This window comes from Somniosus microcephalus, chromosome 14 (genome assembly GCF_052327205.1).
Source record: "Somniosus microcephalus isolate GS21.2 chromosome 14, FLI_Smic_1.0, whole genome shotgun sequence".
Lineage (NCBI taxonomy): Eukaryota > Metazoa > Chordata > Chondrichthyes > Squaliformes > Somniosidae > Somniosus > Somniosus microcephalus.
Window position 1 is genome coordinate 122,349,319 of NC_141000.1, and position 72,089 is coordinate 122,421,407.

A 72,089-nucleotide genomic window follows, 5' to 3' on the forward strand; every position below is an offset into this window, starting at 1 on the left:
GCCTCACGAGCGAATGTTTGTCTTTCCCTGGAAATCCACCTCAGGCGTATCCATGCCGTCATGGCTCTCCACCCCAGGTCCGGTATTCGTGCGAAGGCATGTGAGGGGCCACAAGACGGACCCTCTCGTGGAGTCAGTGCACCTACTCCACGCCAACCCCCAATACGCGTATGTCCGGCACGCCGACGGAAGGGAGGACACCGTGTCCATAAAAGACGTCGCCCCAGCCGGTAACGACAACAACCACGACAACAGCAGCAACAACGACCACAGCAACTCTTACCCACCCACTACTCTTTCATCACCCCCGGAAGAACATCGACCAATGGTACCCCCACCAACTACCCCTTCAACAACCCTGGCGGCACCCCCGGCAGAGACCCAGGAGGCCACCGGGGACACCCAGCCGACACCCGCGGCACCACAACAGCCACGTCGGTCGCAGAGGACTATCAAACCCCCGAACAGACTAAATCTATAGAAGGGGTGAATGTGATGAAATATTCCATTCATCACTCATCAGTATTTCTCTGCCTGTGACTGCGGTTGGTTTCAGTTTCATTTCCATTGTATTGTACTGTGTGTAGGGCTCCGCCCATACCTGGCTCCTATGTAAGCTGGCCCAGCCTGCAGCACATCCAGTACGGCAGACCTCTGGATGGAAGATACATTCTCCTCTGTGTGTTACCTTCTAAGTCAATAAAAGCCTTGTTTTGTTTCGCTAACATCGAGTCTCGGATTTATTGAGGCACATCAAACTATTCCAGTGATTTCGAGGAGAGTGAGATTTCAAGACAAACCAGCAAATAAGAAATATTAAGTTTGCGTTGTCTCAGCTTTGAGGGCCAGATTGCCAGGGCTTGGACACCCCTAAATTAGAGCATGACTGGTTGTTATTCTTCAGATTAGAGGCCGGTGGCGGCGGAGATCGGAGGCCGGTGGCGGGAGAGATCGGAGGCCGGTGGTGGGAGAGATCGGAGGCCGGTGGCGGAGGAGATCGGAGGCCGGTGGCGGAGGAGATCATCGGAGGCTGGTGGCAGAGGAAATCGAAGGCCGGTGGCGGAGGAGATCGGAGGCCGGTGGCGGAGGAGATCGGAGGCCGGTGGTCGGGGAGATCGGAGGCTGGTGGTGGGAGAGATCGGAGGCCAGTGGCGGGAGAGATCGGAGGCCGGTGGCGGGGGAGATCGGAGGCCGGTGGCGGGGGAGATCGGAGGCCGGTGGCGGGGGAGATCGGAGGCCGGTGGCGGGCGAGATCGGAGGCCGGTGGCGGGCGAGATCGGAGGCCGGTGGCGGGGGAGATCGGTGGCGGGGGAGATCGGAGGCCGGTGGAGGGAGAGATCGGAGGCCGGTGGCAGGGGAGATCGGAGGCCGGTGGCGGGGGAGATCGGAGGCCGGTGGCGGGGGAGATCGGAGGCCGGTGGCGGGGGAGATCGGAGGCCGGTGGCGGGGGAGATCGGAGTCCGGTGGCGGGCGAGATCGGAGGCCGGTGGCGGGGGAGATCGGAGGCCGGTGGCGGGGGAGATCGGAGGCCGGTGGCGGGGGAGATCGGAGGCCGGTGGCGGGGGAGATCGGAGGCCGGTGGCGGGGGGAGATCGGAGGCCGGTGGCGGGGGGAGATCGGAGGCCGGTGGCGGGGGAGATCGGAGGCCGGTGGCGGGGGAGATCGGAGGCCGGTGGCGGGGGAGATCGGAGGCCGGTGGCGGGGGAGATCGGAGGCCGGTGGCGGGGGAGATCGGAGGCCGGTGGCGGGGGGGATCGGAGGCCGGTGGCGGGGGGGATCGGAGGCCGGTGGCGGGGGAGATCGGAGGCCGGTGGCGGGGGAGATCGGAGGCCGGTGGCGGGGGAGATCGGAGGCCGGTGGCGGGGGAGATCGGAGGCCGGTGGCGGGGGAGATCGGAGGCCGGTGGCGGGAGAGATCGGAGGCCGGTGGCGGGGGAGATCGGAGGCCGGTGGCGGGGGAGATCGGAGGCCGGTGGCGGGGGAGATCGGAGGCCGGTGGCGGGGGAGATCGGAGGCCGGTGGCGGGGGAGATCGGAGGCCGGTGGCGGGGGAGATCGGAGGCCGGTGGCGCGGGAGATCGGAGGCCGGTGGCGGGGGAGATCGGAGGCCGGTGGCGGGGTAGATCGGAGGCCGGTGGCGGGGTAGATCGGAGGCCGGTGGCGCGGGAGATCGGAGGCCGGTGGCGCGGGAGATCGGAGGCCGGTGGCGCGGGAGATCGGAGGCCGGTGGCGCGGGAGATCGGAGGCCGGTGGCGGGGGGAGATCGGAGGCCGGTGGCGGGGGAGATCGGAGGCCGGTGGCGGGGGAGATCGGAGGCCGGTGGCGGGGTAGATCGGAGGCCGGTGGCGGGGGAGATCGGAGGCCGGTGGCGCGGGAGATCGGAGGCCGGTGGCGCGGGAGATCGGAGGCCGGTGGCGGGGGGAGATCGGAGGCCGGTGGCGGGGGGAGATCGGAGGCCGGTGGCGGGGGAGATCGGAGGCCGGTGGCGGGGGACATCGGAGGCCGGTGGTGCGGGGAGATCAGAAAGGTTGGGATGGCGAAGATTGGAAGATTCAGCGGGGAGCACAGAGGAGGAAGGCAGTGATCGGAGATTCCGGGTGGGGGGACGAGGGGAGATCGGAAAGGCCGGGTTGGTGGGAGATCGTGGCTTGTGGGGGAGATCGGATCGCGGGGGGGAAAGACGAATGGCCGATTGCCAGGGGGCGAAACCGGTTAGCCTGGTGGGCTGGGGAGGAGGCACTTCTGCTCCTCCTGGCCCACAAGCAATGCTGGAAAGCCACTTACCTGCTGGATCCAGCAGTCCTCGCCTCGATTCAGCTGCTGGGTTTCCCGAGGCCCGGCAAACACGGCCGGCCAGTGTTAAATTTAAAATGGAGGTAAAATCTGAGGCACGCAGCCCCCATTAAAATAATTAAATGAGCAACACACCTCCTGGGAATGGATTGGTCACCTCCACCTCCCCCTCACGGAAGTGGGCTGGTTCAAGGCGGGTTGGGTTCTGGTTTGTGATTTTTAACATTTTAACATCCCACCCGACCCAAACCCACCCGTTTTTGTAGGTTAAAATTCTCCCCGATGATTCCAGAAAAGAAGGACTGAACTGGAATGCCGACTGCTTTGAAAATCCCAGATTGAGCTGAAACAGCACCAAACCTGGATCCAACTGCATAGCTGAAAATCCCTGGATTTTCACACTTCCAAGATGATTTGCTGGTCAATGTCAGCACAAGCATCAGTTGTTGCAGTCATCACTCATTTGGGTTTCTGATCTGAAATGTTCCCACTAATAAAAACATTGTTCCCTCTTCCATTACAGGGACACTCAGAATATCACCCTAAACCTGACCAATGTATCTCAACTTATCAAGAAGAGGATGGGCGAATCTAAAAAGTACCAGTCAGCCATATTGGCAATGATAAGTAAGAAAATTCAGCATTTATCTAATGTCAAGAATTTACAGCAAGATTGTTTCGTCATGTTCAGTGACCTGAAAGTCAGGGAAAATACACAGACACTGCGAGGCAGATACACAAACACACAGGGGACATAATAACTTGTGAAATTTAAATAGCCCATTCCGGCCATCGCCCTACTTCTCCACAGATCCTGTAAAATTTACTCTCTCATGAATTCCTTCCCATCCATTTAATCTCAAGAGGGAAAGTTCTGTGTAAGTACTTCCCAGTCCCAAAGGTTATGAAAATATCCAGAGTATTCATCAATTCTACATCTCCACTTTTCAACCTTCGCCCACTGCCCGCCACATATTCTTGCAATACTCAAGCCATAAAAGCAGAGTACCCATTGGGCTGGATTTTCCAAGCCCCGTGGAGGCGGGCATGGAGGTGGGACTGCCAGTAAAGTAGCAGAAAGTGGGGGCGTATGGCAAACCCGTCCCCATCCCACCTCCGTGCCCTTTTGCCAGGAGGTGGGAGGATGTGTTGCTTCGGGTCCCGTCTCCTGGAGGCGGGAAAGGCATTTAATCCTTTTAACTGCCTGTTAACAGGTAGCTAACAGGCAGGAAAAAGGATTCGTGCCATTTTACCTTCACATGTGAAGGCTTCCCGATCTCAGAGAACCCCGCCGGGTTGGCGGAGACGTGAAGGAGGTCTGCGGTGGTCGGACACACCTGGAAGTAAGATGTAGAGGTGAGTGATGGGTGCAAGTGTGGAATGAGAAGTATGTAAGGTGAGTGATAAGTGTTAAAAAATGTTCACTTACCTTGTTTTCTTCCTACAGCCTTCAGCCGCGCTGGATTGGGAGACCTGACATCCTCCTTGTCGATTTCACAGACTGGCTGTTGGATCCTCCGAACCAACAACCATGTGAAATCAACAAAGTTGAAAGGTTTGATGAGTCCTGAGCAAAGGCCTCATCAAACTAAAGAGAATGTCAGTGTTTGACAGCTTCACAGAGCTGTCAAAGGCTGACATTTCTTCTTTCAAGAAGTCTTGACAGATAGCATGTCTGACGTTGACGTGCTCTGTCAGTGACTTCTTCCCTAATTGGCCTGCTGAGCCCGCAGGGCGAGCTTAACAAGGTCAATCAGGGGAAAATCCCTCTGGTTGGTCAGACGAGGATGGAGGCGGGACATTGAAACGACAAGCACAAAATCCAGCCCATTGTGTTCCATGGAGGTCTATACTTGTCCCAAAACCTTCACTCCCTTTTGTTACGTCCGTGTATAAGAAGACACAGACTGCGGAGAACGGTACAATAGGTGTTTACTCAACGTGGCTCATACGGCAACTGATCTGTACAGATTACTACTCAGCGTTATATACGGGTGTGGTCACTGCCGGTACTACAGTATACATGAGCTGTAAAAAGTAGTTCCCCCCTTAAAGGTACATACATTACAATTCTTCCCCTTTTAGATTAACAGTACCATAACACTCTTAACAATTAAATATCAAACTAATTACAATTAACACTTTTAACATGCAACATTAGCTGAAAATAGTCTATTTATAAATTCAGTCTTTGGGGAGGCTTCCTGATCCTTTCTGGATAGCGCCTTTCCCGAGTGTCTTGCTCTTGGTGCGGAGGCGATTCTGGCCCCCTGTCGTCGGTTGGTTCATCAGCTTCCGATGCTACTGTTTCTGGGGTAGATGCTACCTGTACGTCGGGTTCATCACCAGGTACGTATGGGCGAGGCATGGGGTTGACTTGTTCCTGTGACTCTAGGATCTGGTCAGCATGGCGTCTCACGATGCTCTCCCCAACGTCCACTGTGTACATTAGTGGGCCCTGCCGTGTGCAAATTGTTCCTGGCTGCCATTTTTCTGTTCGGTAGTCGTGGGCCAAGACTGGTTGCCCTACATTGAAGCTCCTTGTTGGCTTCTCATGGATGTGCTGGAATTGCTTACTCTCAACATCTCTTCGTACATTTGGTCTGAGCAAATCCAGGCGAGATCTTAACCTTCGGTTAAAGAACATCATGGCTGGGGCCTTGACTACTGCCTCAATCTTCTCTGGGGACTTATGTAACCCCTCTTTATCGATAACGTGGCCACAATACGAGATTTGTTTTCTAAAAAACTCGCATTTGGGGCGGTTAGCTCGGAGCCCATATTCCTGCAATCTAGTGAGCACCTGCTCGAGGTTGGCAAGGTGATCACTGTCATTTTCGCCCGTGACCAGGATGTCGTCCAAATAACACTGGGTCCCTGGGATCCCTTGCAGGACTTGTTCCATTGCCCTCTGCCAAATAGCCGGAGCTGATGCTACCCCGAATACCAGCCGGTTGTATTGATAGAGACCTTTATGGGTGTTGATTGTGAGGTATTTTTTTGATGCTTCTTCTACCTCCATTTGCAGATACGCCTGGGCCAGGTCAATCTTAGTGAAGTGTTTCCCTCCAGATAGCGAGGCGAAAATATCTTCAATCCGCGGAAGTGGATATTGTACGGTGTGAAGGATCGGGTTCACTGTTACCTTAAAGTCCCCACAGATGCGAACCTTCTTTGGTTCCCCAGGCATGCTGCTCAATGACTTTTTCATCACAGGGACGATGGGTGTAGCCCACTCACTCCAGTCTACCTTGGACAGTACACCTGAACGTTCCAGACTCTCCAGCTCTGCTTCGACGGCTGGGCGGATCGCATAAGGTACCGGTCTGGCCTTAAAAAATTTGGGGCTTGCGTTTTCTTCAATTTTAATCGTCGCTGTCATGCCTTTTAGTGTCCCGAGTCCTTGCTGGAACACTTCTTTCGTGTCAGTTAGGATCTTTGACAGTCGCCCAGGTGTGACGTCGTCATCCTTTTTGTCAGCCACAGTCAGTGCCTGTATGGAATGCCAATCCAGTTGTATTTTCCGGATCCATTCACATCCCAGTAATGGTGGTCCTCCATCTTGCAATACATACAGGTCTAGTTTTGGTGTTTCCTTACCGTTATATATAACGGTCACCCTTATTTTTCCTTTGGGGTAGACTTTTTGCCCCGTGTACGTCTTCAAAATAATTTTTGTGTCTCTCAAAGGTATGTGTGAGAATAGCCGCTCGTAGTCCCATCGGTTTATGACTGTTAGGGCTGATCCTCTGTCCAACTCCATCTTTACCTGGACTCCTGCTATCTTGAGAGTGACCCAAATGGTTCGGTGATCCTCCGTTGTGATCACATTATGTACTTTCAGACAACTCAGTTCCCTGCTTTCGGAGTTGTTATCACTCTTTTGTTCGTCTGAACTATTTTCCGTCATTTTATGTACCTTCTGGTACTTTCCTTTGGTAGGTTTCTTATTGCTGGTTTTCTTTCCCGACCTGCAGACTCGTGCTATGTGTCCTACTTTTCCACACTGTCTGCACACTTTGTCTTTGAACCAGCAATCATTCTGGTCGTGTGTTGTTCTGCCGCAGCGATAGCACGTCTCTGTTCCATATGACATTTCGTTTGTGCCATATTCTTGCGGTCTCTGTTGTATCTCTGCAGCACCCCGTGCTGCTGCTTCATATGATACCACAATGCTGAAAGCCTTTTCTAGCGTACGGTCCTTTTCAGATAAAAGCCGTTTCTGGGTTCCTTCACTTTGAAGCCCACACACAAACTTGTCCCTTAAGGCATCTGTCAGTCCCGCTCCAAACTGGCAGTGTTTCGATAGTTTGCGCAGTTCTGTTAAATAATCAGCATTGCTTTCATCCTTATGCTGGTTCCGTTTGTGAAACTTGAATCTTTCTGCTATCAGCAGCGGTGTGGGGTTTAAATGTTCCTTTAGTATCGTTACTATGTCTTCAAAACTCTTTTCCATTGGCTTCGTTGGGGTTACTAGATTTCGTAATAAACCATACGTCTTTGCACCCATTAAATTTAACAATACCGACGCTTTCTTGTCATCTGACACCTCATTTGCCTTGCAGTACACCTCTATTCGTTTGACATATGTAGTCCAATCTTCGACTTCATTGTCAAATGCGGTGATACTGCCACTCTTCGGCATTTTGGGTGTGGTTTAAAATGGCGTCTCCCAATGGCTTAAAATGGCATCTCCCGTGCTTTCCTTCCTCCCCCGCTGCTGCCGACGCCGCTCTCGGCGGTCCTCGTGGCAATGGCGGCGCCTCGTGGGTTTCTGCGCGTCTCTCTCTCCCTCTCCCCATCGACGCTGCTCGGCCCCTGAACACCGGCTGCGCCCTGTGCGCTCTGCCCTCTCTCTCTCTCCCCCGTCGACGCTGCTCGGCCCTGTGCTGTGCCGCTCGGTCGGGCTCTAGCCCGCCGCTGTCCGGGAAGGGTCTGCGCACTACCTGTTGCCAGCCCGTTTCGCTGGACCACCTTGACTGGAAAGCCAAGCCTGGCTCTCAACAGCCTCCCCTGCAATTCTCGAGTCTCTGCTGGATGACTGGGCGGTTGCCCGTGGTCGACGCCCGAGTCTCTGGCCTTGACCTCCAATCCACTGATCTCCAGGAACGAATCCCCGGGACGTGATGCAGAGTTGCAGGTAGGTTCGAACCTGCCTCATTGCCAATGTTACGTCTGTGTATAAGAAGACACAGACTGCGGAGAACGGTACAACAGGTGTTTACTCAACGTGGCTCATACGGCAACTGATCTGTACAGATTACTACTCAGCGTTATATACAGGTGTGGTCACTGCCGGTACTACAGTATACATGAGCTGTAAAAAGTAGTTCCCCCCCTTAAAGGTACATACATTACACCTTTCACAGTTATATATTTATCCAGCGTTTTCATGCAAAAGATAATTTGTTCAGGAAAACATTCATGCATCCAATACTCGAAGGGAAAAAGTTCTTCTAATCTCTGATCTCGCTTTCGGCTTGACCATTTTAAACCTGTGTCTCTGCAGCTTGTTGTAGACTAATTGAAATAGATTGATTGCTATTATTAATCAACAACTCCATTTTCATTGTATCATGAGACTAAACAGGATGGTAGAAGGCAAATTAGATGGACCTTGCTCTTTCTTGGTCTAGCAATTCCTATGTGTAGTGTACAGTGCTACCAGAGTTGACTTGCTCCACCAGTTCATACCATGGCCCAAATATTGCATTCGGCGGCGTAGCTACGGAGTACGCTGCCGACCTCCGCAAAGAATTCAAACTTGCCTTGTGCGAGACCCCACATGTAGACTTGCTGTTCGGCGCTGCGGAGTTGTGCACAGCATATTACATCAGCTCATGAGCTCAGTGGACAGCCTATGCATAAGGGAAGACATGCCCACAACACATCTGTCAAAACTATGCCACGCCCACAGAAACTTCTTTCTGTCTCTTGCATTGAAATTACATTTTTTTTTAAATTTAACTTTTACTAATTTTAAAAACTTTAAATTAAACTGATACTTGAACTTATTTCATATATCAGCATTTTGGTAAAATTATGTAACAAAATACCAACATGTTGATTTTTGAAATGCAGCATCTATATAAGATCATAGCAAAAAACTGCCGCTAGGTTTTCGGAAACAAAACATGCTTCAGTGAGAGTGGGTGTAAAAAATGTGTGCTGTAACATTTGCCAACTAAACCAAAAAATAGCTGTGTTTTCTCACCTACTCCATATGAAATTCACATGTTTGGGCCAAGTTCTGTGGTAGTTGCCATGACGCGTTCATCCTGTGGAACTCTAGTGTTCCTCCGCTCTTCAATCCGCCAAACCAACTTAACAGATGGCTCTTTGGTGACCAGGGCTACCCCCTGAAGAAGTGGCTAATGATGCCGACAAGGAGGCCAGCTAACGAGGATGAAGAGCGTTACAGCGCCAGCCACACTTTGACCAGGTCCATCATCAAGCAAACCATTGGCTTGTTAAAGATAGAATTCTGATGCCTTGACAGATCAGGTGGAGCCCTGCAATATTCAGCAGCCAGGGTCTCCAGAATGGTCGTGGTCTGCTGTGCACTGCACAACATGGCACAGCGTCGTGGCTTGCAGCTTCCTGATGAGCAAGTGGCTCAGTTCATAGCCTCCTCAGATGAGGATGAGGATGATGAGGAGGAAGAGCAGGGGCAGGAGGAGGAGGACCGAGCGCCGGCCTATCGACCAGCAGCAGTGGCAGCGGCAGCTCGTGAGCACATGGCTGCCCGTGATGCAAGGAATGCACTTATCCTGGCCAGGTTTGCATAGGTTGCCCATGCTGGCACATGTCCTTGGCTCCATCTTAAGACATGATAGACAATGGACATGACTCTCTGGCCTCCTTTCACTCTGGCCACCAATCTGACCACGCAAGTGTCGTGGAGCCTGCAATGTGGAGCTGCCTAAGGCAAAATAACAGATGCCATCAAGCCAACAGTTTGCCATCAAATCATTTTTTTACCTTCCAACAGGGGTGGCATTTCATCAATACACATAAACATTCACCTAAGTGGCTACCCCTGTGACTAATGGTGCTTTATTTTTCTCTTATGCGTGCTCCTACATGGTGCTCCCCCTGTGGCTTCAGCAGAAGTGGAGGCCCCTTGCTCACTTTGTTGCTGCTCCTGCTCGGACACCTTTGGCGGGCGTCCTCTGGGTTTACGGGCCTGTGAAGGCTCGCCAAACGTCTGCTCCTCCTGCGGCAGTGCAGGGGCTGAGACGCCCATCTCAGTTGGGTGCGGACTCTGATGGGGCCCTGACCGAGGGCAATGCAGTGGCCTGGAAGTGTGAGCACTTGAAGAGGAGCCCCCGCATTCTTGTCTGCCACCAACTTCCCTCCCATGGGTCAGGTCCACCTCAGGGCTTGCAAGTGGCTTGAGAGCACCTTGTTGCATATCAGGGGGGCCATGGGGACCCGAATCTGCACTGGCAGTCCTACTCAAAAGGACTTCCATGAAGCTCTGGTTTCTCTGTTCAATAGCTGCACATCGCTCCTCCAGAGATGTCAGTCTATTCTGAACAATCACCATGTTTTCCTCACTCCGGTGACTTTATTGCCTCCATGGCCATAGCCAGCCTTTCCACGGAGGTTGCCATCCTATCCGTGGTGCTGCGTATATGCGCCATTGCCTCCCCAATGACACTGCTCAGGTTAGAGTTGGACTCCTCCATCCTCTCCACACTCGTAGTGACCCCGGAGACAGGACCTGTCAGAGACTCCTTCACCTGCTCCTGGAGTTCCAGCACCGCTCTATTTCTGGATGGATCCAGAGGCACAGGGTCAACATGCAGCAGAGCAGAGCTAGGAGAGTCCTGCGCCCTCTGCCGAGACTCTCCACTGCTGTCCCTATCTCCACCACCTGCTGATGCTCACCTGTGAGATGTGATACAAACGGTGACAACACTAATCTATGTCCCGAAGGTCCCACCGAGGTGTGAGTGTCTGCGCTAGTGCTGGGTGTGCTTAATTCTGCTGACGCTGCGTCCTCGGAGGTTGCAGGTTCCCCTGAGGAGTGTTGCTGCTCAGCCTCTTCCTCCTGGACAGTGGTGGGGGGGGCTTTGTGGATGGTCTTGTAGGGAAGTAAAGGCATGGGTTAGACATTCTGTGGCATGCAGCTGCAATAGTGCAGATGCTCTAGTGGCCCCTAAACCAAAACCCGCCTCCAACCCACCTCCATTGGGAAAATCGCCCCCATGTCTACGTTAAAGCGACGCCTCCGTATCATTTACAAACAGTACGTGAGATGGTGGAAAATGATAAGGCTTGTTGGTGCACAATACAATGGGAGTTGTGTATAGGCCCCCTAGTAGCAGCTCTGAAGTGCTAGATTGTATAAATGCAGAGATTAGACGAGCGTGTAGTAAAGGTAGGGTGGTTTTAATGGGGGATTTTAACTTTCATACAGATTGGGAAAAGCAGACTAGCACCTGTCAGAAAGGTAGTGAATTTCTTGAGGGTGTCCGGGATAGTTTTCTACAACAATATGTCCCAGAGGCATCAAGGAGGCAAGGCATATTAGATTTAGGGGGAAAAATTGGGTGGTGCCCATTTTGGGATGCAACATCATTAGCGCCCCGAAAAAGGTTAGCGTTCCCCCACTGTAAATTCAGCAGTAGCATCCCAAGGAGGAAGTGGGGTGCTACTGGAAAGCACTCCACCTCCTGCTTGGGGTGCTACTACTGAATTTCACGGTGCTATGTGCAGCAGCACCGTGTCATTGCAGGCCTCCTCCCCTGAGTAAAGGGGAGGGGCCTAACGCTGCGCGCACCAGGGCCCTGCCAGACCACTGGGGAGCGGGGTGCCGTGAAAACAGCCCAGCACTCAAAAGGAGTGCTGGGCTGAACGATCATGGTAGGCACCCCGCATACAAAAGCGAATGGGGGCAGGTGCTAGCAGTCGGCCAAAATAAAAATGGCCGCCCGACAGCTGCCCTTTAATTTGCGTCGCCGCCGCTGCAAAAGCAAAATATCCTGTCGCATATCTCGTGCAACGATAGGTCAGGGGGCGCAAGGGAAGTTTGCGGCCGGGGCGCAAGCAGGGCGCTGCATACGGCAGTAACATCATCGCCGGCAGCGCAGCAGCGCGGGGCACTACCGGCTACTGCCGCCGCTAACCTCTCGCTGAATTTCGCAGGAGGTGTTAGCGGCGCTGCGCCCGGGCACTAGGGGATTTGCGCCCCGTCAGCACCCCCAGGGGCGCTAACGAGAGGCGCAAGCCGACCCAATTCTTCCCCCTTAATAATGAGCCAGATTTAGTTAACAGCTTAACTGTGCGTGAACATTTATCTAATAGTGATCATAACATGATCGAGTTCAACGTAGTGTTTGAAAGGGAGAAACGGAAAACAGCTACAAGATTCTAGATTTAGGTAAGGCCGATTTCAACAGGATGAGGCAGAGACTTTCCACAGTAAATTGGGCAAATCTGTTAATGGGTAAAATGACAGAAGATCAGTGATGTTTAAAAAAGAATTTAACGTGATACAGAACCAGTTTATACCCCTGAGGGGCAAGAGTTCTACTTGCCAAAAACAACAGCCATGGACAACTAAAGAGATAAGGGACAGCATAAAACTAAAGGAAAGGGCATATAAAAATGTAAAAAATAGCACAGATCCTGGTGACTGAGAAAGATACAAAGAACAGCAAAGGGTCACAAAACAGATATAAGAGCTATAAAAAGGGTGTATGAAAAGAAACTTGCAAGGGATATCAAAATCAATATGACAATTTTTTACAGTTACATTAGGAAAAAGAGGGTGGTCAGGAGCAATGTTGGTTCCTTAAAAACTGAATGTGGCGATATTGTCATCGACAATGGGGAAATGGCGGACATGTTGACTAGTTACTTTGCGTCAGTATTTACAGTAGAGGAAGAGGATAGCATGTCAGAAATCCCAAAGAAACTAATATTGAATCAGGGACAGGGACTCAATAAAATGAATGTAACTAAATTAACAGTAATGAAGAAAATAATGGCACTAAGGAGTGACAAATCCCCAGGACCAGATGGTTTCCATCTCAGGGTTTTAAAGGAAGTAGGTGAGCACATTGCAGATGCCCTAACTATAATCTTCCAAAGTTCTCTAGATTCAGGAACCGTCCCTTTAGATTGGAAAATTGCGCATGTCACTCCACTTTTTAAGAATAGCGAGAGAGGGAAACCAGGGAATTATAGACCAGTTAGCCTAACATCTGTTGTCGGGAAATTGCTAGAGTCTATAATTAAGGATAGGGTGACTGAACACCTCGAAAATTTTCAGTTGATCAGAGAGAGCCAGCCTGGATTTGTGAAAAGTCGGTCAAGCCTGACAAACCTGATTGAATTTTTTGAAGAGGTGACTAAAGTAGTGGATAGAGGGATGTCTATGGATGTTACTTATATGGACTTCCAGTAGACATTTGATAAAGTCCCACATAAGAGACAGTTATCTAAGGTAGAAGCCCACGGAATTGAGGGCAAATTTTTGACCTGGTTAGGAAATTGGCTGATCGGCAGGAGACAGAGAGTAGGGATAATGGGTAGGTACTCAAATTGGCAGGAGGTGAATAGTGATGTCCCACAGGGATCTGTGTTGGGGCCTCAACTATTCACAATATTCATTAACGGCTTAGATGGTGGCATATAAAGTCATATATCCAAGTTTGCCAATGACACAAAGATAGGCAGCATTGTAGGCAGTGTAATTGAAGGTATAAAATTACAAAGGGATATTGATAGATGAAGGAAGGATAGGCAGAAAGGAAAAGGAGGTGGGGTAGCTCTGTTAATAAAGGGTGAGATCAGTGCAGTGGTGAGAAATGATATTGGCTCAGAAGATCAAGATATAGGGCTGGATTTTCATTCTGGAGGCGTGTAGGAGACGGGAATACAACTTTCGGGGTTGTAGTCCCGCCTCCATCGAGTTGTGGCCAACCCACGTGATTTTCACTTGATTGACCTTGTTGAGCCCGCTGGGCGGGCTCAACAGGCCAATTAAGGGCCACCTGGCAACAGGTGACATCACAGATTGACCTTTCATCCGTCAAGGACTTTTGACTGATGAAATATCAGCATTTGGCAGCTCTTTGAAGCTGTCAAACACTGACAATCTGTACACTAAGTTAATTCCTTCCTCTCATGCTGATTTAGAGACCTCTCCAGAACAGAAAGCTGAATGCTGCAACTTTTGACAGCTCGCGGCCATTCTGCTTTCTGTGCCGATGAGATGAGGGACTCCCGAGACCTGAAGGAAGGAAGGCTGTAAAGGTAAGTAAAACTTCTTTAAACACTTTACACAAACCAAATACACTTACCTCTTCACTCATGCACCCATTACTCACCTGAACACTAGACATCTCGAACCCCAAAGTCCTTCAGCCCGACGGCCCGCCTCGCTAATTTGGCATGGTTTGGAGCCATCGGGCATCCCACACTTCAGCAATAAAAATAGGGATTAAGCTAAAAACTGCCTGTTAACTACCTGTTAACAGGCAGTTAATTGGCACTAATCCCCTTCCCGCCTCGGGGAGGCAGGTCCCAGCACAGGTCGGGTATCCGCCTACTTTGAAACTGGCATGGAGGCGGGTTGGGGGCAGGATGGGTTTGTGCCCCCCGATTTTGAGATTTTAACCCCCCACATGCCTCCAATCCCGCCTCCACGGCCCAATGAAAATCCTGCCCATAGTCAGTTTGGGTGGAGATAAGAAATAGTAAGGGTAAGAAGTCACTGTTGGGAGTAGTCTACAGGCCCCTCCTTACAGTAGCTACACTGTAGGACAGAGTATAAATCAAGAAATAATGGGGGCTTGCAAGAAAGTTACTGCAATAGCCATGGGCGATTTTAATCTTCACATAGATTGGACGAATCAAATTGGCAAGGGTAGCCTTGAGGACGAGTTCATAGAGTGTATTCGGGATGGTTTCTCAGAACAATACATTGTGGAACCAACCAGGGAGCAGGTTATTTTAGATCAGGTAATGTGTAATGAGACATGATTAATTAATGATCTCATAGTAAAGGATCCTCTAGGGAAGAGCGATCATAGCATGATAAAATTTCAAATTCAGTTTGAGGGTGAGAAACTTGGGTCTGAAACTAGTGTCCTAACTTAAATAAAGGCAATTACAAAGGTATGAAGACAGAGTTGGCTAAAGTGGACTGGGAAAATAGATTAAATGGTAAGACAGTAGATAAGCAGTAGCAGACATTTAAGGAGATATTTCATAACTCTCAGCAAAGGTTTTTTCCAGCGAGAAAGAAAGACTCTACGAGAAGGATGAACCATCCGTGGCTAACTAAGGAAGTTGAGGATGGTGTCAAATTGAAAGAAAAGGCATACAATGTTGCAAAGATTAGTGGAAGGCCAGAGGATTGGGAACTTTTTAGAAAGCAGCAAAGGATGACTAAAAAAAAAGAGGGAGAAGATAGATTATGAGAGTAAACTAGCAAAAAATATAAAAACAGACAGTAAGAGCTTCTACAGGTATATAAAAAGGAAGAGATTAGCTAACGTAAACATTGGTCCCTTAGAGGATGAGACTGGGGAATTAATAATGGGAAACAGGGAAATGGCAGAGACTTTGAACAAATATGTTGTATCGGTCTTCATGGTAGAAGACACTAAAAGCATCCCAATAATAATTGATAATCAAGGGGCTACAGGGAGGGAGAAACTTAAAACAATCTCAAAGACTAGAGAAAAAGTACTAGGCAAACTAATGGGACTAAAGGCTAACAAGTTCCCTGGACCTGATGGCCTGCATCCTAGGGTCTTAAAAGAAGCGGCCACAGAGATAGTGGATGCGTTGGTTATAATGTACCAAAATTCCCTGGATTCTGGAGCGGTCCTAGCAGATTGAAAAACTGCAAATGTAACGCCCCTATTCAAGAAAGGATGGAGACAGAAAGCAGGAAACTATCGACCAGTTAGTCTAACATCTGTCATTGGGAAAATGCTGGAATCCATTATTAAGGAATTAATAGCAGACATTTAGAAAATCATAAGACAATCAAGCAGAGTCAACATAGTTTTATGAAAGGGAAATAGTGTTTGACAAATTTACTAGAGTTCTTCGAGGATGTAACGAGCAGGCTGGACAAAGGGGAACCCGTAGATGTAGTGTATTTGGATTTCCAGAAGGCATTCGATAAGGTGCCACATAAAAGGTTACTGCATAAGATAAGAGCTCATGGGATTGTGGGTAATATATTAGCATGGATAGAGGATTGGCTAACTAACAGAAAACAATCGGGATAAATGGGTCATTTTCAGGTTGGCAAACGGTAACTAGTGGGGTGCCACAGGGATCAGTGCTGGGCCCTCAACTATTTACAATCTATATTAATGACTTGGATGAAGGAACGGAGTGTATTGTTGCCAAATTTGCTGATGATACAAAGATAGGTGGGAAATCAAGTTGTGAAGAGGACACAAAGGCCGCGATTTTAATGGAGTCGGGTTGCCTGGTGGGCGGGTTCCGGGCCGCTCCCGAATTGAAATATTAATTTAATTGGCCCCTTAAGTGGTACGTGCTGGCTGGTCCAATGACTGGGATCGGGTCTGTTAGTTGCCTCTGATGAGATGTCATTGCTGCAGTTTTTAAGGGTCCCATGCAGCCTCAGCCTTTAATTTCTCATTTCTGCTGGTCTCTGAATGTGCCAAGGCCACAATGAGTGATGCAAAACCAAAGGCTGCTCCGCATTTCAATGAGCACTCCCTCCAAGCTCTTTTGGAGTGAGTAAGAGGGCGCAGGGAGATTCTGTTCCCACCCGATGGCCGGAGGAAGTCTCCTCAGCAAATAAAGGCAGCCTGGCTGCACATTGCTGAGGAGGTAAGCGCAAGGTCCATTTGTTCACGCACCTGGATCCAGTGCCGGAAACAGTTTAATGATCTTCTGCGATCAGCAAAAGTGAATATCACATCACACTTACCTTCAATCTGCCTCCCTTCTTTTTTCATCACCAGCACTTTGCTTTTTAAACCTGCTCCTCCACATCCCACCTTACCCTTACTTCCCTTGCACCCTTACCTATCCATCTCTCTCTCTACTGAATCACTTCACCATCCTACTATGCACCCCTCACACTTGCTCTCACTGTTACGCAATGACAACTAACAACGCACAGGTATCCAGCTTCCTCTTGGCACCTCACTCCATCTTGGTCTCCCTCTAAGCTTCTATGTTATGGATTCTTCACACTCACTCCATCGCTCTCATTGAAACTCCACTTCTGTCCCTCCTTGCAGGAAAAGATAGCCCACAATATGAGGGAGAGATCAAAGACAGGAGGAGATGCTCCATCCTTGGCAAATTGACAAGTGCTGAGGAGGCTGCGCACCAGATCGTTGGAGGTGGCGAGGAGCTGGAAGTGGGGGACGGAGAGATGGGCACACTAGACGAAGCTGGTAACAAAATAGAGTTTCATCCTTCTCATTTAGATTTCATGATTGACTGCAATGGCATATGATGTTCATAGAGATTCACTTTGTATCATCTGCACAATAGGATGTGTCTGCTACCTAAAAATCAGATGTCTAACTCATGCCTTTACTCTCACACAGGACCATCGAGCGCCCCCCTCCCCACTGTCCAGGAGGAAGAGCTGGACGACTCCTCAGAGGAACCTGCAGCCTCTGAGGGAGCAGTGTCACCAGGACTCGGCGCACCCAGCACCAGCTCAGAGACATACAACTCAGCGGGGCCTTCGCAGCATAGAGTAGTGTTGTCACCTGGTGTATCACTGCTCACAAGTGAGCATCAGCAGATGGTGGAAACAGGGACAGCAGTGGAGAGTCCTCGTTGGATGTCACAGGACCCTCCTAACTCTGCTCAGCTGCATGTAGGCGCTGTGCCTCTGGGGCCATCCAGAAAGAGAGTGATGCTGGAACTCCAGGAACAAGTGCAGGAGTCTCTGACAAGGTGTGCCTCCCAGGAAACTGCGAGTGTGGAGAGAATGGAGGAGTTATCTCCAATATGAGCACTGCCTTTGCGGAGGCAATGGTGCATGAACATGCTGCCATGGAGAGGGTGGCAACCTCCTTGGAGGACATAAGTCGCCAGACTCAACAGAGCATGGTGACTCTTCTCAATAGATGGTCTGCTATGGAGGATAGATGGGCATCTATTGAGGAGATACAACAGAGGTACATGGACGTCCCCAGTATGAGGATTGTCAGTACTGAGTTGGGTCCTCATGGCCCCACTGATATGCAGCAACATGCTCTCCAGCCACTTGCTAGCACTGAAGTGCGGGTGACCTGTGAGAGGGATGTTGGTGGCAGACAACAAGGAAGTGTTGGCTCCTCTCCAAGCGCTCACATGACCATGCCACTGCGGAGCTTTTGGTCAGAGCCCCAAAGTCCTCACCCAACTGAGATGGCCGTCTCAACCCCTGCACAGCCGCAGGAAGAGCAGACTGTTGCAGAGCCCTCCCAGGCTCCCAAACCCAGAGGATGCCCACCAAAGGCGTCTAAGCAGGCAGCAGCATCAAAGTGAGCAAGGTGCCTCTGCATCTGCTGAAGCCACAGGGGAAGCACCACGTAGAAGCACGCGTAAGAGGAAGCTAACACACAAATAGTCACAAAGGTAGTCACTTGGGTGTTTTGTTCTGTTGTATATTTGCTATTGTCATCCTTTTGTGATTGTATTAAACAAAAGTGATGGCAAACAGTTGAAGTTCTGTCCTCTATGTTCTGGGAAATGGAAGTTGCACATTGAGGGCTCAGGGCAACTTGCATTTGTAATGATAATGGTGAAAGTGATAGGAAAGTACCGTATATTGGAGAGATGATGTATGGTGTTTTAAGAAGGTCGTCCACACATTCATAGCCATATGCTAGCCACCTGTGGTTGAAGCATAAGCTTATGCGAATCTGGCATGGATGAGTGCAGCCCTTGTGTGATGGCCAGCAATGAGCTCAAGTGCTGCTGTATTGGCCACATCCGGCCCCGCAAGGCGTGCCTCCTCCTCATCCTCCTCCTCTTCTTCCGAGGATGCTCTGCGCTAAGCCATTTGTTCCTCAGGGAGCGCTAAGCCACGCTGCTGTGCGATGTTGTGCAGGGCACTGCAGACGACAATGATTCTGGACACTGTGGCTGGTGCATGCTGCAGGGCTCCACCAGATCTGTCGAGGCATCGGAATCGCATTTTGAGAAAGCTGATGGTTTGCTCTATGATGCTTCTGGTGGAAAGGTGGCTCACATTGTACTGCTCCTCAGCCTTGTTTGATGCCCTCCTCATCAGTGTCATGAGCCACTTTTTCAGGGGATAGCCCTTGTTGCCAAATAGCCACCCGGAAAGTTGGGTTGGCGGATTGAAGAGCTGAGGTACAGTAGACTGCCACGGGATGAATGAGTCATGGCAACTGCAGGGTACTTGACGCAAACATGCATGATGATGTTCCTGTGGTTACATACCAGCTGGACGTTAAAGGAGTGGAATCGCTTGTGGTTGACAAAAACAGCTGGGTTGTGATGAGGTGCCCTAAGGGCCACATGTGTGCAGTCTATGATGCCCTGCACCCTTGGGAAGTCTGCCATATTTGCAAAGCCAACCGCACGTAAGGTTACACTTGCTTCATCTGTGGAGAAGTGGATGTAATTGTGTGCCTTTGCAAAGAGGGCATCGGTAGCCTGCGTGATGCAGGCGTGTGCGGCCGACTGGGAGATGCCACTGATGTCTGCAGATGATCGCTGGAAGGAGCCCGAAGCAAAGAAGTCGAGTGTGTGGTGACTTTAACAGCCACTGGTAAGGAGTGTGCACCCGCCCCTCTGGGCTCCAGGTGTTGGTGCAGCATTGCGCAGATGTCAACGACAATGTCTCACGGAAGACTCTGCCTCCTTTGGCACTGCTGCTCACTCATGTTGAAGAAGCTCATCCTCTGTCTATAAAGGCAGTGTTGGGGGTTTCTCCTGCAGCGAGGTGCGGGCCTGCGCTGACGCTCTCTGCCCTGTGCATCATCAGGTGGCTGAGGAGAAGGTTGGTGCTCCTGCTGTTGGTGCTGCTGCTGTGCCTGCTTGCGCTGCTGCTGCTGCTGTTCCTCCGAATCTGACAACCAGGATGAGAGGATATAAATGGTTCCCATACCGCTGGTATATATCTCAGTCGAGGAATGGAGGTTGTGTGCGCTCAGACAAATTGGCCAGAGGATATTTCAAGGAGATCATCGTCACACAGATCGATTTCAGCCTCAACACTCACAAGATTAGTAGAGCTGCAAAATGTCTCCCAAGCCTCAAAGCACTAAGTTGTGGCAGGTGAAAGAATGAGAGATTACAGGACCGCTTTTAAGCCGCTCGAGCAGCTGGCAACAATTCAGGTCCTCGCTCAACCCGGCTCAATTCACCTGGCGTGTTTTTATGAAGGCGGGCAGCATGGTGAAAAACCTCCAAAATCAGACCAGCCCTGTAAAATAGGATTAACCAGGCAGTTAACAAGCTGTTAACTGCCTTAACTGCCTCTTCCACCATTTGGTGTCGGGTCAGTTCGGGAGCGGCTGACCTGACACTTGACAAAGTTGCATGGAGGCGGGTTCGCAGCCCGTCCCCAGTTTTTCTGATTTTCGCAACAGACCCGCCTTCAAACCCGCCCCGAGCGCTATTAAATTTGTGAACAAAGAGTCAGCAAAAGGATATAAATAGGTTCAGTGAGTGGGCAAAAATTTGGCAGATGGAGTATAATGTGGGAAAATGTGAGGTTATCCACTTTGGTAGGAAGAATAAAAAAGCAAATTATTATTTAAATGGAGAGAGACTACAGAATGCTGCGGTACAGAGGGACCTGGGGGTCCTTGTACATGAATCACAAAGTTAGCATGAAGGTACAGCAAGTGATTAGGAAGGCAAATGGAATGTTGGCCCTTATTGTAAGGACGATGGCTTATAAAAGCAGGGAAGTGATGCTACAACTGTACACGGTGTTGGTGAGACCACAGCTGGAGTACGGCATACAGTTTTGGTCACTTTATTTAAGGAGGGATATACTTGCATTGAAGGCAGTTCAGAGAAGATTCACTAGATTGATTCCTAGGATGAAGGGATTGTCTTATGAAGAAAGGTTGGGCCTATACTCATTGGAGTTTAGAAGAATGAGAGGTGATCTTATTGAAACATATAAGATTCTGAGGAGGCTTGACAGGGTAGATGCAGGGAGGATGTTTTCCCTCGTGGGGGAATCTAGAACGAGGGAGCATAGCTTCAGAATAAGGGGTCACTCATTTAAAATGGAGATGAGGAGGGGGGGTTTAAACTAAAATGGCAGGGGGTTGGGAACCTGAGCAGGGAGACAGAGGAAAGGGAAACCGGGATAAAAGCAAAAGATAGGAAGGAGAAAAACAAAAGTGGCAGTCAGAGAAATCAACGGTTTAAATCAAACATGGCCACAGTAAATAATAATTCTAATAGGTCTAAGAGCGTTTAAAAAACAAGCCTGAAGGCTTTGTGTCTTAATGCGAGGAGCATTTGTAATAAGGTGGACGAATTGGCTGTGCAAATAGAGGTAAACGAATATGATTTGGTTGGGATTACGGAAACGTAGCTCAAGGATGGCCAAGACTGGGAACTCAACATCCAGGGGTATTCGATATTCAGGAAAGATAGGCAAAAAGGAAAGGGAGGTGGGGTAGCATTACTGGTTAAAGAAGGGATTAATACAATTGTAATGAAGGATATTAGCTCTGATGATGTGGAATCTGTATGGGTAGAATTGAGAAATACTAAGGGGAAAAAAACATAAGTGGGAGTGGTATATAGACCTCCCAACAGTAAGGCGGAGGTTGGGGATGGCATGAAAAGGGAAATTAAAGAAGCGTGCAATAAGGGCACAGCAGTCATCATGGGTGACTTTAATCTACATATAGATTGGGCCAACCAAATTAGTAACAATATTGTGGAGGAGGAATTCCTGGAGTGTTTACGGGATGGTTTCCTGGACCAATATGTCGAGGAACCAACCAGAGATCAGGCCATCTTAGACTGGGTATTATGTAACGAGAAAGGATTAATTAGCAATCTTGTTGTACGAGGCCCCTTGGGTCGGAGCAATCATAATATGATCGAATTCTTCATTAAGATGGAGAATGAAGTAGTTGACTCAGAGACTAGGGTCCTCAATTTAAATAAAGGAAACTACGATGGTCTGAGGAGCGAGTTGGGTAGGATTGATTGGGGAATGGCACTCAAAGGGTTGATGGTGGATAGGCAATGGCAAACATTCAAAGACCGAATGGATGAGCTACAGAATTTATTCATCCCAGTTTGGCATAAAAATAAAACAAAAAAGGTGACTCAACCGTGGCTAACAAGGGAAATTAAGGATAGCATAAGATCCAAGGAGACGACATATAAATTGGCCAGAAAAAGCAATAAACCTGAGGATTGGGAGCAGTTTAGGATTCAACAAAGGAGGACAAAGGGATTAATTAAGAAAGGGAAAACAGAATATGAGAGTAAGCTAGCACGGAACATAAAAACTGACTATAAAAGCTTTTATAGATATGTGAAGAGAAAAAGATTGGTGAAGTCAAGCGTAGGTCCCTTGCAGTCAGAATCAGGGGAATTTATAATGGGAAACAAAGAAATGGCAGACCAACTAAATTCATACTTTGGTTCTGTCTTCACAAAGGAGGACACAAATAACCTCCCAGAGATGCCGGGGAACATAGGGTCTGATGAAAGGGTGGAACTGAAAGAAATCAGTATTTGTAGGGAAATGGTGTTAGGAAAATTGATGGGACTGAAGGCCGATAAATCCCCAGGGCCTGATAATCTACATCCTAGGGTACTTAAGGAAGTGGCCCTAGAAATAGTAGATGCATTGCTGGTCATCTTCCAGAACTCGATAGACTCTGGAACAGTACCCATGGATTGGAGGGTAGCTAATGTTACCTCACTATTCAAAAAAGGTGGTAGAGAAAAAGTGGGGAATTATAGACCGGTAAGCCTGACATCGGTAGTGGGGAAAATGCTAGAGTCTATTATAAAAGATGTAATAGCAGAGCACTTGGAAAGCAGTGACAGGATCGGACAAAGTCACCATGGATTTACAAAAGGTAAATCATGCTTGACAAATCTACTGGAATTTTTTGAGGATGTAACTGGTAAAATAGATAAGGGAGAACCAGTGGATGTGGTGTATTTGGACTTTCAGAAGGCTTTCAATAAGGTCCCACATAAGAGATTAATGTGCAAAATTAAGGCACATGGGATTGGGGGGCAAGGTATTGACTTGGATAGAGAACTGGTTGGCGGACAGAAAGCAAACAGTTGGAATAAACGGGTCATTTTCCGAGTGGCAGGCAGTGACTAGTGGTGTACCGCAAGGATCGGTCCTAGGACCCCAGCTGTTCACAATATATATTAATGATCTGGACGAGGGAATTGGATGTAATATCTCCAAATTTGCAGACGACACAAAGCTGGGTGGGAGGGTAAGCTGTGAGGAGGATGTCGTGAAACTCCAGTACAATTTGGACAGGTTGGGTGATTGGGCAGAAACATGGCAAATGCACTATAATGTGGATAAATGTGAGGTTATCCGCTTTGGTGGCAAAAACAGGAAGGCAGATTATTTTTTGAATGGCAATAGATTGGGAGAAGGGGAAGTGCAAAGAGACCTGGGTGTTCTTGTGCACCAGTCGCTGAAGGTAAGCATGCAGGTGCAGCAGGCGGTTAAGAAGGCAAATGGTATGTTGACCTTCGTAGCAAGAGGGTTCGAGTATAGGAACAGGGATGTCTTGCTACAGTTGTACAGGGCCTTGGTGAGACCGCACCTTGAGTATTGTGTGCAGTTCTGGTCGCCTTACCTGAGGAAGGACGTTCTTGCCATGGAAGGAGTGCAGCGAAGATTCACCAGGCTGATACCTGGGATGGCAGGAATGACGTATGAGGAGAGATTGTGTCGATTGGGCTTATACTCACTGGAGTTTAGAAGATTGAGCGGGGATCTCATCAAAACCTATAAAATTCTGTCAGGCCTGGACAGACTAGATGCAGGAAGGATGTTTATGATGGCCGGGGAGTCCAGAACCAGGGGCCATAGTCTAAGGATAAGGGGTAAGCCATTTAGGACTGAAATGAGGAGGAATTTCTTCACCCAGAGAGCAGTGAACCTGTGGAATTCTCTGCCACAGAGGGCGGTGGAGGCCAGTTCATTAAATATATTCAGGAAAGAGTTGGATATATTTCTTAAGGCTAAAGGGATCAAGGGCCATGGGGAGAAGGCAGGGACAGGGTACTGAATTTGGATGATCAGCCATGATTGCATTTAATGGCGGAGCAGGCTCGAAGGGCCGAATGGCCTACTCCCGCTCCTATCTTCTATGTTTCTATGTTCTTCTCTCATGAATCTTTGGAATTCTCTACCCCAGAGAGCTGTGGAGGCGGAGTCATTGAATATATTCAAGGCGGCGATAGACAGATTTTTGAGCAACCGGGGAGTCAAGGGTTATGGGGAGCAGGCGGGAAAGTGGAGTTGAGGCCAAGATCAGATCAGCCGTGATCTCATTGAATGGTGGAGCAGGTTCGAGGGGCCAAATAGCCTACTCCTATTTCTTATGTTCTTATAAGTGAATAGGCAAAACTGTTGCAAATGGATTTCAATGTAAGCAAATGTGAGGTCATCCACTTTGGACTTAAAAAGAATAGACAGGGTACTTTCTAAATGGTAAAAAGCTAAAAACAGTGGATATCCAAAGAGACTTGGGGGTTCAGGTACATAGATCATTAAAATGTCATGAACAGGTAGAGAAAATAATCAAAAAGGCGAATGAAATGCTGGCCTTTCTATCTCGAGGACTAGAGTACAAGGGGGTAGAAGTTATGCTGCAGCTGTACAAAGCCCTGGTTAGACCACACCTGGAGCACTGGGAGCAGTTCTGGGGACCACACCTTAGGAAGGATATATTGGCCTTGGAGGGAGTGCAGCGTAGGTTTACCAGAATGATACCTGGACTTCAAGGGTTAAGTTATGAGGAGAGATTACACAAACTAGGGTTGTATTCCCTGGAATTTAGAAGGTTAAGGGGTGGTCTAATCGAAGTTTTCAGGATATTAAAGGGAACAGATAGGGTAGATAGAGAGAAACTATTTCCGCTGGTTGGGGATTCTAGGACTTGGGGGCATAGTTTAAAAATTAGTGCCAGACCTTTCAGGAGTGAAATTAGGAAACACTTCTACACACAAAGGGTGGTGGAAGTTTGGAACTCTCTTCCGCAAACTGCAATTGATGCTAGATCAATTGTTAATTTTAAATCGGAGATTGATAGCTTTTTGTTAACCAAAGGTATTAAGGAATATGGGCCAAAGGCGGGTATATGGAGTTAGGTCACAGATCAGCCATGATCTCATTGAATGGTGGAACAGGCTCGAGAGGGCTGAATGGCCTCCTCCTGTTCCTATGTTCCAACTAGTAAAAGCGGTATGTGTTCAGTACAAGTAGTTTGTTTCTCTGGGTGTGTTTCTGGTAAAAGTATCATTTCAATTTTATTTAAACTCACTGAACAATAGGCAGATTTTAGGGTAAAAGTTGTATTGCTTACAATTTGCTGCTTGCTTTAAATATTCAATACAAATTGGTTCCTTTCACAGTGAAATAGGCTCCTGCACATGCTTTCATTAAGCATAAAATTTTCGTCCATAATTGCTGGGCAGTTGGTGGGCAATTAGCCAAACTCTGCGCCAGCAATGAGTATTTCCCCGTCGGTGTGCATCACCTGTCAAGGCGCACCTTGACAGATCGCAAGTTCAGGATTCAGCACATGCACTTGCCCGAACTTGTCGTATATTTCAAAGGCGGTATGATGGCGTACTCGGAGTATGCCCCTTTGTTTTTTTGGTCTGCACTCTTGGTTACTTTTCTACCTGTGGCAAGGAACAACACGGCCCTTCTTTGTTGCACAGCCTGCAGCAGCAAGTTGATGTCATTGTGAAAATGGGCTGTCCCAGCCTTCTGGAGCAGGAAGATTAGTCACAGGGGAAGGCACATTGGAAGTGGCGAGAATATCAGAGACATGCAAAGCAAAGCTTTGGGCAGAAAAAAATGGATTTTAGCAATTTAAAACATGCAGGAGCCGCTGAAATCATATCAAACTCTGCTTCCAGAAGTCTGCAACATCAACAGCAAGTACCGTCAAGGGCCCTCCTGCACTAGTGCCTTGAATGTAGCTGCTGCCTTTAAGTCACCCCTGGTCTCTGTATTTTCTCCCGCCTGTTGGGCTTTACCCAGCAGTGCACACACTATATTTAGTGAGCCCCGAGAGAATGAAAGAAAAACTTGCATTTTTATAGCACCTTTCACAACCCAGAATGCCCCAAAGTGCTTTACAGGACCTTTCAGGAGTGAAATTAGGGAACACTTCTACACATAAAGGGTGGTAGAAGTTTGCAACTCTCTTTTGAAATGTAGTCAATGTCATAATGTAGGAAGTTCAGGCACTGAATTCAAGGTTCCGGCGGAGCTCGTTCACTGTGTGCTCCACCCGCAGTACACTCAAGGAGCGCAGTGCGGTTAATTGTTAGACCTGGGATACCCTAATTCAAACACAGCTGATCATATCAAAGCAGATTTCATTTCCTAGGAGACCTCAATCTGCTTAAAGGAACATTCATGCGGCCACATTAGTGAGGAAAAAAGGTTGTTGAAAAAAATCTTCAAACCATAATCGTCTGTTTCACTGTTTCTGATACACGTACTCTCGGTTATCCCTAACACCCATGTTGTTTTTTTCTGAATAACAGATTTGGAATTATCAACACCTGGAACACAGCCAGTTCGACATTTAACATTCAAGGATACATCACTTGATGAAGACAGTAATTATTTTATCCTTTTATTTCACTGTGATGTTTCTTCAGTCAGGGGAGACAATGCTGTTCGCCATGAAGCGGGGACAGTGGGATTAGATGTAACATTTCTAGAGTGGGGTTCATGTACTGGTTTCTTCCTCACTTATTATGTACGTGTGGGCCATGAGGTGGCGAAACCAGATTAATCCCCTCAATGGTGTGAGGAAAAGTGTCTACACAGTGCCATGGACTTGTGTGAGTAAAACGATAGCTATTACTGTATCTCCAATCTATCTGAATCAGTGGAGTGACTTTGTACAATGGGGTAGATATTGGATGTCATTGCCCACTGGGCAGGACCGGGACCGATGTCCTAGGGGGAGTGTTTGCTAGTGCTGTTGGGGAGGGTTTAAACTAAAATGGCAGGAGGTTGGGAACCTGTGCAGGGAGACAGAGGAAAGGGAAGCAAGGATAGAAGCAAAAGACAGCAAGGAGAAAAGCAAAAGTGGAAGGCAGAGAAATCAAGCGTGTAAATCAATCAGGGCCACAGTAACTAATAATTCTAAAAGGACTAAGGGCTAAAAATTCGCTGGAGGCGCCCAAGCGGCGCAAAGTTCGCCTGGGCGCTGGATTTTGCACCACGATCGCCGCATTAGCGATCACCTCAAATTCAGCTTGAGTGCCCCAAGAGGGACACGGGGCGAGGCTCGAGGCGCTCCGCGTCCCTCTTAGGGCACTGAAACTGAGTATCGCAGCGCAACGTGCCGCAGCGCCAGACGCTGCGGCGCGGCGCGCTGCGGTACTGCAGGCCTTCCTCCCACTGTTAAGGGGGAGGGGCCTGAAACAGCGCGATCCCCGATCACGGGTGCCGGCAAAAGAGCCCGGCACCAAGGAGAAGTGCCGGGCTCTCGGGAAACAGCCGGCAATGCCCCGGGGGGGGAGACCAGGAGGTCGGCGGCCGCCGAAAAAAAGCGGCCGCCCCGCACCTCCACCTTAACTTGCGCCTCTGCCGGCGCAGCAAGGCCCCGTGAACCTGGCGCTGGTAGCGAACGGCGCTACAGCGGCGTTCACTACCAAATATCACGATCAGGGCGCTAATGGGGCGCTGCGCACACCGATGACGTCATCGGTGGAGGCGCAGCGCAACAGGCTAACGCCACCATTAGCGCCCCCGCTGAATATCACGGGAGACGCAGCCAGTGGCGCTACAGCCACTGACTGCCTCTTTAGACGCTAAAAGGTGGCGCGACCCACCCAATTTTTCCCCCTTTGTGTCTTAATGCGAGGAGCACTCGTAATAAGGTGGATGAATTAGCTGCGCAAATAGATGTAAATGGATATGATATAATTGGGATTACGGAGACATGAATCCAGGGTGACCAAGGCTGGGAATTCAACATCCAGGGGTATTCAATATTGAGGAAGTACAGGCAAAAAGGAAAAGGAGGTGGGGTAACATTGCTGGTTAAAGAGGAGATTAACACAATAGTAAGGAAGGATTTCAGATTTCCAGCATCCGCAGTATTTTGCAATTATAGTAAGGAAGGATATTAGCTCTGATGATGTGGAATTTGTATTGGTAGAGCTGAGAAATACCAAGGGGCAGAAAACGTTAGTGAGAGTTGTATACAGACCCCCAAACAGTAATGCTGAGGTTGGGGATGGCATTAAATGGGTAATTAGAGATGTGTGCAATAAGGGCACAGCAGTTATCATGGGTTATTTTAATCTACATGTAGATTGGGCTAACCAAATTAGTAACAATACCGTGGAGGAGGAATTCCTAGAGTGTATACGGGATGGTTTCCTGGACCAATATGTCAAGGAACCAACTAGAGATCAGGCCATCTTAGACTGGGTATTATGTAATGAGAAAGGATTAATTAGCAATCTTGTTGTGCGAGGCCCTTTGGGGTGGAGCGATCATAATATGATAGAATTCTTCATTAAGATGGACACTGAAGTAGTTGACTCAGAGACTAGGGTCCTGAATTTAAATAAAGGAAATTACGATGCTATGAGGCGCGAGTTGGCTAGGATGAATTGGGGAACGTTACTTAAAGGGTTGACGGTGGATAGGCAATGGCAAACATTTAAAGATCGCATGGAGAAATACAGAATTTGTTCATCCCTGTTTGGCATAAAAATAAAACAAAAAAGGTGACTCAACCGTGGCTAACAAGGGAAATTAGGGATAGCATAAGATCTGAGAGGACATATACATTGGCAAAAAAAGCAGCCGACCTGAGGATTGGGAGCAGTTTAGGATTCAGCAAAGTAGGACAAAGGGATTAATTAAGAGGGGGGAAATAGAGTATGTGAGTAACATAGAAACATAGAAGATAGGAGTGGGAGGAGGCCATTCGGCGCTTCGAGCCTGCTCCGCCATTCAATGAGATCATGGCTGATCATCCAAATCAGTACCCTGTCCCTGCTTTCTCCCCATAGCCCTTGATCCCTTTAGCCTTAAGAAATATATCCAACTCTTTCTTGAATATATTTAATGAACTGGCCTCCACTGCCCTCTGTGGCAGAGAATTCCACAGGTTCACCACTCTCTGGGTGAAGAAATTCCTCCTCATTTCAGTCCTAAATGGCTTACCCCTTATCCTTAGACTATGACCCCTGGTTCTGGACTCCCCGGCCATCAGAAACATCCTTCCTGCATCTAGTCTGTCCAGGCCTGACAGAATTTTATAGGTTTCGATGAGATCCCCGCTCAATCTTCTAAACTCCAGTGAGTATAAGCCCAATCGACACAATCTCTCCTCATACGTCATTCCTGCCATCCCAGGTATCAGCCTGGTGAATCTTTGCTGCACTCTTTCCATGGCAAGAACGTCCTTCCTCAGGTAAGGCGACCAAAACTGCACACAATACTCAAGGTGCGGTCTCACCAAGGCCCTATACAACTGTAGCAAGACATCCCTGTTCCTGTACTCAAACCCTCTTGCTACGAAGGCCAACATACCATTTGCCTTCTTAACCGCCTGCTGCACCTGCATGCTTACCTTCAGCGACTGGTGCACAAGAACACCCAAGTCTCTTTGCACTTCCCCTTCTCCCAATCTATTGCCATTCAAATAATAATCTGCCTTCCTGTTCTTGCCACCAAAGTGGATAACCTCACATTTATCCACATTATAGTGCATTTGCCATGTTTCTGCCCAATCACCCAACCTGTCCAAATCGTACTGGAGTTTCACGACATCCTCCTCACAGCTTACCCTCCCACCCAGCTTTGTGTCATCTGCAAATTTGGAGGTATTACATCCAATTCCCTCGTCCAGATCATTAATATATATTGTGAACAGCTGGGGTCCTAGGACCAATCCTTGCGGTACCCCACTAGTCACTGCCTGCCATTCGGAAAACGACCCGTTTATTCCAACTCTTTGCTTTTGTCCGCCAACCAGTTCTCTATCCAAGTCAATACCTTGCCCCCAATCCCATGTGCCTTAATTTTGCACGCTAATCTCTTATGTGGGACCTTATCGAAAGCCTTCTGAAAGTCCAAATACACCACATCCACTGGTTCTCCCTTATCTATTTTACCAGTTACATCCTCAAAAAATTCCAGATTTGTCAAGCATGATTTACCTTTTGTAAATCCATGTTGACTTTGTCCGATCCTGTCACTGCTTTCCAAGTGCTCTGCTATTACAACTTTTATAATAGACTCTAGCGTTTTCCCCACTACCGATGTCAGGCTTACCGGTCTATAATTCCCCGCTTTTTCTCTACCACCTTTTTTGAATAGTGAGGTAACATTAGCTACCCTCCAATCCATGGGTACTGTTCCAGAGTCTATCGAGTTCTGGAAGATGACCAGCAATGCATCTACTATTTCTAGGGCCACTTCCTTAAGTGCCCTAGGATGTAGATTATCAGGCCCTGGGGATTTATCGGCCTTCAGTCCCATCAATTTTCCTAACACCATTTCCCTACAAATACTGATTTCTTTCAGTTCCATCCTTTCATCAGACCCTATGTTCCCCGGCATCTCTGGGAGGTTATTTGTGTCCTCCTTTGTGAAGACAGAACCAAAGTATGAATTTAGTTGGTCTGCCATTTCTTTGTTTCCCATTATAAATTCCCCTGATTCTGACTGCAAGGGACCTACGCTTGACTTCACCAATCTTTTTCTCTTCACATATCTATAAAAGCTTTTACAGTCAGTTTTTATGTTCCCTGATAGCTTACTCTCATATTCTATTTTCCCTTTCTTAATTAATCCCTTTGTCCTCCTTTGTTGAATCCTAAACTGCTCCCAATCCTCAGGATTATTGCTTTTTCTGGCCAATTTATATGTCGTCTCCTTGGATCTTATGCTATCCCTAATTTCCCTTGTTAGCCACGGTTGAGTCACCTTTTTTGTTTTATTTTTATGCCAAACTGGGATGAACAAATTCTGTAGCTCATCCATTCGGATTTGAATGTTTGCCATTGCCTATCCACCGTCAACCCTTTGAGTGCCATTCCCCAATCAATCCTACCCAACTCGCTCCTCAGACCATCGTAGTTTCCGTTATTTAAATTGAGGACCCTAGTCTCTGAGTCAACTACTTCATTCTCCATCTTAATGAAGAATTCAATCATATTATGATCGCTCCGACCCAAGGGGCCTCGTACAACAAGATTGCTAATTAATCCTTTCTCGTTACATAATACCCAGTCTAAGATGGCCTGATCTCTGGTTGGTTCCTCGACATATTGGTCCAGGAAACCATCCCGTAAACACTCCAGGAATTCCTCCTCCACAGTATTGTTACTAATTTGGTTGGCCCAATCTATATGTAGATTAAAGTCACCCATGATGACTGCTGTGCCCTTATTGCACGCTTCTTTAATTTCCCTTTTCATGCCATCCCCAACCTCCGCCTTACTGTTGGGAGGTCTATATACCACTCCCACTAATGTTTTTTTCCCCTTAGTATTTCTCAATTCTACCCATACAGATTCCACATCATCAGAGCTAATATCCTTCATTACAATTGTATTAATCCCTTCTTTAACCAGTAATGCTACCCCACCTCCCTTTCCTTTTTGCCTATCTTTCCTGAATATCGAATACCCTTGGATGTTGAGTTCCCAGTCTTGGCCATTCTTGAGCCACGTTTCCGTAATCCTAACCAAATCATATTCGTTTACCTCTATTTGCGCAGCCAATTCGTCCACCTTATTACAAATGCTCCTCGCATTAAGACACAAAGCCTTCAGGCTTGTTTTTTTAACGCTCTTAGACCTATTAGAATTATTATTTACTGTGGCCACGTTTGATTTAAACCGTTGATTTCTCTGACTGCCACTTTTGTTTTTCTCCTTCCTATCTTGTGCTTTTATCCCTGTTTCCCTTTCCTCTGTCTCCCTGCTCAGGTTCCCAACCCCCTGCCATTTTAGTTTAAACCCCCCCGAACAGTGCTAGCAAACCTCCCCGCAAGGATATTTGTCCCGATCTGGTTCAGGTGCAACCCATCCGACTTGTACAAGTCCCACCTTCCCCAGAAGCAGGCCCAGTGATCCAGGAAACTAAAGCCCACCCTCCTGCACCAACTCTTTAGCCACTCATTCATCTGCTCTATCCTCCTATTCCTATACTCACTAGCACGTGGCACCGGGAGTAATCCAGAGATTACAACCTTTGAGGTCCTGCTCTTTAATCTGCTACCTAGCTCCCTAAATTCTTGCTGCAGGACCTCATCCCTCTTCCTACCCATGTCATTGGTCCCAATGTGAACCACGACCTCTGACTGTTCAACCTCCCCCTTCAGAATGCCCTGCAGCCGTTCAGTGACATCCTTGACCCTGGCACCAGGGAGGCAACAAACCATCCTGGAGTCACGTCTACGGCCACAGAAACGCCTATCTGTTCCCCTTACGATAGAATCCCCTACCACTATTGCTCTCTCACTCTTTTTCCTCCCTTCCTGAGCAGCAGAAGCACCCCTGGTGCCGGGAAGTTGGCTGCTGCTGCATTCCCCTGGTGAGTCATCCCCCTCAACAGTATCCAAATCGGTATACCTGTTTGAGAGGGGGATGGCCACAGGGGTCCCCTGCACTACCTGCCTGTCTCTACTGCTCTGCCTGATGGTCACCCATTTCCCTTCTGCCTGTGCAGCCCTTACCAGCTTTCAGGGAACATAAAAATGGACTGTAAAAGCTTCTATAGATATGTAAAGAGAAAAAGATTGGTGAAGTCAAGCGTAGGTCCCTTGCAGTCAGAATCAGGGGAATTTATAATGGGGAACAAAGAAATGGAAGACCAATTAAATACATACTTTGGGTCTGTCTTCACAAAGGAGGACACAAATAACGTCCCAGAGATGCCGGGGAACATAGGGTCTAATGAGAGGGAGGAACTGAAAGAAATCAGTATTTGTAGGGAAATGGTGTTAGGGAAATTGATTGAAGGCCGATAAATCCCCAGGGCCTGATAATCTACATCCTAGGGTACTTAAGGAAGTGGCCCTAGAAATAGTAGATGCATTGCTGGTCATCTTCCAAAATTGGATAGACTCTGGAACAGTTCCCATGGATTGGAGGGTAGCTAATGTAACCCCACTATTTAAAAAAGGTGGTAGAGAGAAAACGGGGAATTATAGACCGGTAAGCCTGACATCGGTAGTGGGGAAAATGCTCGAGTCCATTATAAAAGATGTAATAGCAGAGCAATTGGATAACAGCGACAGGATCGGACAAAGTCAACATGGATTTACAAAAGGTAAATCATGCTTGACTAATCTACTGAAATTTTTTGAGGATGTGACTGGTAGAATAGATAAGGGAGAACCAGTGGATGTGGTGTATTTGGACTTTCAGAAGGCTTTCGATAAGGTCCCGCATAAGAGATTAGCGTGCAAAGTTAAAGCACATGGGATTGGGGGTAAGGTACTGACTTGGATAGAGAACTGGTTGGCAGACAGGAAGCAAAGAGTTGGAATAAACTGGTCTTTTTCCGAGTGGCAGGCAGTGACTAGTGGGGTACCGCAGGGATCGGTGCTAGGACCCCAGCTATTCACAATATATATTAATGATCTAGACGAGGGAACTAAATGTAATATCTCCAAGTTTGCAGATGACACAAAGCTGGGATGGGGCGTGTGTGCTGTGAGGAGGATGCAGAGAAGCTCCAGTATGATTTGGACAGGTTGGGTGATTGGGTCGATGCATGGCAGATGCAGTATAAAGTGGATAAATGCGAGGTTATCCACTTTGGTGGCAAAAACAGGAAGGCAGATTATTATCTAAACGGCAATAGATTGGGAGAAGGGGAAGTGCAACGAGACCTGGGTGTCCTTGTGCACCAGTCACTGAAGGTAAGCATGCAGATGCAGCAGGCAGTTAAGAAGGCAAATGGTATGTTGGCCTTCATAGCGAGAGGATTCGAGTACAGGAGCAAGAATGTCGTGCTGCAGTTGTACAGGGCCTTGGTGAGACCACACCTTGAGTATTGTGTGCAGTTTTGGTCGCCTTATCTGAGGAAGGATGTTCTTGCCATGGAGGGAGTGCAGCGAAGATTCACCAGACTGATACCTGGGATGGCAGAAATGACGTATGAAGAGAGATTGGGTCGATTGGGCTTATATTCGCTGGAGTTTAGAAGAATGAGAGGGGATCTCATTGAAACTTATAAAATTCTAATAGGACTAGACAGACTGGATGTAGGAAGGATGTTCCCGATGGCGGGGGAGTCCAGAACCAGGGGTCACAGTCTAAGGATAAGGGGTAAGCCATTTAGGACTGAGATGAGGAGGAATTTCTTCACCCAGAGAGTGGCGAACCTGTGGAATTCTCTACCACAGAAGGCAGTAGAGGCCAATTCATTAAATATATTCAAGAAGGAGTTACATATATTTCTTAAGGCTCGAGGGATCAAGGGATATGGGGAGAAAGCAGGGACAGGGTACTGAATTTGGATGATTAGGCATGATCTCAATAAATGGCGGAGCAGGCTCGAGGGTCCGAATGGCCTACTCCTGCTCCTATCTTCTATGTTTCTATGTTACTCCTCCACAGGTCCTGTAAAATCTAATCTCTCATAAATTCATTCCCAGCCATTTAATCTCGAGGGAAAGTTCTATGTAAGTACTCCCTAGTCCTAAAGGTTATGAAAATATCCAGAGTATTCATCGATCCTACATCTCCACTCTTGAACCTTCGCCCACTGCCCTCCACAGGCAACTGCACCACCCCTGCCACAAAAGCATAGCATGCATTGTGTTCCATGGAGAGTTTGGTCTGTCCTTGTCTCATAACCTTCACTCCAAACCATCACGGTTCCCATCTGTTTCACTGCTCCTGATACACGTACTGTCTATAATCCCTAACACCCATGTTGTTTTTTCTGTGTAACAGCTTCCTGTTCAACAATGCAGATGCCAAAGTTTCAAACACCGACATTTGGAACTCACCCATTTAACTTCAACAAGGCTATTATACATTTCACTGATGACGATGGTAATTATTTTTCCATTTTTTCGGACAGCAGCTGTTGGTGATGATTCTGCTAAACCTCCTCTCGACCCATCTTTTGTTTCTTTACTTGTCCCATTACCATCTCCTTTTGCCTTGCACCATCATCCCTTTTGTCATTTAATCTCTCCCGTCTTCCACCCTATCACAGACCTTCCCCTTTTGTTTTCCCCCTCCCCCCGCCCACCTTTTCCCCGCCTCTGTACTTGCTTAAAACCTGTTACATCTCTCTAACTTCTTCCAGTTCTGACAAAAGGTCAACGACCTGAAACGTTAACTCTGTTTCTCTCTCCACAGATGCTGCCTGGCCTGCTGAGTATTTCCAGCATTTTCTGTTTCTATTTAAGGAAACAAAGCTGTTGGACATGAAGCAGGGCACAGTGGGATTAGGTGCATGAATTCTAGGGTGGGATTCGTGTACTGATTTCTTTCTCACTGGTTATGTAGGTGTGGGCTATGATGCATTTGATAACTCTCCTGTGAAGCACCTTGTGATGTTTTACTACGTTAAAGGTGCTATATAAAGGCAAATTGTTGTTGTTGTTGCAGAGATGAATGATGTGGGGAACAATGTCTGCACAGTGCCATGGGCTTGTTGATTAAAATTATTGGAGATATTACTGTATCTCCAATCTACCTGAACCTGTGAAGTAACTTAGCACTAAACCCCAACATACAATAAGGTAGCAATTGCTTGTCGTTGCCCCCTGTTTTCCAGACGGAAAATGGGGGAAAACGTGACCACTTTCACAGGACTATGCTTTGCTAGCCCATGATCGATCCTCCCCCCGCCCCTCAGGACTTACCTGAGAGCCACTGCCAGCAAGCCCAGATTTGATCTCAGACTTTGGGCGAGCTGTCTCTGGGAGTGTGCCAGGCACTGACAGCTCACAACTATTATTGAAACGAAGCCCCAAGGCCCACAATAGGTGAGCCTCTATCCTCTGGCTTGTCAATTATTTTCGGGCCTGAAAATTGCCCTAACTCAATTTCTACCTGAATATGTCCTCTGCAATTGCATGGTTAGTGCAACCCTAAAACCAAATCATGAGTTTCTTCCCTCTCTCTCCCCCACTCCTGTTCTTATTGGGATATGATCCGTTCTCTTTACACCCTTTACCTAAAATACAGACTTTTAAATAGAGGTACTCACTGCCGAGGCGTTAGAATAAAGAGTATATGATACATGGGGCCCAATCACTCAATGATGCTATAAGCAGATACCCCTCACCATGTTCTACAAGCGGCAATGAGTATCTTTGTTACACCAACACTTGATCAACATTGAGCGGCACTGATATTTCCTGTCTGCATGGTAGTTTGATGGTGGGAGGAGGAAAGATTACTGGTGATGTCACAGTCATGTGAGGGCCAGCACTGCGATGGTTAATTTGAGGAGGATATGATAACTATATAAAAGCCCTGTGTGATATAGCTATATAAAATGGAAAGTATTTTACGAGTTCGGTTTGGATGAAGAAGGCTGTGATGAACAGGAAGTTTTGGTCATATTTCTATTCCTGAAGTTTATGGCCTAGAAACTCCAGCCCTCTGAGGGGTGAAATTCAGGAAGAGTTGTGAGGGAGAAGGAGCAGCACTCAGATCCGTTTTACACCGTGTAAATTACCCTGCAAATGCTGATCTGGGGGAGGGAGTGGGTGTATATTCTGCTTGCCCCACTTACGTTCCAGCAGCATTTTGGGGAAATGTCTACAGGGCGTTCCTTGGATGCCCAGGAATTCTACCATTCCACCTCTCTTCCTTCCTGTGGATTCCACTTCTGCTGAGAGCAAGTATGGATTCCATGGTCAGTCTACAAAAAGGCAGGGCAAACTTTCCGACAGTGACATTAAAAATGTTTCATTTACTTTGATCTTCAACCCTCTAAGGGCCTTGGGTTGCTCCCATCGGAGCAGCTCCAAGATTCCATCACTAAAGCAGGATGCGCCCCTCTGTTTTACCGTTACAAGCACGGGTCAGCTGACCCAAATATTCTAATGACCCCATACCCGGAATTTGGGACAGGCTCATAGTGAGGCCAAAGCAGCGGGCAGAAATCCTGCTCCACCACATTTCTGCTCCCTCCTAATACATCGTACGCTACCTAGACTTGATCTACTTCTAATATTTTTATTTATAGGAAACTAGCAGTCACTTTAATGTTAGTTACTATAACTAATGGAGTGAGCCTTTGGCTTACCGGTAGAATCTGCACCTCTGAGTCAGAGGGTGAAGGATTTGAGCCCCACTCCATACTGCCCTGCCGGCGAGTGCAGACTAGAATATGGTCTTGAAATACTTGGTTGACAGTCTGGATGGAGTAATTATTGGTTCAGTGGTAGTATTACCCCGAGTCAGACAGGTTGAGTTTGAGCCCCACTCCAGTCAGTCCTCGCAATTGGAGACTGGGGCACCGGCTCTGAATACAAGGTTCACAGCCAGCGGGGGTACTCGCATCTGATGCGTACGAGTCGTCCTCCCTTGCCATAAGGGTAGGTGGCGTCGTAAGCCTTGTTGCAGCCCACCTTAGAAGATAAAAATTGTGAGGAAGGCAATTGCAAACCACCTCAGCTACTCTTCCCTAGTAAGTAACACAATAATCTCATGTGTGAGACTTGAATCAAGACCTACCCTAGGGCAGAGCATGGTGGATGGACAGGCTACAAGAATTAGTAGTAGAATGTATTTTATTACACAGATAACATATCTGCAGTTCGCTGCTATGAGGCACTGGTTTTAATATGACATTAAAAGCTGCTTTGTGTTCCAGTAAAACCAGGTGATAAATGCACTCAGGTAATAAATGGATTTGGGTCTGATGTTTATTTAGATAGCAACCGCAATCCTCTTTGACTTTAAATATATGTTCGATTGGCAGCTTTACTTGATTTTGAAAAAAAATTATTTCCCTTGTTTCAGATTCAAGTTCAGATAGCTAATCAAGAGGATGACAAGAGATTCCATGAGGGGAATTGGTCAAGCACTTCACATACAATTATTCCTAATAAAAAATATCTTTATTTTCTGTATTGGAAGGGGGATATATAGTTCTGTAAACATTGTGCTGGGTGCTGTATTTTTCTTTGCCGCTCTTTATTGATTCTTTTAAAGAAACCAGTTCTATAGTTTGCAGCCTAAACCACAGTCTGATTGAGTGATTATTGTACTGTTTGTCAAAGTTCACGAGCAGGCTCCTAACATATCCAATAACCTGAAGAAAGTAACAGGGGTTTCTGATCGACATCTGGGCGTGCTGCATTGTATTGCACAGTAAAGTCACGCTCTGGCTCATTGGGTGCAAAAGATCTCGTACTTGTCTTTGGAGTTGAGCACAAGCAAAATATTAGTGTAAAAATTCAATTTCTTTTAGTCCATTTAATCTCATCCTTACAGAAGGACAACGTCTCATTGTTTCATAAATGAGTCCTATGTTCTGGCCTCAACTAGCTGTTGCTCACCCTTCATTGGTGAGCACTCTCGCCTGAGTCAGAAAGTTGTGGATTCAAGACCTACTCCAGAGACTTGAGCACAAAATCTAAGCTGACACTTTAGTACAGTGCTGAGGGAGCGCTGTACTGGTGGAGGTGCCGTCCATTGGCTGAGATTAAATCGAAGCCCTGTCAGCTCCCTCAGGTGGACGTAAAAGGCACTATTTGAAGAAGAGCTGGGGAATTCTCCCTGGAGTCCTGGCCAATATTTATCCCTTAACACCATTAAAACAACAACAAAAATAACTTGCATTTCTATAGTGCCGTTAACATAGTAAAATGTCCCAAGGCTTCACAGGAGCAATTATCAAACAAAATTTGACACCTAGCCACATAAGGTGACCAAAAGCTTGGTCAAAGAGGTGTATTTTAAGGAACCCAGGACCCAGGCAGCTGAAGGCACTGCCATCAATGATGGAGCGATTCAAATCAGCAATGTACAAGAGGCCAGAATTGGAGGAGCACAAAGATCTCGGAGGGTTGTAGGTTTGGAGGAGGATACAGAGATAGGGAGGGGCGAGGCAGTGGAGGGATTTGAAATCAATGAGAATTTTAAAAGTGTTGCTGGACAGGGTTCCAATATTGGTCAACGAGCACAGGGATGATGGATGAACGAGACTTTGTGTGAGTTAGGATACGGGAAGCAGAGTTTTGGACGAGTTCAAGTTGATGGGCGATGGGAGACCAGCCAGCAGAGCGTTGGAATAGTCGAGTCTGGAGGTAACAAAGGCATGAATGAGGGTTTCAGCAGCAGATGAGCTGGGGCAGGAGCTGAGACGGGCAATGTTAAGATTATTTGGTTATTATCACATTGCTGTTTGTGGGAGCTTGCTGTGCATAAATTGGCTGCCATGTTTCCTACATTACAACAGTGACTACACTTCAGAAAAAAGTACTTCATTGGTTGTAAAGCGCTATATAAATGCAAGTTTTTCTTTCTTTGAATGAAACACTTCCTGGTGTCTGCCCTAAATTTGCCTTTCAAAACCTTGATCCTGTGGCCTCTACTCTGCTGCCCTGGTGTACCCTGGGCTAATTTCTCTAACCCATTATATGTCTTGTGCACCACTATAAGGTGACCCCAAGACATCTGTTTGCAGCTGAAGTGCCCTAGTTACAGGAATCATCCCTCAAAACTCATCATATACTCAGATCGACCTTGTTAGTCTCCTCTGCACTGCCTTATCTCTGGATAGCCTGCCACAACTATATGTAATACTCCAAGTGGGGCCTCACCGGGGTGCTGTATAGCTCCCCAGTGAAATCTGACTTCAACTGATTTGGCAACATCCTATTTGCTTTGTTTATTCCTGCCTTATGCTGTTTGAATATGTTGAGTCATGAATCAAATAATACCCCAATCTCTTTCAACTTTCCTCTTGATAAGTTTTGTCCCACTCTATTCCATAGCAACTTTACTTCTGACTAATGGGTCTACTGTGGAGTTGCCCACAGTGAGTCAGGGATCCACTTTTCCATGACGAATAGAAGATGCCCCCCATGACAACTTATAAATATATATTTTTTTAATTGGGCCCTCCTTCAGGGGTCCAGGCCTTGTGCCCCTAGGTGAACCCCAACTTTGCTGCCAATCTGGTGGACTGCTGCCAGACTTACACCAAGGGGACATTTGAACAGCTGTAGATATTATGGGCAATTTTAAAAAATATTATATCTGCAATAATGAAGACTTTAAACAAATTATATAAGATTTAAATCATGTATAAAATTGGGGCAGATGAAAATATTGGAATAATAAATATGCGTATGTATTGATTCGATAGAAATTGCATACCTCAGTTTATTGGATCTCTGTAGCATAGAAGGCAGTAGCTAGTCTCTGTATTGGAAATAAAACCCAAAATAAACATGTTAAAAGCTTAGTTAAAACATTGGATGTTTGTGTTTTATTTTGTTATATATTTTAACTGATCCTGGGTAAGACTATGTTCAGATGCAGGAGCATCTTTTGTTTGTGTTGTTGCCTTTTAGCTGGTCAGTTTAGACAGTCTGTTATATTCACTGATAAATGACATTTTTAGTGGTTGTGCTGTTTTTGTTGGCTCAGATGATTTTCATCTCACTCATACCCAATCTCTTAATGCCACTACACGTACCCTCTGGCAGTAAAGCAACTGAAAATTAAATATGTCCCTTCGAGTAAATCTTCTTCCCACTCTCGTTTCCTCATGGAAAACAAAGAGATGAATGAAGGTAAAGGGACTGGGCAGGTGCTCTAGAAGAATGCAAAGAGGAAGTGGATCACACAACCAACCTGGGGCCTGGGTGCAGCAGCAACATTCAGCCTCTACACCAAAAAAAATCACTTCCAGTGAATGAAGCAAATAAAAATGAAATAAATCTCATTCCCTCTTGTCTTTCTTCATAGGGGAGCAAATGATGGACAACAATGCCAAAAATGGAGGGGCTGGCGTAGGGCCTAGGATTGGCGTAGGCCTGGGGATGGCGGGCAGACAAAATGGGGCACATTGCAGCAGGGCTAGGGTAGCTAAGGTTGGAATAGTGCCTGGAAGCCCACAGACGGGCTGAAGGGGGACTGCGGCAGTGGGGAAAGGAAACATGAGGGAGGAAAATATGAAATTTAAGATGTAGATCTCCAACCTCCCTTCCTCTCCTAAGTCCTTGAATGTGTTGTCGCCTCAGAAATCTGTGTCCATCTTTCCAAATTGAACCTCTCCAATCAGGTTTCCACCCATGCCATAGCACTGAAACAGCCCTTATCAAAGTCGCAAATGATATCCTATGTGACTTTGACCCTGGTGCACTATCCCTCCTCATCCTTCTCGATCTGCCTGCAGCCTTTTTTTAATTAGTTTATGGGATGTGGGCGTCGCTGGCAAGGCCAGCATTTATTGCCCATCCCTAATTGCCCTTGAGAAGGTGGTGGTGAGCTGCCTTCTTGAACCGCTGTAGTCCCTGTGGTGAAGGTGCTCCCACAGTGCTGTTAGGGAGGGAGTTCCAGGATTTTGATCCAGCGACGATGAAGGATCTGCGATATACTTCTAAGTCAGAATGGTGTGTGACTTGGAGGGGAACTTGGAGGTGGTGGTGTTCCCATATGACTGCTGCCCTTGTCCTTCTAGGTGGAAGAGGTCGCGGGTTTGGGAGGTGCTGTCGAGGAAGCCTTGGCGAGTTGCTGCAGTGCATCTTGTAGATGGTACATGCTGCAGCCATGGTACGCCAGTGGTGGAGGGAGTAAATGTTTAAGGTGGTAGATGGGGTGCCAATCAAGCAGGCTGCTTTGTCCTGGATGGTGTTGAGCTTCTTGAGTGTTGTTGGAGCTGCACTCATCCAGGCAAGTGGAGATTATTCCATCACACTCCATACTTGTGCCTTGTAGATGGTGGTAAGGCTTTGGGGAGTCAGGAGGTGAGACATTCGCTGCAGAATACCCAGCCTCTGACCTGCTCTTGTTGCCACAGTATTTTGACACGGTTGAAAACATCTTCCTCCAACACCTCTCTTCTCTTGTCCAGCTGGGTGGGACTCTTTCGCCTGTTTCAATTCTTATTTGTCTATTCAGATTCAGAGAGTCTCCTGCAATGGCTTCTCTTCCTGCTCCCACACCATTACCTCTGGAGTCCCCCCAAGGAGCTATTCTTGGCCCCCTCCTATTTCTCATCTACATACTGCCTCTCAACGACATCATCCTCAAATTACATGTTGGAAAGACTGAAGCCATTGTCTGCAGTCCTCGCCACAAACTCTGTTCCCTAGCCACCAACTCCATCCCCCTTCCTGGCCACTCTCTGAGGCTGAACCAGACTGTTTGCAATCTCGGCATCCTATTAGACCCTGAGCTGAGCTTCCGATCCCATATCTTCTCCATCACCAAGACCTACTTCCACCTCCGTAATGACGCCAGTCTCCGCTTGTGCCTCTGTCCATATACTGCTGAAGCACTCATCCATGCTTTTGATACCTCCAGACTGGACCATTCCAATGTTCCCTTGCCAGCCTCCCACCTTCCACACTCTGTAAACTTCAGCTCATCCAAAACTCTGCTGCCCATATCCTAACTCACACCAAGTCTCGCTTACCCATCACCCCTGTGCTTACTGACCTACATTGACTTCCGGTCCAGCAACTCCTCGAATTTAAAATTTTCAGAGGTGGCAAGGTCAAGGGGGAGCCATAGGTGCAGATGGAGAAATTGATTTCCAAGATAAATTGATCGCACAAGGGGTGTGTAGAGGGAACGTGACCAGGTACACACCATCTGACAATAAGAACGTGGGGGAAACCCTGAAGATCCCATAATAGGATAGATTTTCCAAGTTCTCACTATGGTAAGGTATCTTACAAACCACAAGCATGCATTAGAGCAGGGTTGTCAAACTCATATTGTACGGTGTGCCTGATCCGATATCCTGGCACTTGGTGAGGGCCACATTCAGCAAAGGTTATTAAAATATGGGGATCGGGTGGGAAAGTGGAGTTGAGGTTGAAGATCAGCCATGATCTTATTGAAAGGCAGTGACATCACAATATTGACAATGTGGTCGACACGCATCATCGGTGACATCACAATATTGACAACATGGTCGACCCGCATCATCGGTGACATCACAATGACTATTGACAACACAGCACAGCCGTGCATCACATTACTGACGAGGTGCTGGTATCCTCATACGTTATCCTCCTTCTGGCATGCACCTCTTGCTTTCCTCCCCTCCCCTCACCATGACTCAACCCTTGTGACTTCCTCATTTCACACACCGAAGAAATGCAGCCTGCCCAGACAGTAGGTGACCAAGAAGAGGGAGAGGAGAGTGAAGAAGAACAAGAAGAAGATGATTGATTTGACACTCCCAGCCACCAGCTCCTCAAGGTCAACCAACAAAGCCCACTGAAAGTCAGCAGCCTTCCACCAGCCATGCTGCAGCCACTGGGGTAGCACTGCGTGACATCAGGATAGGCAAAGGCACACACAAGACAATCATTAAGAGAATACATAAGGGTGATAAGTTGATTTCTTGATGACATATTGGATGGATAGATGTATAAAGTTGGATTGGAAAGTTTGCCTTGTGGTGCCTTTTATTTCAGCATCGTGGCCAAGAGGATGCTGTGATGGTCAGTAACAAAAGGAAGGTAAGCTGTGGGACTAACGTTGAAAGGGGAATTCCAGTTGTGGTCATTGGGACCGCAGGCGGATGATTCCATCCCGGATATCCCGGCAGAGAGAATGCAGTGTATAGTGCAGGTTGTGTGTTATTAAATCAATATTTTGATGAATGTTGTGCCTAACGTGCAAATGGTTTCTCACTTCATGTGCTGCTCCTCCTCAATGTCTTGTGCTGTGCACAGAGTCGTCTTAAACAGAGTGTTAAAGTTGGGAATTTGGAAAGCGTGGAAGTCTCTGGTAAGTACTGGTTGAGTACTAGGTGTAAAAAGTGAAATTTAATTTGAATTTAACATTTTGAATTTTGTAGTGTATGTACCTTTAAGAGGAACTATGTTTTTGAAGCCCCTGTATACTGTAGTACCAGTAGTGACCACTCGGGTATATAAGCCTGTGTGGCGTCTTGTGTAGTTAGTTCACCTCCAGACTTGTTAAATCAACTCCTGCATTCCGTGTCTCCATTAACACACGGATCTAACAGTGGCGACGGGTTAGAAACGAACTTACCTGCAATTCGGCAGCACCTCAAGGGGATCGATTCCTCAGACGAAGGTCGAAGCCAGAAGCAAGAAAAATAAATAAATAAATAAATAACTCGAAGAAACTCGAAAACGAGGGCCAGGCTTGGTCTCCAGTCTGTGGTTCCCCAGCTAAACGGGCTGGTGGCAGGTAGTGCACTGATCCTTCCTGGGCTGCGGCGGGCTAGAGCTCGATCGGGTGGCTCTGCAACGGGGCCGGGCAGCGAGTCAGGAGGCAGAGGCTGAGAGAACCAGGCCTACGAGCAAATCGCCCCAAGTGCGAACTTTTCCAGAAACAAATATCATATTGTGGCCATGTCATTAACGAAGAAGGGTTGCATAAGTCACCTGAAAAAATTGAAGTGGTCGTAAAGGCCCCAGCGCCTGAAAATGTCTCACAATTAAGGTCGTTCCTGGGATTAGTAAATTACTATCATAAATTTTTACCAAACTTGTCGACGGTTCTGCACCCGCTTAACGCACTGCTACAAACGGGAGTAGTTTGGAAATGAAGCGAAGACTGTAAACGTGCCTTCCATAAATGCAAAGGCTTGATCACGTCCAGGGAAGTGTTGGCTCATTACAACCCATCACTACCAATCAGACTGGCGTGCGATGCATCCCCTTACGGCGTGGGAGCGGTATTAACGCATAGATTCCCTGATGGCTCGGAGCGGCCAATAGCTTTTGCGTCACGCTCATTGAACTCAGCTGAGCGTAACTATGCCCAGATCGACAGGGAGGCACTCAGCCTGGTGTGGGGGGGTGAAGAAATTCAACCATTACCTACACGGACAAAAATTTACCTTGTTGACTGACCATCAACCCCTCGTCTCCATATTCAACCCTAAAAAGGGCGTTCCCATTATGACAGCGCAAAGGCTACAGAGGTGGTCCCTTTTCCTAGGGGCATACCAATATGACATAGAATACAAAGGAACAAAACAGCATGGGAATGCTGACAGGTTATCGTGCCCACCGTTGCCAACGGTGGAAGAGGCGCCTACAGTGGACCCAGTGGAGATGTTCCACTCGACCATAGTGGAATGTCTACCGGTGACAAATTCTACCATTGAAAAGGAAACGCGAAATGACCCGATTCTCTCACGAGTCTACGATTTAACGGTGAAGGGATGGCCAGCACATGGCGAACCACTGTTGCCAGCATTCTCGCAAAGAAGAGAACAGCTGTCAGTGTGCCGAGGAACCTTGATGTGTGGATCCAGAGTGGTGATTCCACCCAAACTCAAGGATAGAGTGCTAAAGGAGCTTCACGAGGGGCATCTGGGTGGAGTGAAAATGAAGAACTTAGCCAGAGCGTTTGTGTGGTGGCCAAGTATCGATGGAGACATCGAAGAAATGACCAAGAGCTGTCTAGGATGCCAGAAGGTCCAAAACGCCCCACCACAAGCCCCTCTACATCCATGGGAGTGGCCCTCATCTCCATGGCAAAGGGTACATATCGACTTTGCTGGTCCATTTATGGACTCAATGTTCTTAATCGCGGTGGATGCACACTCCAAGTGGCCGGAGGTAATAAAGATGTCCTCCACCACCACGGAAAAAACCATCACAGTATTAAGGACCATATTCGCCAGGAATGGGCTGCCTGAACAGATCTGTTCTGATAATGGACCGCAATTTGTATCCGAAGAATTCAGGAAGTTCTTAAAAAACAATGGGGTTAAGCACTACACGTCCGCCCCATACCATCCCGCCACCAATGGATTGGCTGAAAGGTTTGTCCAGACCTTCAAGAAGGCCATAAAGGCCATGGGTAATGAAGACATAAATCTACAACATAAGGTAGATAACTTCTTGTTTGCGTACAGGAATGCAATACATGTGGTTACAAACCAAACCCCCGCCATGATGTTTTTGAATAGAAGACTAAGATGCCGGCTGGATTTGGTCAAGCCAAACGTCAGAAGGGACATAGAGAACCGGCAATTTCAAAGCATGAATGAAAGGCCAACTAGAACCTTCCAGATAGGTCAACCAGTTTTGGCCCGGGACTACCGTACCGAGAAATGGCAGCCTGGAACTATTTGCACATGACTAGGACCGCTGATGTATACCGTGGACATTGGAGAAAGCATAATAAGGCGCCATGCTGACCAGATCATAGAGTCATCTGAAAGAGGACAACCTACACCACAACTCTATACGCCTAGTGATGAAGCAGAGATACCCATAGTATCTGCCTCCGATCCGGTGATACTGGAACCAGATGAACCCGACACTGGCATTGAAGCCGAATCGACCTTGCCAAAAGAACCTACTACTCCACCGAAACCTACTACACCACCGAGGCGTTATCCGGACCGAGTCAGGGAGCCTCCAGAGAAACTGAATTTGTAATTCAGCAAATGTGTATATTATTGTTCTTGTAAAAATTTTATTTAATGATTACTTAAAATGTTATGTACTATTTATCTAAAAGGGGAGGAATTGTAGTGTATGTACCTTTAAGAGGAACTATGTTTTTGAAGCCCCTGTATACTGTAGTACCAGTAGTGACCGCTCGGGTATATAAGCCTGTGTAGCGTCTTGTGTAGTTAGTTCACCTCCAGACTTTGTTCAGTAAACACTTGTTAAATCAACTCCTGCATTCCGTGTCTCCATTAACACATGGATCTAACAAATTTAACTTAACTTTAAAAACTGTAAAATAAACTGTAGTTAACAGAAACTGACAGTTACTAGTTGCTAATTTCTGTGAGCAGGAAGCTGAATCAACACTTATAACTTGGGTATGGCTCAAAGGTGTATAAAAGTAAATCGTATCTGCTAATGCACAGCGTGGTCTTAAACAGAGTGTTAAAGTTGGGAATTTGGAGAGTGGGAATTCAGAGCAGAGGGGGAAGGAGGTGCAGCTTTTTTTTGCCACCACTACTTGTAGTGGTTTGTGTTACAGGTGGATATTTAATTTAATCTACCTATAACTTAAACTAGATCTAGCAATTAGTTAAAAAACAAAACTATAAGCTAATTAAATATAGACCTAGAAAATCGGGGGTTTAGTGCCAGCCTTTTAGGCCTGTTTTGAAGAAAAAATGGCGACCATCTCGCTTCCTCAGTGGCCACCATTTTTGGCAGGTCGGCAAGGCTGCTGTTGCCTGCGCTTGTTGCAGAAATGGAAATGATGCAGATTGTGACGTCACTGCGTGTGTAACGCTCACTTGATGCACGATCTTCCATTTTCGCCATCACCGCACCGTGTACCGCCCTCTCTTAAGCACGGCCAGCTGACTAAACATTCAGCAGCAGGAAGGAGCCTCCAGCAGCGATATTTAAAGGGATCATCAGCAACAACTTGCAGCTGACATGGTTTCAGTTTTACTGGCTCTGTGTAACTTTCTGCAACTCTTGCAGCTTTCTAAACTTGTGCAAAGTTCCTGAGATGACAATGAGTGTTGGTACAAGTGGAGAACACCTTCATTCTCATTTAATGGCTTCTGCTCACACCATTTGCTCACAGTACCCCTCACGCTCGAGTGTCTTCAGGAGAGGGAGTGGAGGCAGCGATGAAGAGGAGAAGATGCGCGCAGAGGGAGGAGGAGGAGGGCTCTCAACAGGAGGCCTTACCCACCTAGGGTCTTCCGAGAGCACTTCTCTTACCTCCACCTAAGCAAGGAGCAGTGTTTTAAGAGGCTTTGCTTCACCAAGAAGGTGGTCACAGAACTCTGCCACATCCTGCAACCTCAGAGCAGGGTGACCATGGTTCTCCCAGTTGCCCTCAAGTTCACTGTGGCCCTCAATTTCTTCACCAATGGATCCTTACAATCTGCAGCAGAAGACATAGCTAACATAGTTCATCATCCATCGTTGCATCCGGGAGGTCACATAGGCTCTCTAGTCCAGGAGAAGGGATTACATTGTCTACTCTCTCAACAGAGAGAAGCAGGATGAGCGTGCATGTGGCTTTGGTAGGCTACCATGGAGCAGGGCGCTCGGAGACAAGGGCTATCCGCTCTGCACCTGGCTGATGATTCCCCTTCCACAACCCCAGCACTCATATAATGACAGCCATGCTGCCACCAGGAACATCACCAAGCAGACCATAGGGGTGTTCAAGCAACGGTTATGCTGCCTTGACCACCCGGGAGAAGCCCTCCAGTACTCGCCGGAGCGGGTGTCCCATTTCGTGGTGATCTGCTGCATGCTTCAGAACATAGCCATCATGAGGGCATAGCCCTTGCCACCAGGGATTGCGGGACCACCTCAGGAGGAGGAGGAGTGAGAGAAGGAAGAGGACAGGGAAGAGGAGGGAGGGAGGAGGCAGGCAGCAAATCCCTGTTCCGGGCGGGCTGTCCGTGACCGCCTTATCAGTATCCAATTCCATTGAATGAAACCTCAGATCCCCGTTGCTCACCACTTCCCCATCATAGCATCCCTCTGTCATGGAACATCACAGCGTTGTTCTGGGACAAAACTGAAATGAGAGCCCCCACAAAACACACATTCCAAAAAAAACTATAAATTTATCCAAATCCAATCAGCATTACAGTATCAACTAATCACACTTGTGCATTCCCTTAGGGCTGGATTTTCATTAAGCTGTCGGGAAGGAGGCGGGACTACAGCTTTTGGGTTTTAGTACCGCCTCCATCGACGTCCGGCCAATCGACGCGATTTTCCCTTGATTGACCTTGTTGAGCCCGCCCAGCGGCCTCAGCAGGCCAATTAAGGGCCACCCGGCAACAGGTGACGTCACAGACTGAAATTTCATCTGTCAAGAGTTTTTGACAGATGAAATATCAGTGTTTTACAGCTGTTTGAAGCTGTCAAACACTGACAGTCTTACTTCTAACCTGAGTCCTTCTACACAGACTCAGTTAGAACTGTCACCGGCACTGAAAGCTGAAGGCTGTCACTTTTGACAGATCGCAGCCGTTCAGCTTTCAGTTCCGGCTGAGTGATGGACTCCCGACGCCTAGAGGAAGAAAGGCTGTTAAAGTAAGTACAGGTACGTAAAACTTCTTTACACACTTTAGACACACCAAACACACTTACCTTTGCACTCATGCACCCATCACTCACCTGAACACCGACATTGCGACCCCTCCAAGTCCTTCAACCCGACGGCCCGCCTGCTCTAACCTGGCGTGGTTTGGAGCTGTCGGGAATCCCATACGACACCCCTCAAAATAGGGATTAGGCTAAAAACTGCCTGTTAACTACCTGTTAACAGGCAGTTAATTGGCACAAATCCCTTCCCGCCTCGGGTCGGCGAGTCCCAGTGCGAGGCGGGTACCCGCCTCCCTTGAAACTTACGTGGCGGCGGGTTTTGGGCGGGATGGTGTCGGGACCTCCGAATTCGGGATTTTTGCCCCTCACACGCCTGAAAGCCCACCTCACGGCACAGTGAAAATCTGGCCCTTAGTGTCTGTCTTTCGTGTGCCTTTACCTACTCTAGTGCTCCTACGCAGTGTTCCCCCTGTGACTGGAGCGTGGCTGGTAGAAGGCTGCTGACTTTCAGTGGGAGAGACTACAAATGAGCCTTGCACGACGACCTCGACCAGCTGTGGGCCTAGAAGGCCCGGCTGTAGATTACACCACCTCCACATGGGCGGCAGCAGTCTGGGCTGGCTGGCTGATAGGCAGCGGCAAGGGCAATTGTGGAGTGGCAGTGGTGGGAGTAAGAATGCTGTCATCCTGAGAGAGGACAGCAGGTTTTTTGCTCCACGGAGCCACTGCCACTCCCCCAGGGTGGCGCCTCAGCATTCCTAGCAATCTGTTCGAGGGCAGATGTGTTAGTGTCAGCTGTGGCTCAGTGGGTAGCACTCTCTAGGTGGGAGGGGCTAGGAGTGAGCAGGAGCTGCTGGGTGCTTGATTGCTGCAGGGAGTTGGAGTGAGTTTGTAAAAAGTTGGTGGTGTTTTTTTTTTTCTGGGTTTTAGGGCCTTTTTGGTCCTTAAACAGCAGCCAGAGGACAATATTCCCAGGATGAATATAATCAGGGGAGAAAATGTTGAGGGGTAAAAAAAAGGCCCAAAGATTTGGGCTGGGACTCCAGGAGATTTGGAAAAGAAAACACAGTGGTAGTTCAGTGCGAGGATAAGGAGATATGAGCTTGGGATATTATCCAGACGGTATATGAGGACTGCGGCGAGGGAAGCTGCTTTGCCTGCCGACCAAAACCAAATGTTGGGTTCGAGGTGACGATCAGTGGCCGAGATGAGGTGGAAAGACTTTTACTGAGTTTGAAGGTTGAAGATAAGTTCTTGGAGGTATCTCTGCTATATTCTGAAGAGGTGGTGGTCTCATTCTTAAACTTGCCGGTTTATATTGAGGACGATATGCTGATAAAATGTTGAAGTTGTGGGACATTAAAATTTGCTCGGCAATAAAGAGGAGATATTATCCAGGAACACGGTTAGCAGATGGAACCCATTATGTAAAGGTGCGTTTCCCAGAGGGGGTTAAGTCATTGCCATATAGCATGAAATTCGAGACAATGGAAGGCGTGCAGTACTTCCGGGTACTATATGATAACCAGGTGAAGGTTTGTTATTATTGTCTTGGACACGACCATTTTGTAAGCTGTCCAGGCTTGTACTCTTATAACTGCGGCGAGTCTGGACACATCGGAACTCGGAACTGCAAGGCGCAGAGCTGTGGGGTGTGTCACAAAGGCCCCACCTGTTGTGAGTGATGGCAGAAGGAAGCCCCTTGAGTGACGGGGAGATGGGAGAAGGAGAAGGAGCAGGAGGTGTGAGTGGAGCAGCTGGAGGAGCAGAGCAGGCTAAGGACACAGCTGGTGAATGGAAGGAGAAAAGAGCGCAGGAAGAGGCAGAAAATTGCAGAGCAGAGAACAGGATGGAGATGGTGGAAAACACACCAAGTACGGTGGAAAAGGACAAAGACAGCAGCGGGCAGCATGGGTCGAGGGCAGAATTGAGCCATAATATGGCTCAGCTCTCCCTAAAGAATCTAGTGTCCGAGGGGGGAGAGAAGGCGGGAGCGGGGTAAGTACTCCAAAGAAAGACGGGGAGTCCGATAATTCAGGGAGCAGGAGAGGGCGAGACAAGGAGAGGGTGCAAGAGGCAAGAGCCTTAAAGGGGCAGCAGGACGGGAGCATGGAGACCAAGATGCTAGAAGGGAATGAGATAGGTGCAGATGTGCCATTGTACCAGAGAGAGAAGAAACGAGGAGCAAAGGTCAGCGGTGAAGAAGAGGCCGAAGGGAGTGGCATTGTTGGAGAAACCGTGATAGCAGGAAGACTCTCTGAGGGAGATTATGGGCTGGATTTTGTCATTGGGGGCAGGCTGGGGTATGTCAGGTGGTCGGCGTGTCAGGACCCCGCCTCCAATGTGAGGCGGGACAAAAGTGCGATTTTGCCCTAATTGGGCCCTTGATTTCCAGCGTGTGGAAACCCCTGGCCCAATGAGTCTTTTGGTCCTGAAACTCGCCTCTGGATTTAAGGCCTGCAAGCAGCCTTGGTTCAGCCTTACAACTTTATCAACATACTTCTGAGGGATTCCTACTGCAACTATGTCCAGCACCAGACCAAAGTGTGCACCCAGATTCGATGAGGCCTCCCTCCAAGCTCTGGTGGAGGGAGCAAGAGCAAATAAGGAAGTGCTCTCTCCTTCCTCAGGGAGGAAAATGCCTCTGCAACAGACCAAAGCTGTGCGGCTGCAAGTGGCACAGGAGGTGAATGCAATTTCAATGTGCAGCAGAACCTGGCTGCAGTGCAGAAAGAGGTTTCATGACCTTCTCCGCACAGGAAAAGTGAGTATTCCATCCCCATGACCCTCAATCTGATCCCCATCGCCTCTCATCACCAGCAGTCTGCTTTGTCAACCTCCTCCTCCACATCCCACTTCACCCTTACATCCCTGCACCCTTACCCATTCCCTCTCTCTGTATGTTCACTTTCACTTAACTTCGACTAAGCAGCCCTCACACTCCCTATCACTGTGATGCTATGACAACAACTTACAACACACAGGGAGGGCCCTTGGTCTTGGCACCTCACTCCATCTTTGTGTCCTTCTAAGCATCTATGCTATGGATTCTCTACACTCACTCCTTCATTCTCACTCAAACTACACTTGTGTCTCTCATTGCAGGAAAACAGAGCCCACAATAAGAGGGAGAGAGCGAGGACAGGAGGAAGGCCACCCTCAATAGCCCAGCTCACCACTGCAGAGGAGGCGGCCCTGGAGATCGTGTGAGTGGAGGAGGATGCGCAAGTGTGGGGTGGACAGACAGGCGCATCACAGCAAGCTGGTGACAGAATAGTTTTGCATCTCTCATTGACATTGCATGAGTGACTGATATGGATGATGATGCTTCAATGTGCATGCAACGTTTATCTCACATGTCTAACTCTTTCCTTTACTCCCCCACAGGACCATCGACAGCCCCCCTCCCCACTGTCCAGGAGGAACAGCGTGAGCCAGAAGACTCCTCAGAGGAAGCTGCAACCTCTGAGGGCGCAGCATCAGCAGAATTAAGCGCACCCAGCACCAGCGCAGAAACTCACACCTCGGTGGGACCTTCGCGAGATAGGGTAGTGTTGTCACCTGGTGTATCACAGCTCACAAGTGAGCATCAGCAGATGGTGGAGACAGGGACAGCAGTGGAGAGTTCTCGTCGGGGGGCGCAGGACTCTCCCAGCTCGGCTCCGCTGCATGTCGACCCTGTGCCTCCGGGTCCATCCAGAAGGAGAGTGGCGCTGGAACTCCAGGAACAGGTGCAGGAGTCTCTGGCAGGTTTTGTCCCCAGGGTTGCTGCGAGTGTGGAGCGAATGGAGGAGTTCATCACTAACATGAGCAGAGTCTTTGTGGAGGCATTGGCACATGAACACATCACCACGGAAAGGATGGCAACCTCCGTGGAAAGGCTGGCTACCGTAGAGGAGAGGATGGCTACGGTAGAGGAGAGGATGGCTATGGCCATGGAGGAGCTTAGTCGCCAGGGTCTTAAAAACATTGTCATTGTTCAGAATAGACTGACATCTCTTGAGGAGCGATGGTCAGCTATTGAGCAGAGAAACCAGACCTTCATGGAAGTCCTCTGGAGTAGGACTTCCAGTGCAGAAACGGGTCCTCATGGCCCCCCTGAAGTGCAGCAAGGTGCTATCAAGCCACTTGCTAGCACTGAAGTGGGGCTGACCCATGAGAGGGATATTGATGGCAGAGAACAAGGAAGTGGGGGCTCCTCTCCAAGCGCTCACATGACCATGCCACTGCAGAGCCCTCGGTCAGAGCCCCACCAGAGTCCTCACCCAACTGAGATCGGCAGCTCAGCCCCTGCACAGTCGCAGGAGCAGCAGACTGTTGCTGAGCCCTCACAGACTCGCAACCCCAGAGGACGCCCGCCAAAGATGTCGAGGCAGGAGCAGCAAGAAAGTGAGCAAGGGGCCTCCACATCTGCTGAAGCTACAGGGGAAGCACCACGTAGGAGCACGCGTAAGAGGAAGATAAAGCACAAGTAGTCACAAGGGTAGTCACTTGGGTGTTCTGTTGTGTTTATTTTTGAAAAGCCATCCATGAATTGCGATGATAAAAAAATTTGATGGCAAACTGTTGAAGTTGTGGCCTGTGTCATTTTGCAAATGGGACTTCCACATTGAGAGCTTAGGGCGACTTGCAATTGTTAGTATGGTGGTCAGAGTGATAGGAATCCGCAGGTTCTTATCCATTGTCGATGCTCTGGTAAGAAGGTGCGAGGCAAAAGTGTTTGATTGGGCAGGTTAATCATCCTTGCATCCCGGGTAGCAATGTGCTTGCATGCTGCTGCCGTTGGTTGATGCACCTCGCAAGCTGTTTGTTGTTGCTCTCCTGCTCCTCATCTGAGGAGGCTCTGCGATCAGCCACTTGTACCTCAGCCAGCTGCAAACCATAATGCTGTGCCATGTTGTGAAGTGCACAGCAGGCCACGACGATTCTGGAGACCCTGGCTGCTGAGTACTGCAGGGCTCCACCTGATCTATCAAGGCATCTGAATCGCATCTTCAGCAAGCTGATGGTTTGCTCAATTATGGATCTGGTGGAAATGTGGCTGGAGTTGTAGCGCTCCTCAACTTCATTGGATGGGCTCCTAAAAGGCGTCATTAGCCACGTCTTCAGGGGATAGCCCTTGACTCCAAGTAGCCATCCAATAAGTTGGTCTGGTGGACTGAAGAGTGGAGGCACACTAGAGTGGCGCAGGATAAAGGAGTCATGGCAACTGCCAGGGTATTTGGCGCAAACATGCTAAATTTCCTTCTTGTGGTTACACACCAGCTGCACGTTGAGGGATTGGGAGCCCTTGCAGTTGACAAAAATACCTGGATTGTGATGGGGTGCCTTAAGGGCCACATGTGTGCAGTCAACGATGCCCTGCACCCTTGGTATGCCTGCCAGATTCGCAAACCCAACTGCACGTGCAGTTATACTTGCTTGATCCTTGGAGAAGTTGATGTAATTGTGCGTGATGGCAAACAGGGCATCAGTAACCTGTGTGATGCAAGTGTGCGTGGCCGCCTGGGAGATGCCGCTGATGTCTGCTGTTGATCCCTAGAATGAGCCTGAAGCAAAAACGTTGAGTGCGGTGGTGACTTTGATGGCCACTGGTAAGGGGTGTCCACCCACTCCTCTGGGCTCCAGGTCTTGCTGCAGCATTGAGCAGATGTCACTCACTACCTCTCGCAAATGTCTGAGCCTCCTTTGGCACTGCTGCTCAGTCATGTTGAGGTAGCTCATCCTGTCTGTAAACCCTGTTTGTGGGGTATCTCCTGTGGTGATGTGTGTAGTGTCCGCGCCTTAATAATACACGGACTGCAGGAGAACAATAAAACAGGTATTTACTGAACGGAGGGTAACTTAAGACTGAAGTACTGAAGCCTGCTATGGCTTTATATACAGGGGTGGTCACTGCCGGTACTGCAGTATAGAATCAGTTCTTCTCTTAAAGGTACATACACAACAATGTGCTTCCATGCACTGGCGCCTTCTAGCCTGTGCAGCTTCAGGTGGGTGACTTAGCAGCTTGGCGCTCCTGTTGATGCTCCTGCTGTTGGTGCTGCTGTTGTCCAGGGTTCTGCTGCTGCTGCGGCTGGTCTTCGTCTGAATCTGATGTCCAGGAGGAAAGGAAATAAATGGTTCCCATTCTTCTGGTATATGCCTCAGTTGAGGAAGCGCTCAGTCAAGGTGGGGAGAGGGGTTTCCCAGGAGGTCACACTGGAAATGGGTGTCAGGCTCCAAACTTCCACAACAATGAGTGTGCCTGCTAAAAGTTCCCCCAGACCTGAGACAACAAAGTTCTGCCACCTGCAAATGATCATCGGTGAAAACTCCTTTGTAATGGTGGAGCTGCAGCTGTTAGTAAGCAATCCACAAGTGAGGCCGACAGGATTAACTGGCGTGTTCCAGAGATGTGCAGCACGGGGGAAATGTGTTAAATTCAGAAAGGACTCTCAAAATGGGATTATAGAGGCAATTAACTGGTTGTTAAGGGCCTTAAGGACCTATCCCGCCTCTTGGAGGCGGGATGGAAATGGGGTCCGCAACCCCGATTGTGGGAAAATTGCGCAGAGGCGGGATCGGGACCGCCCGCCATTTTTTGCGATTTTAACAACTCATACGCCTCCAAACCCACCTCCTCGGGCCTGGCAAAATCCAGCCCTATGTATCTGATGGGGGTGCAGGGATGGGAGGTTACAGAAGAGCTCAAGAGTGAGGAGTCAGAGGAGGACAGTGACATGGAAGTGGGGGGGTGGGTTGGCATCATGTGGAAAGGGAAAGGTTAGTGAGGGGCAGAAGGAGGGAGAAGGGGCAGCTCCTCGGCCCAAACCTAATGTAAGGAAGAGGCTGAAACTGCAGGGAAGGTTCAAACAGGAAGTGAAAAAGAGCCGGAGGCTGCAGGAGAAAGCAACAGCTGCCTGAAAAGCTGGGAAGCAGCATGAGAGGAGGCAAGGGCCGGAGATAACATATACTAATCTATTGTACTTTAAAAATTGATCAGTAATCATGGCTCTGAATAAGGGAAGTGTGCCTGATAATCCCACCATCATTTAAAGTACAATAGATTTGTATATATTATGGGAGAAAAATTAAACTTCAGGTTTTGAAACTAATATGTGGTAGAGGAATGGCTGTGCAGTGGCAGAATGGATTTGTATGATACAATGGAATGATCATGATGTTGTAAATGATTTTAATGTTCAATAAATAATATACTAAAAAAAGAGGGTACTGTGGCGGAGCAACCAAGGGTCTCAGAACAATTGGTAATAATCCCTTTAACTACAGTGTAGTGCAACCGCGGACTGCACCTTTAAACTGCCTGTTAACTGTACTGTATTGTGTTTTCCTGCACTCCACGTGATGACGTCATGACGCCGATCACGTGACCACCAGTGGCGCGAAGAACACGATGACGTCATGACGTCAGCTTCCAGAATCTTCCAGCAGTCGTCGAGTGCCCAGCAAGCTGTATAGACCTGTGTACCGTTTCTCCTGTAGTTTCCCTGTTAACTTCGTTGTTCATTAAAACCTGTTGATTTGATTCATCGAGTCGAATACCTTATTCGGATAGGAACCTCCGTTCCTACATTGGTGACCCCAATCTCGTCGGACAACTTTCGTTGAGGATGAACACGAACGGCGTCGCCCTTAAACTGCCGCAGATCTGGGAACAGCAGCCAGCAGCATGGTTTTTCCAGGCAGAAGCACAATTCGCTCTCCGGGAGGTCACAGCGGATGCGACCCGTTATTATTACGTGGTTGCCGCTCTCGACAGTGCCACGGCCTCGCGGGTCGTCAGCATCCTTGGAAGCCCACCGGAGGAGGGCAAGTACGAAGCGCTTAAAGCCCGTTTGCTACAGGTATTTGATCTTAATAAGTCGGAGCGGGCACGCAAGCTTATTTCCATGCCCGGCCTCGGGGACTCAAAACCGTCAGAGCTGATGAGTCAAATGCTCACGCTGTTGGGTGCGGAACCCCAATGCTTTTTATTCCGTGAGCTTTTCCTCTGCCAGCTACCCGAACTGGTTCAGGCGGCATTGGCCAACACTGCCATCACAGACGGTGCTGAACTCACTGCAGAGGCAGACAAGATATTTACTGTTACTCAGCAATGTTGTGCAGCCACGAGGCGCCTTTCCCCCACGCGAGCGAAGCCCAGCCCTCCCCCAGCAGGATGGTGCGCGTACCACGCCCGTTTTGGCGCCAAGGCTCGATGCTGCCGGCCTCCTTGCAGTTTCCCTCAAGAAAAAAACAAAAAAACTCCAACAAGCCCGCGTCCTACCGGACAGACAAGGTCTAGAAAGCACAGCAAGTTAGCTATGGCGGCGGGCTCAGCGGGCAAACTCATTTACGTTACGGATTCCGTTACGGGCCAATGATTCCTGTGCGACACTGGTTCCCAGTGCAGCATCCTCCCAGCTTCAAAGCTGGACCTACTATCCAGCGGCCAGGGGCCTTCCCTCGTGGCAGTAAATGGCGCTGCCATGCGTACGTTCGGGAAACGGACGGTAAGCTTAACCTTCGTCGGTCAACGTTTTGTCTGCGACTTCATTACAGCTAAGGTCTCACAGGCCATCCTGGGTGCTGATTTTTTCTGTGCAAACGGTCTGCTGGTCGACGTCCAACACTGCCGACTCATTAATGCGTCCACTTTCCACGCAGTGCCCTGCCACCGCAGCACCGCCGTGTCCTGGTTGGTGGCCTGTGCGGTTCCGTCACAAGACGGGTTTACGCGCCTGCTCAGCGAATTCCCAGAGCTCACCAGGCCTACTTTTTCGGCTGCAAGCACACGGCATGGGGTGGAGCACCATATCTCCATGACCGGAGCACCCGTTTACGCTCGGGCGCGGCGATTAGAAGCCGGCAAGCTGGCAGCCGCAAAGGCTGAGTTCCAGACCATGGAGCGCCTCGGGATCATCCGGCGTTCGGACAGCCCTTGGTCCTCCCCACTGCATATAGTACCCAAACCAGGCGGCGGATGCCGACCTTGCGGGGATTACAGACGCTTAAACGACGCCATGACACCGGACAGGTATCCTATTCCCCACATCCAAGATTTTTCGGCACATCTGGCTGGCAACGCTATATTTTCTAAAGTGGATCTCGTTCGTGGATATCACCAAGTTCCGGTGCACCCTCCAGACGTCCCCAAAACGGCAATCATCACTCCGTTCGGCCTTTTCGAGTTCCTCCACATGCCATTCGGTCTGAAAAACGCAGCGCAAGCATTCCAGCGGTTGATGGACTCTGTCTTACGGGGCCTGCCCTTCATTTTTGTATATTTGGATGACATCCTAATAGCCAGCAAGGATACGACAGCTCACATGGCCCATTTACGTACACTTTTCACCCGACTCAGCCAACACGGCCTTATTGTCAATCCGGCTAAATGCACATTTGGAGTATCCAGCATTGATTTCCTGGGACACAGGATTACCCCAGAAGGCGCCGTCCTGCTAGCCACCAAGGTAGAGGCAGTTACCGCATTCCCGCGGCCTCACACGGTCAAACCCCTACAAGAGTTCTTGGGGATGGTAAATTTTTATCATCGTTTTGTCCCCAAGGCGGCCCGGTTAATGCAACCTCTGTACGAAGCACTAAAAGGGAAGTCGGGCAAGGATGTTCTCACTTGGACACCGCAAATGGACCAGGCATTCCGCGATACCAAGGCGGCGTTGGCGGATGCAACTATGCTAGCACACCCACTCCCGGGCGCAACTGTTGCCCTCACTACGGATGCCTCCGACTACGCCATCGGAGCGGTTCAAGAGCAGTGGGTCGACGGGGGTTGGCAGCCGTTAGCCTTTTTCAGCCGCCAACTGCGCAAGAACGAGCGAAAGTATAGCACTTTTGACAGAGAGTTGCTAGCCCTGTTTTTGGCCATCCGGCATTTCCGTTTCCTGCTAGAAGGCCGTCCGTTCACTGCATTCGTGGACCACAAGCCGCTCACCTTCGCCATGGCCAAAACGGCAGAACCTTGGTCAGCTCGGCAGCAGTGCCACCTCACGTTTATATCCGAATTCACAACGGATTTGCGGCACGTGTCAGGCAAGGATAATCTCGTGGCAGATTGCCTTTCCCGGGTTCCAGTCCAGGCAGTCCACCTGGGCATCGATTTCGTCGGACTGGCAGAGGATCAACTGGCAGACCCAGAGGTACAAGCGTTTAGGACCACGCCTTCCAGTTGGCAGGTTGCAGACGTGCTGTTTCAAGCGGCAGGAACCACGCTCTTGTGCGACACATCCATGGGAGTGCCCCGGCCCATTGTGCCGGTCGAATGGCGCAAGAAGGTATTCCAGGCAATCCACGGGTTATCTCACCCGGGGATGCGGGCTTCTCTGCGGCTACTGTCCCGCAAATTCGTTTGGAAAGGCATGCATTTGGACGTCCGGGACTGGACAAACAATTGCGTCGATTGTCAAAAATCCAAAGTCAATCGTCACGTCAAGGCTCCGGTGGCCAACTTCCCGGTGCCTGAGCGCCGTTTCGACCACGTTCACGTGGATTTAGTAGCTCCCCTTCCCGGGTCGCGTGGATTCACACACCTCCTGACGGTGGTAGACTTGACCACCAGGTGGCCAGAGGCGATTCCCTTGGCCGCTACCACCGCAGCAGATGTCGTCAGGGCATTTCTTTCGTCGTGGGTGGCTCGGTTCAGGGTGCCATCGGACATCTCCTCGGACCGCGGTCCGCAATTCACATCAGAGCTGTGGAACGCAGTGGCACAAGGCCTGGGTACCAAGCTGCACCGTACCACCGCGTACCATCCGCAGGCGAATGGCCTGTGCGAAAGGTTCCATCGGTCTCTCAAAGCGTCCCGCCGTGCCAGCTTGAGGGGACCCAACTGGGTGGACAGGCTCCCATGGGTGATGCTAGGCCTCCGGACAGCACCAAAGGAGGATCTTCAGTCTTCATCGGCTGAGCTGGTTTATGGCCAGACACTCAGAGTACCAGGTGACTTTCTCCCTCCACACACCGAACCATGGTCTGCAGCTCAACAGCTCCTACTTCATCAGGAGGCGGCTAGGAATTTCCTGCCCATCCCAACCTCGCACCATGACCTGCAGAGGCCTCACGTCCCGACAGAGCTCATGAGTTCGGACTATGTCTTTATTCGACAAGACGGTCACAGAGACCCACTCAAGCCACCGTATACCGGAACTTTTCGTGTCATCGCATCAGGGGAAAAAATTTTCACAGTCGAAGTCGGTGGAAAGTCTGATGCTGTAGCGGTTCGTGTAGATCGCCACTAAATAAGAGAGTTTGACTTCGACGAACTATAAATAAGTTGTTTATTTACAGGAACAGGCTAATTACAGCAGGTAAGATGGCTGACTGTAGGAGCACCGTGGTGTAGGTCTTGTCCCAGCGGGGACTCCACGAGGACTGAGTTCGCAGTCCTGTGGGGAGCGTGATGACATCATCGCGTTTGTGTTGTGATGTCATCACGTTGTTCGCGTTTCCCGCGCTTAGGGCGTCACGTGATGTGCGTCGTTGCGCCGCTGGCTGTTGAGGCCATAGTCGGGAGGCCGGGCTGTGCCGGTGCTTGCTGCAGGAGCGGAAGATCGCGTCGCTCCTGTCGGCTGGCCGTTGAGGCCGAAGTCGCGAGGCCGGGCTGTGCCGGTGCACGCACATCACGTCGTATGTGACGTGACGTCAGCCCGCTAGGGCGCGTCTTAAAGGGGCAATGGCCCCAACAGGTAAGTTAAAGGGGCAATGGCCCCAAAAGGTAAGTTAAACATACAGTAAGGTAAGTTAAAGGGAATTATGTGTCTCAATGTAAGGGACAACCAGTGGTACCGCCACATAGGCCCCCCCCAGAATTCGCTTTAACGAAAGTCCAAGGATGAGATGGTCTGACGAGCTGGTGGTCACGGCGGTCGTGCTGTCTCGACTTGGTAGGCGAGGTATGAAGATGCTGCTCGTGAGCGGATCCTTACGCGCGTCGTGGTGAATAAAACGTATCCGTCAGGCAAAGGACCGTGGAGACGTGCGAAACAGCAGGCCTTGTCAGAGTGACGGGCAGGTTGGGCGGACGCGGGCGATGTCTCCGTTGATGTTGAAACAAGTCCTTGTTCCGACGAACTCTGCAGGAACGCCGACGGGCGATCCAGGAGGACTTGACTGGTGAGGTCGGTGAACTCGCCGACAGGTGAGCGAAACCTTCGGGAGGCTGGAACGCACGGAACGGTGCGTGCCATAGTGCTACGACGATAACACAACGGAGGGTGAAGAGTTGCTGCGTTGATCAGTGATCGGTGAGGCCAGCAACTTTCACGTGGCTGATCGCGGCCGCAGGATGCCCGTTGGACCCGTCCTCTATGTGGGCAGCTTCAGTAAACGTTTGCATTTGCTAAAGGGAAAACTGGAGAAAGGGCAGCAACGGTCCAGGTTGTTGTTGCTTTCGGGCAGGGTAAACTTTGCCTGGAGGGCGGCAACACTTGAAACTGTTCTTGCTTTAGGAGAAAACAGCCGGGAGGGCGGCACGCTTTTTGTTCACGCCGAATCGTGTAGTAGGTAACACAACCAGCAGGCTGAAGGGCTGGTGCGTCGTCGGCGGGGAAAGAGTCGTCAGTGTTCACGAGGGATGGGTTCTCGTGGTTCGCGAGGGATGGGTCCTCGTGCGCGAGGAGTACGTCCTCGTGTTTTGCGGGGGTGAGTCCTCGTGGTATCCCCACGGGGCGCGCTCCGATCTTGTGGGCCCGAACATGCTGTACCCCGCGCTTGGAGAGATGTATACTTGCTGTTGCTTTGGACGTAGAGGCGGACGATCCATGTGGCGGTAGAAGAGTCGAATACGGAGACTGTGAGCACGTGCGTGGTCTGTGCCGCATCGATGTTCTCGGTGAACAGGGCTTCTACCTGCAAAAAGCACGAGGGAGACCGTGGCTCCCTGGATTGCGGTAGCGACAGCAGAACGGCTGATGCTTCCATAGCGTGCTTCGTTTGTGAAAGACGTTCACAAACCCACCAATTGTAGCGCTGGTGGATGACGGTTGCCGTTGGTCGTGCTCTACCTCTGTGAAATTGTTCGTGAAAAACGGGCTCACCTCCAAGCTGTGCTTCCATTGCGAATACGTACGCAAAGACGGGGTCGCTTTTGGTGGAATCGGTGTTAGGCGGTTGCTGTTCCGTGGTTGTTCGTCGGTTGTGCGTTGGTCGTCTTGAGTGAAGACGAGGTTCAGGCGCGCGTTGCTACCGTGAAAATCGTTCATGGATACGGGTTCACCAATTGTAGCGTTGGAATTGATGAGCTCCCGTAATCACGTCGGGGTCACCAATGTAGCGGTTCGTGTAGATCGCCACTAAATAAGAGAGTTTGACTTCGACAAACTATAAATAAGTTGTTTATTTACAGGAACAGGCTAATTACAGCAGGTAAGATGGCTGACTGTAGGAGCACCGTGGTGTAGGTCTTGTCCCAGCGGGGACTCCACGAGGACTGAGTTCGCAGTCCTGTGGGGAGCGTGATGACGTCATCGTGTTTGTGTTGTGACGTCATCACGTTGTTCGCGTTTCCCGCACTTAGGGCGTCACGTGATGCGCGTCGTTGCGTCGCTGGTTGTTGAGGTCGAAGTCGGGAGGCCGGGCTGTGCCGGTGCTTGCTGCAGGAGCGGAAGATCGCGTCGCTCCTGTCGGCTGGCCGTTGAGGCCGAAGTCGCGAGGCCGGGCTGTGCCGGTGCTTGCTGCAGGAGCGGAAGATCGCGTCACTCCTGTCGGCTGGCCGCTGAGGCCGAAGACGCTAGGCCGGGCTGTGCTGGCGCACGCACATCACGTCATACGTGACGTGACGTCAGCGCGCTAGGGCGCATCTTAAAGGGGCAATGGCCCCAACAGGTAAGTTAAAGGGGCAACGGCCCCAAAAGGTAAGTAAAACATACAGTAAGGTAAGTTAAAGGGAATTATGTGTCTCAATGTAAGGGACAACCAGTGGTACCGCCACAATACCGTCTCTATCGACCGGCTCAAACCAGCCCACCTGGATCGGAGTGAGCCTGTCATGGCTGCCCAACCGCCTCGTTGCGGCCGACCGCCGTTAGCCGCCAGACCAGCCGTGCACCAGCCCACCGTCGAACAGCCCGATTCGACCTCTGACGCGCCTGCACCTCTGACTACCGTTTCTGCCTCGCCCGAGACGTCGATTCTGCCGCAATCCGGCACTGGTTCTTCCACTAATGCCCCGTTTCCGCTGCCTGAATTTCGTCGCCGTTCGGCCAGGATCATTAAGCCTCCTACTCGGTTGACAATGTCCATTAAAGTGGATTCTGGGGGGGGCGCCTGTGGCGGAGCCACCAAGGGTCTCAGAACAATTGGTAATAATCCCTTTAACTACAGTGCAGTGCAACCGCGGACTGCACCTTTAAACTGCCTGTTAACTGTACTGTATTGTGTTTTCCTGCACTCCACGTGATGACGTCATGATGCCGATCACGTGACCACCAGTGGCGCGAAGAACGCGATGACGTCATGACGTCAGCTTCCAGAATCTTCCAGCAGTCGTCGAGTGCCCAGCAAGCTGTATAGACCTGTGTACCGTTTCTCCTGTAGTTTCCCTGTTAACTTCGTTGTTCATTAAAACCTGTTGATTTGATTCATCGAGTCGAATACCTTATTCGGATTGGAACCTCCGTTCCTACAGTACCACTCTTGTCTCTGAGTCAGAAGGTTGTGGGTTGATGTCCCACGCCATGAGACTTGAGCACAAAAATCTAGGCTGACAATCCAGTGCAGTGCTGAGGGAGTGCTGCACTGTTGGAAGTGCAGTCTTTCGGATGAAACATTAAACCAAGGCCCCATTAGCTCTCTCAGGTGGATGTAACAGATCCCATCGCACTATTTTGAAGAAGAGTGGGGGAGTTATCCCCGGTGTCTTGGTCAATATTTATCCCCCAATCAATATAACACGAACAGATTATCGGGTCATTATCACATTGCTGTTTCTGGGAGCTTGCTGTGCGCAAATTGGCTGCCGCACTTCCTACAATACAACAGTGACTACACTTCAAAAGTACTTCATTGGCTGTAAAGCGCTTTGGGATGTCCTGAGGTTGTGAAAGGTGCTACATAAATGCAAGTCTTTCTTTTTCTTTTCAGATTCCTGGCCTGCTGCAACACCCTGCAAGCTCCTTTCGAGACTCGTAAACCCAGCGATGACGGCAGCAGTCTGAGTTTCCACTGCAGCAGTGAGGCTTCCCTCTGTGCTGCAATGAAAGCCGTGACATCGCCTATCACACGCAGCATCATGGCTGGGTCCACAAGTTCTCTCTTGGAGTTGTCCATCATTTCCATGCTGGAAATCATGGGTTCCAAGCTCTGCGCAAAGCCCTGTTGGAGCCAAACTCCTCTACGCTCCTTGACACTGATAAGAGTCTCTCTGGCAGGCTTGCTATTGCATCTAGCATTTCCGTGTGCACGCCCATCAAACTTCTTCTGAAGGCTGCCCCATTGAGGTCATCATCTGAATCCTGTGGAGCAGAATTCGTGCGTGAACACGCCCTCTGGGGAGCTGGCCCCCGAGCTACTCTTTCCCCCCGGCCTGGCTGCAGCCCACTCATGCCCAGTGACTTACCAAGTGCCGATCCTGCTCCTATATTACCCTCTAAATTTCACGCAGTGCCATTTACTGAGCTGGTGTCTGCCAGTGTCAAATGCAGTACTGGCGGCAGTTCTTGAGTATCTGAAAGCAGAAAGGCACAAGGGTCGGGTTGTGGTGAGGGGATGGGGGGCGCGGGGGAAAGCGAGATTTTCATGGGAACACCATCAGCAGCTTGTAAGTGAGAAGAGATTGTGGGATGAGGGGGAAGAGGGATGTGAGAAGGATTAGGTATGACCATATGATCATCAGCAGCGGTTTCAACTTCTCCGCTGGCCGTGGACTCCGTCACTGCCCCTCCAATAATTTCAGGCACGGATTCCTCCAGGTCGACTGGGCCGCCTCCCGTCTGCGATTGCTCCCTCCAGTTATGTGCCAACTTGGCCTGCAAGAGCAAGGGAAGCGTGTCAGTGAGTGTAATACAATGGCCCAGAAATTCCGGTCAGAGGTTTCCTGCGGGCGTAAGCCCCCGACCTGCACAAACAAACTGCGCCGACCGTAATGCTCTGGGCCGGCATAGAATTCCGTTGATGTGCCTCCTCAAACTGCCGGTGCGCAGGGCACGTGTATCCCAGGGGCACAGCTAGTTCGCAGCGTCCCTGGGATCACGTGGACCATAGGGAGCCAATCGGAGCAGGGAATCTCCATTCATAGATTTGACAGGAATACCTGTCAAATCTATGAATAGAGATCAGCTCCAAAACATAAGTAAAACTTCAAATACATTTTTTTTTTAAATCACATTTTTAAAATGACTATAAATTACATAAATTAACTACTTAAAACAAAAATTTAAATTTTTGGAAAAATTAATTAAAGTTTTTAACGGGGCTAAAAATAAACTTACCTTTCTTTAAGGTATTTTTAAATGATATAATAAATAAGTGTTCAAAAAATTTATTTTACTGATATCACCTCTTACCTTGTTAAAAGCAGGCCTTGCGCCTGCTTTTCCAGGCACAGCGGCTACTGACTTACCCGGACTGAATCAACCCCGAAAAAAACAGAAGTTCCAGGCGTACGCGCTGCCTCTCCGGCGCACGCGGTTGACCTGCGAACCCCTTTCTCCAGAGAACGGAAGTTCCGGTTTCCAGCGCATGCGCAGTGCATGCGTGAAACCGGCACTTCCGTTGGCCCTATGGGTGAGTACACAGCGCGTACACACCCGTAGGGACCGGAATTTCAGTTTGGGTGATGTGCCTGCCATAGTCGAATAGCTATCAGTGTGTTATTAGAAATCAGTGGTGCCCAAAATGAATATTGTTATGCAAATAAAATCATCCTCCCACCTCATGGGGGTGTGTACGGTGACGCTCCCAGGAATTCCACCCAGTATGTCCTTCTCAGGTCTCAAGTCACTTGATGTCAGCTGCGAGAAAACAAGAGTCTCCCACTAAAACCCCAGGAAAGGCCCGAAAACTCTTGACGTCAAAGGGAAATGTCCTGAGGAGAAGAATTGACAGCTTACAGGAGCCCGAGTAAAACTGGTCAATGGGAATCAGGGGGAAAACTCTCCACTGGCTGGAGTCATACCTCGCACAAAGGAAGATGGTTGTGGTGCTTGGAGGTCAATCATCACAGCCCCAGGACATCGCTGCAGGAGTTCCTCAGGGCAGTGCCCTAGGCCCAACCATCTTCAGCTGCTTCATCAATGACCTTCCCTCCAACATAAGGTCAGAAGTGGGGATGTTCGCTGATGACTGCACAGTGTTCAGTGCCATTCGCCATTCCTCAGATAATGAAGCAGTCCATGCTCGCATGCAGCAAGACCTGGACAACATTCAGGCTTAGGCTGATAAGTGGCAGGTAACATTCGCGCCACACAAGTGCCAGGCAATGACTATCCCCAACAAGCAAGCATCTAACCATCGCTCCTTGACATTCAACGGCATTACCATCGCCGAATCCCCCACCATCAATATCCTGGGTCACCAATGACCACAAACTTAACTAGACCAGCCACATAAAGACTGTGGCTGGGAATTCTGCACTGAGTGTCTCACCTCCTGACTCCCCAAAGCCTTTCCACCATCTACAAGGCACAAGTCAGGAGTGTGATGGAATACTCTCCACTTGCCTGGATGAGTGCAGCTCCAACAACACTCAAGAAGCTTGACACCATCCAAGACAAAGCAGCCCACTTGATTGGCACCCCATCCACCACCTTAAACATTCACTCCCTTCACCACCGGTGCACCATGTCTGCAGTGTGCACCATCTAAAAGATGTACTGTAGCAACTTGCCAAGGCTTCTTCGGCAATACCTCCCAAACCCGCGACCTCTACCAGCTAGAAGGACAAGGGCAGCAGGCGCATGGGAACACCACCACATCCAAGTTCCCCTCCAAATCACATACCATCCTGACTCAGAAATATATCGGCCGTTCCTTCATCGTCGGTGGGTCAAGATCCTGGAACTCCCTCCCTAACATCACTGTGGGAGCACCTTCACCACCGGTTCAAGAAGGCGGCTCACCACCAACTTCTCAAGGGCAATTAGGTAAGGGCAACAAATGCTTGTCAGCGATGCCCACATCCCATGAAAGAAATTTTTTTAAATGTCCATACCATCATCGTCAGCAACGGTTTCAAATTCTCCGCTGGCGGTGGACTCCGTCACTGCCCCTTCAATAATTTCAAGTACGGATTCCTCCAGGTTGGTCAGGTTCTCTGTTGTGGCTTGATCACCTCCCGTCTGCTGTTGCTCCCTCCTGTTATGGGCCAACTTCACCTACAAGAGAAAGGGAAACGTGTTAGTGAGTATAATACAATTTGTTTGGGTGATGTGCCTGCCATAGTCGAATAGCTATCAGTGTGTGCGAGGAGATGTGGGCGTGAGTGTTGCAGCAGTGGTAAGGTTGTGAGGGTGAAGTGAAGCTGTGATTGTGAGGTATAAGTGGTGCTAGCTAGAGATTGTTGGTAAGTGATTAAAGGGGGTGTGGTGCACTGAACAGTGTGTGAGGCTTGTGGTGCAGATGGTGGGATATGGCGCTTGCTGAAGTCTTCATTCACCTTGACCAGCCATGTGAAGTCATTAAACTATTTTCAGCACTGGATCCAGGTCCTTGGGACCACACTGGTGGCTGTGACGGAGCCAGCAATCTCCTCCTACAACCTTCTGCAAATGCCCTTGGATGGCCTCTTGCATCCCTATGGCAGAGGACAGCCCACTTTCATTGCACCACCAAGACTAAAGCCTCCAGTGCAACATCTCAAAAATGTTTTGCTCGCTCCCTAGGTTGCTGCGCCATAGCTTGCTCCATAATAATGACAATAAGGTGCTTCTGCAACAAAGCATAAGATCCAAATTAGGGATAGCATAAGATCCAAGGAGAGGACATATAAATTGGCCAGAAAAAGCAGTAAACCTGAGGATTGGGAGCAGTTTAGGATTCAACAAAGGAGGACAAAGGGATTAATTAAGAAGGGGAAAATAGAATATGAGAGTAAGCTTGCGCGGAACATAAAAACTGACTGTAAAAGCTTTTATAGATATGTGAAGAGAAAAAGATTGGTGAAATCAAGCATAGGTCCCTTGCAGTCAGAATCAGGGGAATTTACAATGGGGAACAAAGAAATGGTAGACCAATTAAATACATATTTTGGCTCTGTCTTCACAAAGGAGGACACAAATAACCTCCCAGAGATGTCGGGGAACATAGGGTCTGATGAAAGGGAGGAATTGAAAGAAATCAGTATTTGTAGGAAAATGGTGTTAGGGAAATTGATGGGATTGAAGGCCGATAAATCCCCAAGGGCCTGATAGTCTACATCCTAGGGTACTTAAGGAAGTGGCCCTAGAAATAGTAGATGCATTGCTGATCATCTTCCAAAATTCGATGGAATCTGGAACAGTACCCATGGATTGGAGGGTAGCTAATGTTACCCCACTATTCAAAAAAGGTGGTAGAGAGAAAACGGGGAATTACAGACCGGTAAGCCTGACATCGGTAGTGGGGAAAATGCTAGAGTCCATTATAAAAGATGTAATAGCAGAGCACTTGGAAAACAGTGACAGAATCGGACAAAGTCAACATGGATTTACAAATGGTAAATCATGCTTGACTAATCTACTGGAATTTTTTGAGGATGTAACTGGTAAAATAGATAAGGGAGAACCAGTGGATGTGGTATATTTGGACTTTCAGAAGGCTTTTGATAAGGTCCCACATAAGAGATTAGCGTGTAAAGTTAAGGCACATGGGATTAGAGGCAAGGTATTGACTTGGATAGAGAACTGGTTGGCAGACAGAAAGCAAAGAGTTGGAATAAACGGGTCTTTTTCTGAGTGGCAGGCAGTGACTAGTGGGTACCGCAGGGATTGGTCCTTGGACCCCAGCTATTCACAATATATATTAATGATCTAGGCAAGGGAACTAGATGTAATATCTCCAAATTTGCAGATGACACAAAGCTAGGTGGGCGTGTGTGCTGTGAGGAGGATGCCGAGAAACTCCAGGATGATTTGGACAGGTTGGTTGATTGGGCAGAAGCATGGCAGATGCAATATAACGTGGATAAATGTGAGGTTATCCACTTTGGTGGCAAAAACAGGAAGGCAGATTATTATCTGAATGGCAATAGATTGGGAGAAGGGGAAGTGCAGTGAGACCTGGGTGTCCTTGTGCACCAGTCGCTGAAGGTAAGCATGCAAGTGCAGCAGGCAGTTAAGAAGGCAAATGGTATGTTGGCCTTCGTAGCGAGAGGGTTTGAGTACAGGAACAAGGATGTCTTGCTTCAGTTGTACAGGGCCTTGGTGAGACCACACCTTGAGTATTGTGTGCAGTTTTGGTCGCCTTATCTGAGGAAGGATGTTCTTGCCATGGAGGGAGTGCAGCGAAGATTCACCAGGCTGATACCTGGGATGGCAGGAATGACGTATGAGGAGAGATTGGGTCGATTGGGCTTGTACTCGCTGGAGTTTAGAAGAATGAGAGGGGATCTCATTGAAACTTATAAAATTCTGACAGGGCTAAGGATAAGGGGTAAGCCATTTAGGACAGAAATGAGGAATTTCTTCACCCAGAGAATGGTGAACCTGTGGAATTCTCTACCACAGAAGGCAGTAGAGGCCAATTCATTAAATATATTCAAGAAGGAGTTGGATATATTTCTTAAGGCTAAAGGGATCAAGGGGATATGGGGAGAAAGCAGGGACCGGGTACTGAATTTGGATGATCAGCAATGATCGCATTGAATGGCGGAGCAGGCTCGAGGGGCCGAATGGCCTACTCCTGCTCCTATCTTCTATGTTTCTATGTTAAGCACCTCCCCTTTAAGTAGTGCAGAGAGCCTAGGCCAAACTCTATTGGCCATTAGACTGCACCCGATATTACCACCACCCCCCCCCTCCACCCCCCGTTTAGTGCTAAGCCAATCAGCAGCACGTTTAGCGCTGACATCAGCGCTCCAATCATTATAATGAGCAGGCAGCACAAGTTTTGTGTGTTGCCTGCACCACTTAGAACGGGCACAGGCAAATAGCGGTGGCCCGTGACACCGCCTGTTTTCGGGCCTTATCCAATTTCTAGGCCTTAAGATTTTATTTGCCTCACAATAAAATGCTGGAAACACCGGTTCAGAGAATGTGTTTAAAAATTGTAAGGCCGGAATTTTCAAGGTAAGAAAGAGTGGGTTGGAGGTGTGGGGGGAAGTGAAAGTTAAAAAAATGTGAACCCTGACTGCAACCCGCCCACTTTCACCTTTCACTCAGGCGGGACGGGAGGGCGGGCCGCCAACTCGCTGCCAAGAGGTAGGTTGACAGACGCATGAGAACACCTCCAACTTCCCCTCTATGTCACACACCATCCTGACTTGGAAATATATCGCCATTCCTTAATCATTGCTGGGTCAAAATCCTGGAACTCCCTACCCAACAGCACTGTGGGAGTACCTTCACCACACGGACTGAGCAGTTCAAGAAGGCAGCTAATTTTCTTTGTGTGACTTGGAGGGGAACTTGAAGGTGATGGTGTTTGTTGTGTTTTGAGTTTTGCTTCAATTAAGTTTGTCCCAGTTCCCGGGTGTTACCTGAAGGGGGTGCTGGGGGGCTCGGTTTTACTTTGTCTTTCACTTTCAGTTTCGGGTTCTGCCATGCAGACAATGTGCTGTAATGTCCACCCATTTACTCAGTAAATAGTAAAAGGTACATTCTGTCTCCTCTATTCATTACTGTTCGGTCAAGATGCAATACTGGCGACGAGGCGGCTGTTGAACTCTCTAGAAGGATGGAGATAGACATGCGAACCTACAGCTGTGATATTGGAAATTGCGACGAGCGGGCCACTCAGCTAGCAACATCAACGACGTTTTGATAGTTGGCTAGCTGCGACGTAGACGGCGGACAGAGTATTGTGCGGGCCAGGCAACTACTGTGAGTGTAGCTACCGTAACTCTGGCCGGAGGAGAAAAAGAATTTTTTTTAAAAGAAAAAAGTCCGTGGATCTTAAAGGGACAGTGCACATTAAAACTATGACGACCTTGGGACATATTGAAGAGTTCTCTGGGGATAAGGACAGTTCATGGGAGGCATACGCAGAAAGACTGGGGTGTTTCTTTGAGGCCAATAATATTGACAAAGAAGAGAAGAAGCGCTCAGTGTTGCTAAGTGTATGCAGAGCTGCTACTTACTCCGTCCTGCGTTCATTGGTGGCTCCTCATAAACCTAGTGAGGTGGATTATGCCGATTTGATTGAGAAGCTACAGAAACATTTTAACCCAAAACCCTCAGAGATTGTGCAGTGTTTCCATTTTCACAATTGTAAACAACAGCCTGGACAATCTATTTCAAGTTACATTGCTGAGTTGAGGAAACGCTCATTACATTGTAATTTTGGTGACCAGTTAGACAATATGCTCCGTGATCGGATTGTGTGTGGAGTGCTGGACTCGGCATTGCAGAGACAGCTGTTAGCGGAGAAGGCCCTGACGTTCCGACTGGCCGAGGAGAAGGCTTTAGCAGCAGAGGCTGCATCGATGAACACACGTATGCTCCGTACAGAGGCAGCACCATCTCAGGCCGCCGAGGAGGTGCACAAGACCACACACGCAGCTGCTGCTGCTGCGAGAGACATGGAGGCAACTAAAGAGACAGGAAGAAAATGTTTCCGCTGTGGGGCTCTCCATGGTTCCACTACATGCAAATTTGTGTCAGCGGTATGTCATTTCTGTAAGAAGAGGACACATAGCTCGTGTCTGCATGAAGAAAGCTCAGGCTGCTGCAGCAAAGCCAACACAAGCATCGCAGACACACACCCTGACACTGGAGGACAACGATGAGTACACAGTGTATACCACGGAAGCTGAGCAGCTACCCCACGGACAGTGGGGATACACG

The 72,089-nt window shown here is 48.8% G+C and overlaps 1 long non-coding RNA gene across 1 annotated transcript; it reads left to right on the forward strand.

Moving 5' to 3' along the window:
• Window positions 1–2,619: 2,619 nt before the first annotated feature.
• LOC147107886 (uncharacterized) lies at window positions 2,620–40,582 on the forward strand. Its single transcript, XR_015080900.1, has 4 exons — window positions 2,620–3,418; window positions 26,528–26,602; window positions 34,931–35,032; window positions 37,967–40,582. It is a non-coding gene; the product is annotated as an uncharacterized LOC147107886 (long non-coding RNA).
• Window positions 40,583–72,089: the final 31,507 nt, after the last annotated feature.